The sequence below is a fragment of the Helianthus annuus genome, chromosome 3 (assembly GCF_002127325.2).
Source record: "Helianthus annuus cultivar XRQ/B chromosome 3, HanXRQr2.0-SUNRISE, whole genome shotgun sequence".
Taxonomy (NCBI): Eukaryota; Viridiplantae; Streptophyta; class Magnoliopsida; order Asterales; family Asteraceae; genus Helianthus; species Helianthus annuus.
In genome coordinates, this window is record NC_035435.2 from 29,217,031 (window position 1) to 29,289,119 (window position 72,089).

Consider the following 72,089-nt stretch of genomic DNA (forward strand, 5'->3'; position numbering starts at 1 on the left):
TACTTATTTTATTTGACTAATCCACTATATGAAAGTTCATAATATGATTAGTATCAACAAGCTAAACATGAGTTTTGGGTTAACGGGTTGAATTGGTGAACCCGAACACAACACGTATAGTTATTTGTGTAATACGCTAACTCTAACCTAATAAAAAATGTGTGTTACCATATTCCCATGTTTTAGGAGTGTAAACAATATCTTTTTTCTTCTTCAAAAAGGGTGTGATTTTGAAATCATTTTAAGCCCCCTAAAATGTTCACCAGAGATGAGACGTTGATACCTAGAGGGAGAGGGAGGGTGATACTCATGGTACTTTGTAGTTGTGTCTTTTTCTAACAATTTGACCCTTAAAAAAGTTTATATGTAGAGACGAATTGCAAGATAGAGAGGTAGACAAAAATGATCGGAAGTTGGGAAGTCTTCATCCTAACTAAGAGAAACATGTTATAGACCAATCGTTTATTAAAAGGGTTAAGCCTCACACGACTCATTTATAAAAAGAGGTTATATCAAGCAACACAAAATATGATTATTTCGGTCACATGATCACACTATAAATCACTAGGTACTCTTTCTTAAATTGCGCGAAAATTGATTGGTGTATTTGGATAAGAGAATATATTTCATAAATAAGTGAAAAAACTAGATTTTTAATTTAACGTTAATATATTAGAAATAGTAATATACAACTTTTCAATAACTAGTATTGAGAATCCACGCGTTGCGGATAAGCCATTACTATATACCTAATTTAAGTAATGAGTAAATTGCCATTTTAATCCATAAGTTTTTGTCTAAATTGCCATTTTAGTCCAAATACTATTTTTTTCTCCTATGGGTCCCTGTCCTTTCATTTTTCTTGCCATTTTGATCACATTGCTTAACTTAGTCTAAAAACCTGGTTATAATCAGGGGTATTTTTGCCATTAAATTATTATGAGGTTTATAAATTGTGTTGTAAACTACCCCTGGTTATCACTACACAACAGTTGTGCCAAAAATACGCTTGGTTATAACCAGATTTTTAGACTGAGTTAGGCAAAGTGATCAAATGGCAAGAAAATGGAAAAGTCAGGGACTCAAAGAAGAAAAAAACTATTTGAACTAAAATGACAATTTATACAAAACCTCAAGGACTAAAATTACAATTTACTCTTTAGGTCATAGTATGTCTAAAAATTATCTATTATCTATATGAATAGAAAGTTTGGATGAACAGTGCTATATGATAGAATATTGAGTAATTAATTTTTATTGAGAATTGAATAGAGTGTTTGGATAAGAGTGTCATGATAGAATATTGAGTAATTAATTATTGAGAATAAGAAAGTTATGAAGTGCTAAAATCGTAAAAAAGCTGCATAAATAGTTGATTTTTTTGGTTTTTTTTTTCTAATATATTTTTTATAGTTAGGTATTCAACCTTCATGTATAATCAAATTGCAAAAAGAGCAAAACATTTATAAAGAAAATGAATATCGTAACAAAACTTACTATTACATTATACATATTTAAAATAATAAGTATCCTAAACCTTAAACTTCAAACACATAAGAGATATTGTGCCGCTATCATAGCGAATTGAATCGAAACCAACCAAACAACAACGATATCGATGTCGGTATTTGATTTTATTGTTTTTTGTTTCGATAAACTGACACCATATCACTACCGTACCGTACCATATTGCACAACATCGATACTGGTATATGTATTTTATTTTATGGTTTTTGGTTTCGATACATGTTAATATGTAGATAAATGAATACCGTTGCCAGTAACATGATGTTCTGAACCGATCGGTACCTTTTGAACAACATCAGCGCCGATACCGATGTTCGTTTTTATCATTTCGGTTGATGTAAAACACTTGTTAATTTCTGTACCAAGTGCATGTATCGTAACGGTATTGTAACGAACCAAACCGATGACAATCGAATGCCGCGGTAATATACCGCTGCAACGCGCGGGCATATAACCTAGTTATAACTAAATAAACTAGCTTATAAATTTTATATTTATCCTTTTTCCATCATGGCATCAACCATGGGCCCATATAAACATTTTGAACTTACAAAAGAGATGGTAAGGCCCATACAACCCAGTCCTCATTATGTAAATAAGCAACAAAAAGAGGGCTAAATGTGACGACACAAACAAACCTGCAAAATCAACTAGAATCAAATTTGGGGACAATAATATGCTCGGAAAAGTTGAATGAGGCTCCGGCGAGAGAGAGAGTAGGTTTCAAAAGGGTGGTTGCCGCCACTCTTGCCACTTCATCATCCGATGGTTGAGCCAATGATTCCGTCCCCCATCGTGTAAGATTAAATATATTATGTTTAATATTTAATCAATAGCCATTATAATCATTTACATGATAGAGATCAAAATATATTAGAACCTATTATTTAATTAGTTGGTAATTGTTGATGGACCATATTACCCTTAGTAACTAATTAGGTTTCCTCCTGGGTGCTTATATAAGGAGAGTTATGTGGAGGTTTAAGGGTTACTCAGTTTCACAATTCACACCCCATAAGCCATAACATCATCACGAAACCTCCTCTCCTAACCGATACCCTTTTCGGTTTCTAAGTCACCATCATCAGTCAGCACCCTAAGGAGGAACCGAATCAAGATGACAGGCATGTCGAACTCTCTCACGGGATTCTCCTCTGCACTATCTGCGGTGACAGGTATGATTTATATTGTTTTCCTTTATGCATAAACAGAACTGAACCAACATGTGGTATCAGAGCATATGTTGATTAGTCAGTTCTGTTTTCGTATCCATAATTCTGGGATTGAAACTTGGAAAACGGAATTTTTTTGAAACCGTATGAACTTGACAGCCGGTTTCGAGTCATAAGAATCGACTCGAAATCATGATTTTCGATGAAAGGATTAATTGTTTGTTCACCGAATTAACTGGATCATGTTTTAGCCGAAATCTGTTTAGTAAAATTATTAAAAATTCAGGTTTTGGGTTCCAGAATTTTATTTTTTATGATTAGGGTTCATCATGTTTATGTGAAAAATTCGAATATTCTGTTATGTTTTGGAATATGATTTGGATTATTAAGTGTTTTTTCCTGATTTTGATCTAATTTTGTCCTCTAAAATTTTTAGAAAACTGTTAAAAGATAAAGAGATTGAAATTTTCGAAATCTGTTAACAAAATTAGATCAGCTTAAACAGGAAAGGATATCTCTTAATCCCTTAGATTTCGAATTTCGGTTATGATATCACAATTAACAGCTGTTAGCGAGGTTGCTACTCGAGACCACGAGGTTGCGACTCGCAACCATGAGGTTGCTACTCGCAACCATGAGGTTGCTACTCGCAACCATAACGTCATTAGTCGAGACCATGAGGTTGCTACTCGCAACCATAACGTCATGACTCGCAACCATGAGGTTGCTACTCGCAACCATAACGTCATTAGTCGCAACCATAACGTGATTAGTCGAAACCGTAGTTGCGACTCGCAACCATAACGTGATTAGTCGAAACCGTAGTTGCGACTCGCAACCATAACGTCATTAGTCGAAATCGTGGTTGCGACTCGCAATCTCATTATTGCGACTCGATCCGCGCTAACGGGTGGTTTGCTATTAAATAAATGGTTTTTGTAATTTACTTAGTTAATTAATCAGAATCAGATAATGTTTTACAAAACCAGAAATAGCTTAACTTGAATGAGCTTTTGATATATCATTTCTGGCCAAAGCTGACTTGATACATCTACTTATCATTCAAGTATTACGAAAAGCTATGCTAAGTGTGCATCATAAGCATGAATGTTTTAATATCTGGCCAAAGCTGATTTAATTCTTTCATAGATGGCATACTTAGCAAGTGCATAACTAAAGTGATTGTTTCAATTTCTGGCCAAAGCTGATTTGTTACAACCACTTTGCACATATGCTTAAATGATTACACTTCTGGCCAAAGCTGTTTTGTTTTCGTTTAAGTAGAATTTTTTTAGTTAAGTCTATTATTTTGATGTTAGTAATAGACATTATCACAGCTTCATTATGTAAAATGGTCATTATTTTGCCTGCCTTAGTTTAACGTGCCCATAGATCACATTAGTTTTCTTCCTTAGTATCATAACTTGCTCATCTTATTTCCACTATCAGCACCCAACTGCGGGATTCCACCTTTGACTGGTGATAACTTTGCTGCATGGAAGGATGCTCTCATGCTTACTCTCGGATTGCTTGATTTCGATTATGCTCTAAGAGAGAAAAAGCCAGCGGACCTTACCACTCAAAGTACTGCTGCTGAGCAGTTAACTCATGAAAAGTGGACTAGGTGTAACCGCATGTCTCTCATGTTTATGAAGCAATCCATAAGCAATGCAATCAGGGGAGCTATTCCTGATTCTGAAGATGCTAAAACCTACTTGGAACATGTGGAGGCTCAGTTCAAAGGGACGTCTAAGGCGCATGCTAGTACTCTTATTCTTAAGCTGGTGACGACTAAGTATGATGGGAGGAGCGGCATTCGCGAACACATCATGATGATGAATGACATGGCCAATAAGCTGAAGGGGCTGGAAATGGAAATCAGTGATGGTTTCCTTGTTCATTTCATCATTACTTCGCTTCCTTCTTCTTTTGAAGCATTCAAGATCAACTACAACACTCAGAAGGAAAAGTGGACGATGAGTGAGCTGGTCGCTATGTGCGTACAGGAGGAGGAGCGCATGAGGATGGATCGCACTACTGATGTTGCCAATTTCACTACCTCCAATCCTAAGAAAAGGAAGCACAATTATCAGAGGAAGGATGCTTCTAAAGTCCATAAGTCTAATCCTAACACTAATGCAAGTGCACCTTCCAGCTCTAAGAACTCCTTAGGCAGTATCCGCTGCAAGTTCTGTAAAAAGACAGGACACATGCAGAAGGAATGCCCTGACTTTAAGGAGTGGCTGGCTAAGAAAGGTAACGATTATTTTATGATACTTGAGTCCTATAATTTAAGTGTCCCTGCTAATTCTTGGTGGTTTGATTCTGGTTCTATGGTTCATGTTACCAATTCTACTCAGGGATTCCTTTCAATCCGGAAGCTGGAAAGAAACCAAAGAACGCTTAAGGTTGGGGATATTAGAAGTGAAGGCCATTGGAACATTACAATTAGTTATGAAAACTGGTTTATGTATTAAACTTTATGATACCTTATATGTTCCTGAGGTAACTCGGAACCTTGTATCAGGACCAAAGTTAGACATGGACGGTTTTATTGTTTCCCATGGTCATCGCCAACTCTCTATCCATTATGATTCTGTTCTTTATGGTACTGGTGTTCTGGATGGAGGTCTCTATAGATTAGAACTAGATGATGGCTTTTCCAAATCTTTGTTGTCATATAACATTAATGAATCACTCACAAAGATGGAAGAGAAACGAGACTTAGAGACTTCATCCATGTTGTGGCATCAGCGTTTAGGCCACATTTCAAAAGAGCGATTAAATCGTCTCGTAAAGGATGAAGTCTTACCTCCTCTCGATTTCTCTGACTTTGGAACATGTGTCAAATGTCTTAAAGGTAAAATGACATTAGCGAATAAGAAAGGTGCCACTAGGAGTTCTAATTTATTAGAACTCATTCACACTGACATTAGTGGTCCCTACCAAATCGCTGGCATAACAGGACATACTTCATTTATCACTTTTATTGACGATTATTCTCGTTACATGTACTTGTATCTCATTAAGGAGAAATCTGAATCTCTAACAACTTTTAAAGATTATAAGGCTGAAGTTGAAAAGCAATTAGATCGTCAGATTAAAGTTGTGAGATCAGATAGAGGCGGTGAGTATTATGGAAGGCATACTGATGTGGGTCAAGCTCCTGGTCCATTTTATGAGTTTTGTAAGGGCCAGGGGATTGTGAACCAATACACCATGCCTGGTACACCTCAGCAGAACGGTGTCGCTGAAAGAAGAAACCGTACCCTTATGAACATGGTGCGCAGTATGTTAGCCAACACTAACTTACCATTATTCCTCTGGACTGAAGCGTTAAAAGCAGCTGTTCATATACTCAATAGAGTTCCTTCTAAGTCTGTCCCTAAAACTCCTTATGAACTTTGGACAGGAAGGAAACCGAGTCTTAAATATATGAAAGTATGGGGCTGCATTGCTGAAGCAAAACTTTACAATCCTTTCCTAAGGAAACTTGACCCTAAGACAGTTACCTGTTTCTTTATCGGGTATCCTGAGAACTCTAAGGGTTATCGTTTCTATTGTCCTTCCCATGTCACCCGTATTGTTGAAACCAAGCGTGCCGCGTTCCTGGAGAATTTCAAGGTCAGTGGGAGCAGTACCAACCCTTACGAAGAATTGCAAGAAGTACAAGACGCGGGGGGGAGAGACTCGTCGCTTACCATTACTCCGATTACTCCTCTTGTACCCAATGCAATTATTGCACCTGAAGCTACTGCGCCAACTCCAAATTCACCTCTACAATCAGAACCCATTATACCTCATGACGAAGGCACATCAAACGCTCAAAACCAAGACAACGCTGAACCCGATAATCTACTCAGGAGGTCATCCAGGCAAAGAAGGCCTCCTAACTGGGATGATTATGTTACCTACCTGACTGAAATGGATCCCGGAAAGCTCAATGATCCTATCTCTTACAATGAAGCCATTAGCAGTGATCAGTCTTCTGAATGGAATAAAGCAATGATTGATGAGCTTGAATCCATGAAGAAAAATGACGTTTGGGATTTGGTAGAATTACCCAACGGAGTCAAACCCGTAGGATGCAAATGGGTGTTCAAAACAAAACTGGATCCGAATGGTAACGTTGAACGCTACAAAGCGAGATTGGTTGCAAAGGGCTACACTCAGAAAGAGGGAATTGATTATCAAGAGACGTTTTCACCTGTCTCTCGTAAAGATTCATTAAGGATCGTCATGGCCCTAGTAGCTCATTTCGACTTAGAGCTGCATCAGATGGACGTTAAAACCGCTTTCCTTAACGGAGACTTGGACGAAGATGTTTACATGAAGCAACCTGAAGGCTTTGAGCCTGAAGGTCAGGAGCATCTAGTCTGTAAGCTGAAGAAATCCATTTACGGGTTAAAACAAGCATCACGTCAGTGGTACCTCAAGTTTGATGAAGTCATGAAGAAGCAAGGTTTTATGAAGAATCAAGTGGATCAATGCACCTACCTCAAGATGAGTGGGAGCAACTTTACTATACTTGTCCTTTACGTTGACGACATTCTATTGGCAAGTAATAGTTTAGACATGTTGCATGAGTCGAAGCGGTTACTCTCGCATAACTTCGACATGAAGGATCTCGGAGATGCGTCTTACGTCATTGGCATCGAAATTCACCGAGATAGAAACAAAGGGATCTTAGGATTGTCCCAAAGGGCCTACATAGATCGTGTCCTTACACGGTATAACATGCAACAGTGCAAACCCTCCGTCGCTCCAGTAGTTAAGGGAGATGTTTTCGGTTCGTTTCAGTGTCCGACAACAGAGGTTGAGAAGGAGCAAATGAGCCAGATACCTTATGCATCAGTAGTCGGGAGCTTGATGTATGCTCAAGTCTGTACTCGTCCAGATATCGCTTATATTGCTGGAATGCTAGGCCGTTATCAGACTAATCCTGGCCTAGATCACTGGAAAGCAGCTAAGAAGGTACTTCGATATCTACAAGGGACGAAAGACTATAAGCTGACTTATAGAAGAAGTGATCATTTAGAAGTGGTGGGCTATTCTGATTCTGACTTTGCCAAATGCAAAGATGACAAGAAATCCACTTCGGGCTATATCTTTATGTTAGCAGGCGGCCCTATCTCTTGGAAGAGTCATAAACAACAGTTGACCACAACTTCCACAATGATGGCAGAGTACATTGCTGTCTATAACGCAACCTGTCATGGAATGTTGATTAGAAATCTGGTCACTGGACTCAAAATCGTTAATTCCATTTCTAGACCATTGAAGCTTTACTGTGATAATTCAGCTGCCGTTAGTTTCTCGAACAGTAACAGTTCGACTGGAGCTGGTTTATATCTCGATACGAAATATCTGTTTGTACGTGAACGTGTTGAGGAAAATAATCTTTGTATCGAGTATATTAGTACTAAGGATATGCTTGCGGATCCGATGACTAAAGGTCTCCCTCCTAAGGTTTACGAAGAACATGTTCGGAATATGGGATTATGTAAAGACCTTATTTGAGCATATTGTACTAGCTTATGTTTTATGTTTAATGAAATTTCCTCAAGTTTGATTTTGTATGTCTATTAGAATATGTTCAACCGGTATAATGGCATATAGACAAATAAATAAAAGTTACAAATCAAACAAAGGGCTTACGTGTATTTTGATCATGATGATTAGGTTTTAAATTAAGGCTATAGTATGATTAATGGGGGTCCTGAGTCGCATAATGATTCAACGGCTGTATTTCTCTGCTATAGTACTTGTTTAAGGCTAAAATGAGTGTTAACTCCTGATCAGGCTTATCTAATACTCATAGTAAATGATTACTCGGCTAAGTGGGAGAATGTAAGATTAAATATATTATGTTTAATATTTAATCAATAGCCATTATAATCATTTACATGATAGAGATCAAAATATATTAGAACCTATTATTTAATTAGTTGGTAATTGTTGATGGACCATATTACCCTTAGTAACTAATTAGGTTTCCTCCTGGGTGCTTATATAAGGAGAGTTATGTGGAGGTTTAAGGGTTACTCAGTTTCACAATTCACACCCCATAAGCCATAACATCATCACGAAACCTCCTCTCCTAACCGATACCCTTTTCGGTTTCTAAGTCACCATCATCAGTCAGCACCCTAAGGAGGAACCGAATCAAGATGACAGGCATGTCGAACTCTCTCACGGGATTCTCCTCTGCACTATCTGCGGTGACAGGTATGATTTATATTGTTTTCCTTTATGCATAAACAGAACTGAACCAACACATCGTTCATCAACAACCCTTCAACAGCACTAACAGCAACAGCAATGCCAATACCAACACCCCCTATCTCTCTCTCTTTCTCTATATATGTATGTATATCTATGCCTCTGCATCTGTGTTGGTGATGAAGATTTCTTTCTTTCTGCATCATATGATATATTATTATTCCGAGCATAATAACAATAAAGTTAGCGGACATTGTGTGAAAGTGGGCCCGTATCTTGGCAAGGCAACACGGGTTGTGATGCAGCCATGGCGGAGCCCCACCCACTTTGTCCGCTTTCATATTTGCAGATCTGAGCCTAAAACACACACAAAGTTTTCTTTTCACTCAGTCACGAGTTGTAATTTATTAACTAAACAAAAGATTCAGTCAAAATGAGGCTATTTCAGAGGAGAAGGTTTTTAAGGGTTGTTGACCTCCTCTATTAAACTCCGATTTTGACTTCATTAAAGTCAAACATCGTTCTTTCAAGCCAATGATTTTCTTCATAAGTCAACAACCCTTCATCTTTCCTAACTACAGATATTATTATAGCCTAGTGGCATCTTGGGTGGGTTAAGATTAGGTTCTGGGTTCGATTCCCAAGGGGGTTTCCCATATTCATTGGGCTTCCTCCTGAATTGGTGTATAAACATTATGCCTACTGGAGATGGATATGATCGGTATTTCCGCTGGTGGCACGATGATACTCCGGTGATCCAAATTTGCCGTTCAAAAAAAAAAAAAAAACTCGGGAACACAGCGTTAGTAATCTGTTTACATGTGTTGTAACTAGTGGAATTCCTCGTTTGTTGGATTAAGTTTGTCGGTTGATGATGATCAGGGGCGGAGGATAATGTTGACCCTGGTGGCCCTGTCTCCATCGATTTTTCGCTCTTAATTTTACTGAAAATTTCTGATTTTCTTTTGTAGCGTAATATATTGGATTTTTAATAGTTTGGCCACCAGTGATTTGGATTTTGAGAGTCTGGCCCCAACTGAGTTTTCGTTCCAGCTTCGTCACTGATGATGATGATTTGATTAGCTTTAAGAGGCTGTGATGATGAATTTCAATGTGTCTGATTGAAATCGAGCAAAGATGAGATTATCGGCATCTTGGCGGGGCAACCCGGATGGTCATGTGGTTTCACATGGCAACCGATAAGTATGCAGCCATGGCGTATTTATCCTTTTTTGTTTGATTGTTTACAGATCTGAGCCTCAAATTGTTTTATCCCAAATTTTAATCACTAGTTTAAGCTTGACTCTAATCGATTAGCTCATGAGCAGTTCAGCTCATTTACAGCCCTAGTATTAGCGGGATCTTGGTTTAAAAAAGTGCGCCTATGTGCAAAGCGCAACATGTTTTTCAAAAGGTGCACCCGAGGCGTGATTTCTTTGCAAAAACTTGACCATGAGGTGCGCGCCTCATGTATTTCTCATATTTTGGCGCAGCAGGTTGTTGTACAACATGCTTTTTAGGTTGTATATGTAAGTAATTTCCATTTTAAAAATATATAAAGCGTACTTGTCTCCGAATATTGGGTAAATCATGCTTGGCGCCTCGGTTCTGGTGATTTGAACACATTTGAGATTATGTGTATCTTGGCAGGGCAACTGGGATGGTGATGTGAAACAAGGTTCTATATCTCTCTGTTTTGCATTGCATCTAGTAAGTTTGCAGCCATGGCGGTGTATCTGTTTTGTTCCGTTGTTTACAAAGTTGAGCCTCGTAATGACTGTATTGGATCATGTTGAATGTTGAACTGATGAGTTGTCTCTATTTGCTCCCCGGTAATCTGTGTTTAAAAAAGCGCGCTTAAAGCGAGCTTTAAGCGTGAAGCGCTGAAGCGCTGGAAACATCGCTTTTTTTGGTCTGAAGCGTTACATTACGTGAAGCGCTGTGAAGCGAGCTTTAAGCGCGAAGCGATGATGGTTTGAAGCGACGCTTCAGCCCAATCAGGTCACATTTAGGCCATTTTTTAAGGCCAACAGTCTTTAAATAGGGTTAAATGAGGCCTGTTTCTTTACCTTAAGTGTGTTTCGACTTTTATTTATGTTTTAACTATGTTTTTTATGTGTTAAGTGTGTTTTTTAATCATGTTTTTGTGCTTGTTATTGATTAACAAGTAGAATAGGTCATATTGATATGTACAATATTTATTTTTTTATTTTTTAATTTTGAGCGCTTCGTATACGTGAAGCTCTCGCTTCGCGCTTGAAGCTTCGCTTAAAGCTTTTGGAACCAAAACGCTTCGGAGCGCTTCGCGCTTTTTTAAACCAAGCCGGTAATCAACCACAGCACTCTTAGATGGAAAACATATGGTATTTTTGTTTAAGAGTTGTTGACCTCCTCTACCAAGTCAAACTTTGACTTTATTTAAGTGAAACATTGTTCTTTCAAGCCAATGATATTCTTTATAAAGCAACAATCCTTCATGTTTCCTAACTACAGATAATAATATTGTTGTTATTATTATTATTAAACTCCGGGAACACAGCATTTGTAATCCTTTTAGTTTGTGTTGTAACTAGTGGAAATTCCCCGCGCGTTAGATTAAGTTTGTCTGTTGAAGGTGAAGATGATGATTTAATGAGTTTTAAGAGGCTGTGATCTATGCGGTTAATGCGGTAAATTATCGGATATCGATCAAGGACCGATATTTGAGATATAGGTTACTTCGGTGAGATATCTGTAATTTTAATATGATTCAGAATTTATATATATAGCAACTTAACACTAACGATTCAGTGATATATTGGTTATATCGTCAAATATCGCCGAGAATATCGGTACCGATATTCGACACCGATATCTACATAGGGACCTATGCACTCAATCTCGGCGATATATCGGTTTGAAAAATCGGTAATAATATCGGTGGCGATAATATCGGTGATATATACCGATATATCGCCGATATTTTGTATTTCTGATATTGGTCATCTCACCGATAATATCGACAGGCCCAACTGTAGCCACATAATTCGCTCGTGATAGAGAAGAAATGGTGGCTAATCGAAGTTGTTGAATCGAAGCTTTCCTGCTGATCGAACCTTACCTTCCCTGCTGAATCGTAGAATGAAAGAAGATCTGTCTGTCGGCTGTTTGTTTTTTAGGTTTAGAAGATGAGATTATCCGCATCTTGGCGGGGCGTCCCAGATGGTCATGTGGTTTCACATGGCAACCGGTAAGTATGCAGCCATGGCGGATTTATCCTCTCTGTTCATTTGTTTACAGATCCGAGCCTCAAATTGTTTTATTCCAAATTTTAATCACTAGTTTAAGCTTGACTCTGATCGAGTAGCTCATGAGCAGTTCGGCTCGTTTACAGCCCTAATATTAGCGGGATCTTGGTTTAAAAAAGTGCGCCTATGCGCAAAGCGCCACATGTTTTTCAAAAGGCGCACCCGAGGCACGATTTCTTTGCAAAAAGTTGACCATGAGGCGTGCGTCTCATGTATTTCTCATATTTTTGTGCAGCAGGTTGTTGTACAACATGCTTTTTAGGTTGTACATGCATGTAATTTCCATTTTAAAAATATATGAAGCTTACTTGTCTCCGAATATTGGGTAAATGATGCTTGGTGCCTCGGTTCTGGTGATTCGAACACATTTGAGGTTATCTGCATCTTGGTAGGGTAACTCGTAATGACTGTATTGCATCTAGTAAGTCTGCAGGCATGGCGGTGTATCTGTTTTGTTCCGTTGTTTACAAATTTGAGCCTCGTAATGACTGTATTGGATCATGTTGAGCTGATGTTTTTTGTCCCTATCTACATATCTATACGTATGCATCTGTGTTGGTGATGAAGATTTCGTTCTGCATATAGTATATTATTATTTCAAGCATAATAATAAGTTAGCGGGCATTGTGTGAAAGTGGGCCTGTATCTTGTATCTTGGCGGGGCAACACGGGTTGTGATGCAGCCATGCCAGTGTCCGATCCACTTTGTCTGTTTTCATATTTGCAGATCTGAGCCAAAAAACACACACAAAGTTTTATTTTCACTCAAACGAAATGAGGCTATTTCAGAGGAGAAGGTTTTTTTAAGGGTTGTTGAGCTCCTCTACTTGGTCCGAATTTGACTTTATTTCAGTCAAACATCGTTCTTTGAAGCCAATGATTTTCTTCATAAATCAACAACCCTTCATCTTTCCAAACTATAGATAATATTATTGTTATTATTATTTTAGTTAACATACAATATGGATGGAGTTAAGGCCGTGGAGCAAACTGGCGACACAACCGAAACATCAGGGAGTAAAATGGCTATTTTTAAAGGATTGGGGCAAAACCATTAAAACGACCAAACCACAGAGAGCAAAACGGAAGTTTACTCTTATTATTATTATTAAACTTGGGAACACAGTGTTTGTAATCAGTTGTGTTGTAACTAGTGGAAATTCCCCGTGCGTTGGATTAAGTTCATCTGTTGAAGGTGAGGATGATTATTTTTTAAGAGGCTGTGATCTATGTAGTTAATGCGGTAAAATATCAGACCGATATCTGAGATATAGGTTATCTCGGTGAGATATCGGTAATTTTGATATCATGCAGAATTCATATATATAGCAATTTAACACTAACAATTCAGTGATATTGATTATATCGGTCAAATATCGGTGATATACTGGTTATCTCTTGATGTTGATGATGATGATGATTTGATGAGTTTTGAGAGGCTGTGATGATGATTTTTAATGTGTCCGAGTGATTTTGAGTAAAGATGAGATTATCTGCATCTTGGCGGGGCAACCCGGATGGTCATGTGGTTTCACATGGCAACGGGTAAGTATGCAGCCATGGCAGATTTATCCTCTTTGTTCTATTGTTTACATATCTGAGCCTCAAATTGTTTTATCTCGATTTTTAGTCGCTTGTTTTTTACTGAATTTTGATCAAATTTAACAGCTATTCTGCAACCACACTACCGTTTTGCTATAATCTCAACAATAGAGGAAAAGAAAAACTAAACACAAATTGGATCAAAGATTAATCAAAACTTAAAGGCTCGGGCCTCACTAAGGCATATTCCAGCCCCGACCCAGCCAAATTCTGAGAATTTTGGCTGGCAAACTGGTCTAAACTATCCCAAAAGAAGTCTAAAACCCCCAAAAAATGGCATGTTTATGCTATGCGCCTTGTGTCTTGGGTCCTCACTTTTTAAGTGCCTTGTGCCTTTCACAACTATGATATGAACCTGAGCTACTGTTTTTAAACAACTGTACTCAGATGTCATGAAATGATGCAATATCTATGACTCTTAAGTCTGTTTTTTACTTTATTTTGTCAAACAAAGGTAATTTTAGGCCTTTGTTTTTGAGATGTCTAACAGCCATTTGGTTTAAATTTTGATAATATTTTCTATGGTGAATGCAAGTGGCAATGAATCTATGATGATAGAAAGGTTTAACTATACTTTATCTATCTATATCTATGCCTCTGCATCTGTGTTGGCGATGAAGATGTTGTTCTGCGTATAATATTTCGAGCATGATAAGTTAGCGGACATTGTGTGGAATTGGGCCCGTATGGCAACACAGGTTGTGATGCAGCCATGCCGGAGTCCCGTCCACTTTGTCTTTTTTCATATTGCAGACCTGAGCCAAAACAACACGTTTTGTTCTTCAGCTTTATTTTCACTCAGACGATATGAGGCAATTCAGAGGAGATGGAAGAAACAGGTTTTTTAAGAGTGGTTGCCTTCCTCTGTCAATTATGGGTCTACAGATCGACGATAATATCGGTACCGATATTCTGACCCATAATTGACACCGATATTTTACATGGGGACTGATAACCGATATTAACTGCATAGGGATAAACAACTATGAAGTCCAGATCTGTAGACAATCGAACGAACAGAGACGATAAACACAAATGGCGGTGTTCTATCTTGCTTTTAAATAGCATGAGGCGATTTGAGGTGTCTAGGTTCCGATAGTCAAGGAACGAACCTCACGTATACAAGGTGTAGCTTTATGTACAGTCAGAAGCTGCATCTCTCTCAACTGTTATACATATCATAACATCATCCTTTTTTATGAATTTCTTCATATCCATTTGGTTTTTTTTACACATCAGCCTCTTGCTTACCCTACTATTGACTAATTTTGACCCGGATGTGCATGAGGCGCCACCTCTAGGCCCTGAGGCGTTTTCCATATTGCCTAGTGCCTCAAGCACGCTTTCTTTAAAATAAAGTTTCAAATTATGCAATTTCAGTGTTTTTAGGAGTGGTTGCACCCTTTTGTTCGGAGTGAAGTCCTATTTTGACTTTTATTATTAATCAAATGTGGCTCTTTGACGCCAACGATTTTCAGTAATAAACACTATGGATTTAACTACATTTTCCAAATACAGAAAAATTACACTGAATCTTCAATATATGTTCCTGTAGAATGATGATTTGTTGCGTTTTAAGAGGCTGTGATGATGGATTTCATTGTGGTCAAGTTGAGAAAAGTTGGGATTATCCGCATCTTGGCGGGGCAGTCTACATGGTCATGTGAAATAGTCTTGTTCTTTCACTTTGTGACCTGTGTGTTTGCAGCCATGGCGGATTTATCCTCTTTCTTTGATTGTTTACAAATCTGAGCCTCAATTCACGCTGCTGCAATAAGTATTTTCGACCAATATACTTATAAGTCGTTCGATTCAAGTTATGTTTTATGTCTAGTCTGTGTTGGGATTTGAACCCTGGCCTGGAACCAGCCTAAACTTATCCTAAAAGAAGCCTAAAACATGTCTAAACCCCCAAAAAATGGCATGTTTATACTATGCGCCTTGCTTATCTCGGGTCCTCACTTTTTAAGCGCTTTGTGCCTTTGACAACTATGAAAGCGGGTCGTATCTTGGCAAGGCAACACAGGTTGTGATGCAGCCATACTGGAGTCCAATCCACTTTGTCCGCTTTCATATTTGCAGATCTGAGCAAAAATTGTTTTATCCTAATTTTTAATCACTCATTTAAGCTCGACTCGATTTAAATAGCTCATGAGCGGTTCGGCTCGTTTACAGCCCTAGCTATGAATCCATGACATGATGACGATGGTGGTGATCGTGATACAGATAACAATTCATACGCAGAGCCTTATTTCAAGCCCCTGCGCTTTTGGTAGCATAAGACACACATTTTTCAAAATGCGCCTCAGAGGCATGATTTCTCGGAAAAAAATTGACCCTAAGGCGTGCGCCCCATGCATTTCGCCTGTTTTTCATGCAACAGGTTGTACATGTATATATAAAGCTTTTGTGTTGGCACCTCGGTTTTAGACCTTGGTGCTTTTGTGCGCTTGTCGCTTTTTATGAACACGGGTGGGATCTTACTGGGCTGGTTGGTTTGTTTGTTTGTGTTATTCTGAATATTTGGTGATTTAAAAGGCTATGATGATAAGTTGTAGTGATTTATCTAGTGATTCAACCAAATTTGAGATTATCTACATCTTGGCGTGGCAACTCGGATGGTTATATGAAACACAGATCTATATCTCACTGTTTTACACTGCATCTAGTGAGTTTGCAGCCATGGTGGTGTATCCATAGTCACATAATTCGCTCGTCATGGCATGATTTTCGTTTTGGTTCGTCCGATCCAATTCGCGGTACGAAAACGTTCCAGGTTCGCTTGGGATCGCGTTTCCGATGACCATATTGGCGTTCCGAAAAAACAATTCAATCGTAATAGAGAAGAAATGGTGGCTAAACAAAGTTGCTGAATCGTAGCTTACCTGCTGATCGAACCTTACCTTCCCTGCTGAATCGTAGGAGAATAGACTGAATTGTTAGTGTTAAATTGCTATATATAAGACTTAAAACACTTAATTTGTTATTGGATCTCATTGTGCTGATGATTTTTGTCCGTATTGTTCAGCGTTAATAAACAGCCCTCGAGGGACGGAAACCAAAAGGTTAATTAAGCTGATGATTTTTGTCCCTATTGTTCTTTGAGTAAATTACTTTTTGAGTCCCTGTGTTTTAGTGGTTTTAACCACTTGAGTCCAAAATCAAAAAGTTTAACGCCCCGAGTCCCTAGTCATTTATTTTATAACGTTTTGAGTTCAATTTTGTTCGTTTTATAACGATTTGAGTCCAAAAAATTGGACTCAAAAGGTTAAAATCTGGACTCAAATGGTTATAAAAAAAGTGTCTAGAGACTCAGGGCGTTAAACATTTTGATTTTGGACTCAAATGATTAAAACCGCTAAAACACAAGGACTCAAAAAGTAATTTACTCTTGTTCTTTCTTTCACTGTTTGATGGCAAACATGTTTGCAGATCAGAGCCAAAAACACACACAAAGTTTTATTTTCACTCCTCCAAAATGAGGCTATTTCAGAGGAGAAGGTTTCTAAGGGTTGTTGACCTGACCTCCTCCATCAAACTCCGATTTTGACTTTATTCAAGTCAAACATCATTCATTGAAGCCAATGATTTTCTTAATAAGTCAACAACCCTTCATCTTTCCAAACTACAGATATTATTATAGCCTAGTGGCATCTTGGGGTGGGATAAACTTTGGGACCAATAGGTTCTGGGTTCAAATTTGCCGTTCAAAAAAAAAAAAAAAAAATCGGGAACACAGCGTTAGTAATCTGTTTACTTGTGTTGTAACTAGTGGAATTCCTCGTGTGTTGGATTAAGTTTGTCTGTTGATGATGATCAGGGGTGGAGGATAATGGTGACCCGGGTGGCCCTGTCCCCATCGATTTTTCGCTCTTAATTTTACTGAAAGTTTCCGATTTTTTTGTAGCGTAAAATATTGGATTTTTAATAGTTCGGCCACCATTGATTTGGATTTTGAGAGTCTGGTCCCAACTGAGTTTTCGTTCCAGCTCTGCCACAGATGATGATGATTTGATGAGTTTTACAAGGCTGTGATGATGACTTTCAATGCTTCTGAGTGAAATCGAGCAAAGATGAGATTGTCCGTATCTTGGCGGGGCAACCCGGATGGTCATGTGGTTTAACATGGCAACCGGTAAGTATGCAGCCATGGCGTATTTATCCTCTCTGTTTGATTGTTTACAACATCTGAGCCTCAAATTGTTTTATCCCAAATTTTAATCACTCATTTAAGCTTGACTCTAATCGAGTAGCTCGAGAGCAGTTCAGCTCGTTTACAGCCCTAAAATAAGCGGGGTATTGGTTTAAAAAAGTGCGCTTATGCGCAAAGCGCAACATGTTTTTCAAAAGGCGCTCCCGAGGTGTGATTTCTTTGTACATGAGGCGATGTATTTCTCATATTTTTGTGCAGCAGGTTGTTGTACAACATGCTTTTTAGGTTGTACATGCATGTAATTTCCATTTTAAAAATATATAAAGCGTACTTGTCTCCGAATATTGGGTAAATGATGCTTGGCGCCTCGGTTCTGGTTATTTGAACACATTTGAGATCATGTGTATCTTGGCAGGGCAACTGGGATGGTGATGTGAAACAAGGTTCTATATCTCTCTGTTTTGCATTGCATCTAGTAAGTCTGCAGGCATGGCGGTGTATCTGTTTTGTTCCATTGTTTACAAATTTGAGCCTCGTAATGGCTGTATTGGATCATGTTGAGCTGATTTTTTTGTCTCTATCTACATATCTATACATCTGCATCTGTGTTGGTGATGAAGATTTCGTTCTGCATAATAATAAATTAGTGGACATTCTGTGAAAGTGGGCCTGTTTCTTGGTGGGGCAACACGAGTTGTGATGCAGCCGTGCCGGATCCCCACCCACTTTGTCCGCTTTAATATTTGCAGATCTGAGCCTAAAAACGCACACGAAGTTTTATTCACTCAAACAAAATGAGGCTATTTCAGAGGAGAAGGTTTTTAAGGGTTGTTGACCTCCTCTACCAAATCTGATTTTGACTTTATTTAAGTCAAACATCGTTCTTTGAAGCCAATGATTTTCTTCATAAATCAACAACCCTTCATGTTTCCAAAATACAGATAATATTATTGTTATTATTATTATTAAACTTGGGAACACAACGTTTGTAATCCTTTTAGTTGGGTTATAACTAGTGGAAATTCCCCGCACGTTGGTGTAAGTTTGTCTGTTGAAGGTGAGGATGATCATGATTTTTAAGAGGCTGTGATCTATGCAGTTAATGCGGTAAAATATCGGATCTCAGTTGCGATATAGGTTATCTTAGTTGCGGTGTGCACATATAATGTATATATGTGTGAGCCCTCAGGGTGCAAAAGTGAAATTGCACTAATTTTAACGTTATTTTACTAATTTCGTGAAAATAACGTCAAAAGAGGCGGACGGTTAATCATGCATCAGGTGGTGGCGTTGATAGCCGAAAGACAAAAGGGTACATGCACTAATCGGCCTTTGTCCCGATTGTTGAGTGTTATGTGTGCCTTATGTCCAAAGCTTGATGCATAATTACTATCGAGCTGGGGCTGAAGCGGCCTCTCTATTCCTACAGGGTAGAGGTAAGGCTGTCTACATCGTACCCTCCTCCGATCCTACCTTGGCTTTGCTATTGGTGGGATTTACTGAGTATGATGATGATGATATCTCGGTGAGATATCGGTGATTTTAATATCATGCAGAATTCATATATATAGCAATTTTAAAACTAATAATTCAATGATATATTGGATATATCAGTGATATATTGGTTGTCTCTTGATGTTGATGATGATGATGATTTGATTAGTTTTAAGAGGCTGTGATGATGAACTTCAATGCGTCAGAGTGAAATCGAACAAAGATGAGATTATCCACATCTTGGCGGGGCAACCCGGATGGTCATGTGGTTTCACATGGCAACGGGTAAGTATGCAGCCATGGCGGATTTATCCTCTTTGTTCTATTGTTCACATATCTGAGCCTCAAATTGTTTTATCTCAATTTTTAGTCACTTGTTTTTATTGAATTTTGATCAAATTTAACAGCTATTCTGCAACCACACTACCGTTTTGCTATAATCTCAACAATAGAGGAAAAGAAAAACTAAACACAGATCGGATCAAAGATTAGTCAAAACTTAAAGGCTCGGGCCTCACTGCCATCCAGGCATATGATGATAAGTTGTAATGATTTATCTAGTGATTCAACCAAATTTGAGATTATCTACACCTTGGCGTGGCAACTCGGATGGTTATGTGAAACAAAGATCTATATCTCACTGTTTTACACTGTATCTAGTGAGTTTGCGGCCATGGTGGTGTATCTCTTTTGTTCGGATGTTTACATATCTGAGCCTTATAATGAACGTATTGGATCATGTTGACCTGATGGCAAACATTTGGTATCTATACATATAATAAAGTAAATCACATGAGGACACATGGCATTTTATGAGTTGATCTCAATTATTTTTTCCCTCCTAAATAAATAGATATAGATAATATTTTTTTAATAAGATTCAAATAAAAGAAAGGAAAATTGGTATTTAATAAACCAAGCTTTAACCAGTTGGTAAATAATAATCCAACCTACAGAATTGGTATATAATAATCCTACCTATCAACATGTTGGTACTCAATAAACTTTCGTTAATTTTTTTGTTTTTAAGTTTTATTTATTACACAAATAGTCCCTGTAGTTGTAATTTACTAGTTTTAACTATTTTATAAACCTCAAATCGTGGAAAAGGAGGATTTTCGTTTGGTTTTTTTGTTTCATAAAATAGTTAAAACTAGTAAATTACAACTACAGGGACTGTTTGTGTAATAAATAAAACATAAAAACTAACTTCAGTTAAAAAAAATTAACAGAAGTTCATTGAGTACCAAAATATTGATAGGTAGGATTATTATATACCAATTCTGTAGGTTGGATTATTATTTACCAACTGGTTAAAGCTTGGTTTATTAAATACCAATTTTCCATAAAAGAAATTATTTTAATACATGAATTTTATCTTTTTATCCTTTACCCTAAATAAATAGATATAGATTATATCTCAAATAAAAAATATACTATTTTAGTCCATAAACTTTATCTTTTACCATTTTGTTTTCCATTTATATTTATCATATCTTTGCTTTATAGTAGAGATTAATAAAATTCAATTATAATAAAATAAACATGTAAATAACTATTCCATTTATATTTATCATATCTTTGCTTTATAGTAGAGATTAATAAATTATAATAAAATAAACATGTAAATAACTAATGGCTTTACTAACGTTTTAGACTTTTAATGTAAAAATATCAATAAAATATAAGTAATAATAAAATAAATATATAAGAACTAAAGTTGGTAGGCGTAATCCATATGAGATTATTTTGTTTAGATTTTTTTTGAATTTTTTTATTGTTAGTTATTTTTACAAATTAATCATTTTTAATTAGTTGCTTTTATAGGCGAGATCGTATACTTCCATATGGTAAGGGGATGCGACAAACGAGCTGAGATACTTTCACTTTGTCATTAGACTTATGTAGTATGTATATGCAACTTTCTTTTATGCACGTTTAGTTTTAGTTTCAATCAAGACCATTCAACATTCAAAAGACAAGGTAAGAGATTGCACCAAAGGCTACAACCATTGAAGTTGTAGAGAGGAATAATGTGAAAAGACCAAAAATCAACCTTCTTGGTAAACTGACCAGAAAATCTTTTTCGGAAAAACGTGTAGTGAGGATTGATAAGAATAGTAATAGTGCGGTAGCGGCTGTAAATAGTGAGAATGCATTGGTTACAGCAAAGATAGTGAAGGCAATTTGTTTTTTCAACAATGGGATGCCGGATTCTTGATTGCTTCCTCCAGGTACTGTGATTGCTGCTGCAAATACGACGGTGACAATTAATGCAGCAGTGATGCTGCATGATTCCGCTGTTGTTTTCGTCCAGTTTTCTCCTTGCTTCATCAAATCCGCGTGTTCTCTTTCGAACACCATTGCTGGTGTCTCCATATACATATTTTTTTGTTGATGTTCTAAAGGTAACATTAAACTCTTCACTTCCTAGATAAATCAACTGAGTTATACCTTATGCAAATTAAACAACACGAAGATTGATAGCTCATACCTCATGCCATTGGAGCTCACGTTGTAGTTGAAGTGCTACACCTGTAGTGCGACCAAGTACAAATGAGGGTGCCAATTTTCCAGCCAAGTGCACCAGATTATTCATAGAAGAATCTTTTATTGTTCTATAAGGCTCTATACGCTCAACTATGTGACGGATAAGGTTGTAAACTTTTTCTGAACGATTTATTATTGCTAACTGAATAACATTGTGGCCTTCTTCATCCTTACAGTTGATTGTGTCTGGTGCCCAATATAGAATTTCATCAACAACCTGGTAAGCATCTTGGCGTACGGCTTCAAGAATTGGTTGATAGTAGCTAGACCTTGATGCGCCCATCTGATCACATATCAAGCTCAAAATCTTCTTCGCTTCTTTGTACTCCTTTTTCTTCTTCTCTATATTCTTGATTGGAGACACTACAATTTATGAAATGATTGTAAAGTTGGTGGTAATTATTTCAAGTTTCCGTCTGAAAAGTGATCAATGTGTATGCACTTACTTATAATTTCTAAAACCTTCCACAGAAGGAAATAAAACATAGAGAAGGGGAAACGAAGCACCAACACGAGAAGACAAAACAACGCATATATTGGATAGAGGGTGGCTATAGTTGGGACTGCACAACAAACAACAAAATTTATTTAAGGGTAAGAATAGGGTAAAAAGTCAATTTGGCCTAAGAAGTGTAAAAAAGAAATTAAGGTATGGTATTTTAAATTTTTAGGAATGGCGTTCTTGTATAACACTGTTTGTGCATACAAATTTTAAATACCATGCCTAAAAGTCTAAAACTACTTTTACATTTTTTTTTTTACGAAAAACTGATTTTTAGCCAATCTCAAACCATTATTTGATACTATTCGAAGAAGATTTGAGTGTATATAGTTGATTGCTCACCAAGTAAAATCATAAAGAAGTTCCCCAACCAGCTGCAACATGTGTTTTTAAAGCTTTTAGCAACCCGGATGACGTCTTCGACACAATTAAACAAATCATCATAATGAAATAGCATAGAACCTCTCACGACTATTCTTTGACGGACATTGTCTAAAGCTGAAAGATAGACAAGATCGATCAGTGGAACAAATGTATCCACAGAGTTTATGAAATCTTTTTGAGAAAAAAAGTTATAGAAATACATGGATAGATAGAAGATTCCGTGAAGCCAAGATCGGTTGGAAAGGTTTTAGCTATTGTCATCAATATCTGGTCATCCTCCATAACAGACTTAGGAAAATTGTTTAGCAATACCAAAGTTAAGTCTGCATAAATTAATATTAGAAAGTATGAGAATACAATAACAACAACTCTACCCAGTACAATCCCACCCGTAGCCAAGCTCTTGGTGGGGTCTGGGTAGGGTGGGACGTAGGCCAGCCTCGCCTCAAAGACTGCTTTCAATGAGAACCCCAACTCCAAAGCTAATTAGAAAGCATGAGAATATTTTAACGTTTAATATATAGGCTCACCATATCGTTTCGTCAACATGGCAATTTGACAGCATTTTGCTGATAGGCTCGTGGATAGTTGCTTAAATGTTGGGGTGTGAATTTCAACAAATAAGCATATGTGTTGAGCTTCATATTGTTGTAAGCAACATCCAATGGTGATTGTGCTTTATAGTCTAGATTCGACAACAGTTTTTCCCTATTCTGAACCAAGAGTTGGGCTGCATATGTGTTATCAACCTGGGCAGCAACATGAAGTGCTGTTCGGCCAGCATTGTTTTTCTTTTCGACTTCTTCTCCGTTCTTAAAAAATAACAGTAGCTGTTCAACAAAATAGTCGTGGCCCATTTCAACCGCTAAGTGAAGCATTGTGTTGCCATTTTCGCAGATTGCCTTTGTAGCTGCATCTTTATGGTGTTTCAATATCGATTTTGCTTTCCACCAACGTCCTTCCATGGTAGCTTCGTACAACTTTATCTTTCGTGTGAGGTTTTCCGTGCTTGCGATTTCTGGAACTCTTACAAATTCTGTTCTGACCATAAAATCTGGTGAAGAGCCCGCTGCATTTCATTTCAATATTTCAAAAGGTGACCTCAATTCACCAAAAAAAGAACTACCTTCTAACATGGCTTAAGATAGTATTTACAATGCTTTGCAAAGAAAAGAATATGATAAGACTTTTTATATGTAAAACTGCTAAATGATGTATTGAAAACTCTTGTTGTTAGGCACCATTAATAATAGACAACAAAATTAACATACTTGTACAAAAATATGAGCAATTCAATAAAAGATTGATGAGAGTTATGAACGCACCCTGTTTAACTTGATTTTTCATTTTGCATATTAATTAATACTCTAGAATTACTTCCTTACATAATTTAATAACAATCACATAAAAACACATTTTGGGTTACTGGGCTGGATGGTGTGGAGTGGCGCCCCATAGTTAAAGGGGGACGCCGCCCATGGAGTCTTCAGCCAAGGGAATGGCGAGCGCCATTGAGGTGCGTGTGGGTTCCCACCAATGGTTGGGTAATGATGAGAGAGGTTTTATCTCATTGCATTGCATGATGGTTAACAATAAAACCCTCACTCGATGTGGCGTGATAAAACCCACACCATATAGCCCTACTCCCATGTGGAAAATCAAAACTTTATTGAACGCTAATCATACACCTACTGTTTATAAAAGTGATCTTTCGAGAAAAAAAAAAAAGAAATGAAAGAAGTACCGGGTGCTAAGTCTATAGATGGATCGTAGTTGGATTCTAATGTCTTCCAAACTTGTCGTGCAGATTTGATAAGTACCATGTCCTTGAGTACATTTTCGTCAATAGAACCGAAAATCCAACCTCTGACAAGTGTGTCGTATCGTTTTCTCATGTCGAACTTCATACCCCCAGGTATAGGAAAGCTGGTATCAATGGTGCCACGCAACATCTGACTCTCTATGAGGCAGAGCATCTGAGCCTTCCAGATACGATAGTTGCTGCGCCCCAAAAGCTTCACTGAAACAAAGTTGGACACATTAACATTTGATGCGTGCACAAACTTCAAGTCTTCGGTTCGTGCAGAAACATCAAGTGCACTCGATGAACTAGCCATATTCGATGGTGGCTGTGTAGGTTTGGGTACAGCGGCTGCAACAACAGGAGTTTGTCTGGCTTGTTGGCGGCGTTCTTCGGCATCAAGTAGGTTAATGGCATCCTCCCACGGTGGCAAGTCTTTTTTCAACTGGGCGGCTATGACGTCATATTCAGCAGGAAGGCCGCTCACTAGTTGGATGATGAGACGGCTTGGCTTTCGGACACGGGTTGGTCAACATCCGCAAGTTGGGCTGCAAGTTCGCGGAGCTTTTGACAATACGCCTGAAGAGAGGGCATGGATTTCAATGTCAGATTAGTGAAGGTTTTCTCCAAAGCAGCGGCCTGATTAAGATAAATCTTCTTTAGGCGATTCCACGCATCAAGGGCCGTGGACTTGTCATCCAAGCAAGTCATCAGAAACAGTGGAATAAATCCACTGTAATACAATGGCATCGATCTCAAGCCATTGGTCACGAGTGGGATCTCCTTCGGCCGGTGGAAGAGTGCCGTCTATGTGATCAAGCACTTTGTACCCACGAGCGTTCAACTGAAAAAGTTTGACCCATTGAGAATAGGTCACCTTTGTGCCGTCTAGAACACGGACTTTGTTTTGGATCTTTGTCACGGTGTAAACAGGGTGAAGGGAAGGTATGGTTTTACCGGAAGTGTTGGATGAATCTGCTTTGTCGCCCATAGCCGATTAGCAGAGAGTGGGTTGTTGGTTCAGTTCTGTTTGTGCATGAAGGAAAACAATATAAATCATACCTGTCACAGCTGATAGAGCAGAGGAGAATCCAGTGAGGGAGTTCGACATGCCTGTCATCTTGATCTGGTTCCTCCTTAGGGTGCTGACTGATGATGGGGACTTAGAAACCGAAAAGGGTATCGGTTATGGAGAGGAGGTTTCGTGATGATGTTATGACTAATGGGGTATGTGAATTGTGTAACTGAGTAACCCTTAAACCTCCACATAACTCTCCTTATATAAGCACCCAGGAGGAAACCTAATTAGTTACTAAGGGTAATATGGTCCATCAACAATTACCAACTAATTAAATAATAGGTTCTAATATATTTTGATCTCTATAATGTAAATGATTAAGATGGCTATAGATTAAATATTAAACATAATATATTTAATCTTACATTCTCCCACTTAGCCGAGTAATCATTTACTATGAGTATTAGCTAAGCCTGATCAGGAGTTAACACTCATTTTAGCCTTAAACAAGTACTATAGCAGAAAAATACAGCCGTTGAATCATTATGCGACTCAGGACCCCCATTAATCATACTATAGCCTTAATTTAAAACCTAATCGTCATGATCAAAATACGCGTAAGCCCTTTGTTTGATTTGTAACTTTTTATTTGTCTATATGCCATTATACCGGTTGAACATATTCTAATAGACATACAAAATCAAACTTGAGGAAATTTCATTAAACATAAAACATAAGCTAGTACAATATGCTCAAATAAGGTCTTTACATAATCCCATATTCCGAACATGTTCTTCGTAAACCTTAGGAGGGAGACCTTTAGTCATCGGATCCGCAAGCATATCCTTAGTACTAATATACTCGATACAAAGATTATTTTCCTCAACACGTTCACATACAAATAGATATTTCGTATCGAGATATAAACCAGCTCCAGTCGAACTGTTACTGTTCGAGAAACTAACGGCAGCTGAATTATCACAGTAAAGCTTCAATGGTCTAGAAATGGAATTAACAATTTTGAGTCCAGTGACCAGGTTTCTAATCAACATTCCATGACAGGTTGCGTTATAAACAGCAATGTACTCTGCCATCATTGTGGAAGTTGTGGTCAACTGTTGTTTATGACTCTTCCAAGAGATAGGGCCGCCTGCTAACATAAAGATATAGCCCGAAGTGGATTTCTTGTCATCTTTGCATTTGGCAAAGTCAGAATCAGAATAGCCCACCACTTCTAAATGATCACTTCTTCTATAAGTCAGCTTATAGTCTTTCGTCCCTTGCAGATATCGAAGTACCTTCTTAGCTGCTTTCCAGTGATCTAAGCCAGGATTAGTCTGATAACGGCCTAGCATTCCAGCAATATAAGCGATATCTGGACGAGTACAGACTTGAGCATACATCAAGCTCCCGACTACTGATGCATAAGGTATCTGGCTCATTTGCTCCTTCTCAACCTCTGTTGTCGGACACTGAAATGAACCGAAAACATCTCCCTTAACTACTGGAGCGATGGAGGGTTTGCACTGTTGCATGTTATACCGTGTAAGGACACGATCTATGTAGGCCCTTTGGGACAATCCTAAGATCCCTTTGTTTCTATCTCGGTGAATTTCGATGCCGATGACGTAAGATGCATCTCCGAGATCCTTCATGTCGAAGTTATGCGAGAGTAACCGCTTCGACTCATGCAACATGTCTAAACTATTACTTGCCAATAGAATGTCGTCAACGTAAAGGACAAGTATAGTAAAGTTGCTCCCACTCATCTTGAGGTAGGTGCATTGATCCACTTGATTCTTCATAAAACCTTGCTTCTTCATGACTTCATCAAACTTGAGGTACCACTGACGTGATGCTTGTTTTAACCCGTAAATGGATTTCTTCAGCTTACAGACTAGATGCTCCTGACCTTCAGGCTCAAGCCTTCAGGTTGCTTCATGTAAACATCTTCGTCCAAGTCTCCGTTAAGGAAAGCAGTTTTAACGTCCATCTGATGCAGCTCTAAGTCGAAATGAGCTACTAGGGCCATGACGATCCTTAATGAATCTTTACGAGAGACAGGTGAAACGTCTCTTGATAATCAATTCCCTCTTTCTGAGTGTAGCCCTTTGCAACCAATCTCGCTTTGTAGCGTTCAACGTTCCCATTCGGATCCAGTTTTGTTTTGAACACCCATTTGCATCCTACGGGTTTGACTCCGTTGGGTAATTCTACCAAATCCCAAACGTCATTTTTCTTCATGGAATCAAGCTCATCAATCATTGCTTTATTCCATTCAGAAGACTGATCACTGCTAATGGCTTCATTGTAAGAAATAGGATCATTGAGCTTTCCGGGATCCATTTCAGTCAGGTAGGTAACATAATCATCCCAATTAGGAGGCCTTCTTTGCCTGGATGACCTCCTGAGTAGATTATCGGGTTCAGCGTTGTCTTGGTTTTGAGCGTTTGATGTGCCTTCATCATGAGGTATAATGGGTTCTGATTGTAGAGGTGAATTTGGAGTTGGTGCAGTAGCTTCAGGTGTAATAATTGCATTGGGTACAAGAGGAGTAATCGGAGTAATGGTAAGCGACGAGTCTCTCCCCCCCGCGTCTTGTACTTCTTGCAATTCTTCGTAAGGGTTGGTACTGCTCCCACTGACCTTGAAATCCTCCAGGAACGCGGCACGCTTGGTTTCAACAATACGGGTGACATGGGAAGGACAATAGAAACGATAACCCTTAGAGTTCTCAGGATACCCGATAAAGAAACAGGTAACTGTCTTAGGGTCAAGTTTCCTTAGGAAAGGATTGTAAAGTTTTGCTTCAGCAATGCAGCCCCATACGTTCATATATTTAAGACTCGGTTTCCTTCCTGTCCAAAGTTCATAAGGAGTTTTAGGGACAGACTTAGAAGGAACTCTATTGAGTATATGAACAGCTGCTTTTAACGCTTCAGTCCAGAGGAATAATGGTAAGTTAGTGTTGGCTAACATACTGCGCACCATGTTCATAAGGGTACGGTTTCTTCTTTCAGCGACACCGTTCTGCTGAGGTGTACCAGGCATGGTGTATTGGTTCACAATCCCCTGGCCCTTACAAAACTCATAAAATGGACCAGGAGCTTGACCCACATCAGTATGTCTTCCATAATACTCACCGCCTCTATCTGATCTCACAACTTTAATCTAACGATCTAATTGCTTTTCAACTTCAGCCTTATAATCTTTAAAAGTTGTTAGAGATTCAGATTTCTCCTTAATAAGATACAAGTACATGTAACGAGAATAATCATCAATAAAAGTGATAAATGAAGTATGTCCTGTTATGCCAGCGATTTGGTAGGGACCACTAATGTCAGTGTGAATGAGTTCTAATAAATTAGAACTCCTAGTGGCACATTTCTTATTCGCTAATGTCATTTTACCTTTAAGACATTTGACACATGTTCCAAAGTCAGAGAAATCGAGAGGAGGTAAGACTTCATCCTTTACGAGACGATTTAATCGCTCTTTTGAAATGTGGCCTAAACGCTGATGCCACAACATGGATGAAGTCTCTAAGTCTCGTTTCTCTTCCATCTTTGTGAGTGATTCATTAATGTTATATGACAACAAAGATTTGGAAAAGCCATCATCTAGTTCTAATCTATAGAGACCTCCATCCAGAACACCAGTACCATAAAGAACAGAATCATAATGGATAGAGAGTTGGCGATGACCATGGGAAACAATAAAACCGTCCATGTCTAACTTTGGTCCTGATACAAGGTTCCGAGTTACCTCAGGAACATATAAGGTATCATAAAGTTTAATACATAAACCAGTTTTCATAACTAATTGTAATGTTCCAATGGCCTTCACTTCTAATTCTCGATCATCCCCAACCTTAAGCGTTCTTTGGTTTCTTTCCAGCTTCCGGATTGAAAGGAATCCCTGAGTAGAATTGGTAACATGAACCATAGAACCAGAATCAAACCACCAAGAATTAGCAGGAACACTTAAATTATAGGACTCAAGTATCATAAAATAATCGTTACCTTTCTTAGCCAGCCACTCCTTAAAGTCAGGGCATTCCTTCTGCATGTGTCCTGTCTTTTTACAGAACTTGCAGCGGATACTGCCTAAGGAGTTCTTAGAGCTGGAAGGTGCACTTGTATTAGAATTAGGATTAGACTTATGGACTTTAGAAGCATCCTTCCTCTGATAATTGTTCTTCCTTTTCTTAGGATTGGAGGTAGTGAAATTGGCAACATCAGTAGTGCGATCCATCCTCATGCGCTCCTCCTCCTGTACGCACATAGCGAGAGTAAGCATGAGAGCATCCTTCCATGCAGCAAAGTTATCACCAGTCAAAGGTGGAATCCCGCAGTTGGGTGCTGATAGTGGAAATAAGATGAGCAAGTTATGATACTAAGGAAGAAATTCTAATGTGATCTATGGGCACGTTAAACTAAGGCAGGCAAAATAATGACCATTTTACATAATGAAGCTGTGATAATGTCTATTACTAACATCAAAATAATAGACTTAACTAAAAATTCTACTTAAACGAAAACAAAACAGCTTTGGCCAGAAGTGTAATCATTTAAGCATATGTGCAAAGTGGTTGTAACAAATCAGCTTTGGCCAGAAATTGAAACAATCACTTTAGTTATGCACTTGCTAAGTATGCCATCTATGAAAGAATTAAATCAGCTTTGGCCAGATATTAAAACATTCATGCTTATGATGCACACTTAGCATAGCTTTCGTAATACTTGAATGATAAGTAGATGTATCAAGTCAGCTTTGGCCAGAAATGATATATCAAAAGCTCATTCAAGTTAAGCTATTTCTGGTTTTGTAAAACATTACATTATCTGATTCTGATTAATTAACTAAGTAAATTACAAAACCATTTATTTAATAGCAAACTACCCGTTAGCGCGGATCGAACTAAAAATTTTTTCTTTAGTTCACATTTAAACAGCTTAAAATAATGAGATTGCGAGTCGCAACCACGATCTCGAATAATGACGTTATGGTTGCGAGTCGCAACTACGGTCTCGACTAATCACGTTATGGTTGCGAGTCGCAACTACGGTCTCGACTAATCACGTTATGGTTGCGAGTCGCAACTACGGTCTCGACTAATCACGTTATGGTTGCGAGTCGCAACCTCATGGTTGCGAGTGATGACGTTATGGTTGCGAGTAGCAACCTCATGGTTGCGAGTAGCAACCTCATGGTTGCGAGTAGCAACCTCGTGGTCTCGAGTAGCAACCTCGCTAACAGCTGTTAATTGTGATATCATAACCGAAAATTCGAAATCTAAGGGATTAAGAGATATTCTTTCCTGTTTTAAGCTGATCTAATTTTGTCAACAGATTTCGAAATTGTAATCTGTTTATCTTTTAACAGTTTTCTAAAAAATTTAAAGGACAAAATAGATCAAAACCAGGAAAAACACTTAATAATCCAAATCATATTCCAAATCATAACAGAATATTCGAATTTTCTCAAGAACATGATGAACCCTAAAACATAAAACATAAATTCTGGAACCCGAAACCTGAATTTTAATAGTTTTTTTTTCTAAATAGATTTCGGTTAAAAACATAATCCAGTTAATTCGGTGAACAAACAATTAATCTTTTCCCGAAAAACAGAGATCTCGAGTCGCAACCTGATGAACTCGAAATCGGCTGTTATGTTCATACGGTTTTTAAAGAAAAAAATTCCGTTTTCCAAGTTTCAATCCCAGAATTATGGATACGAAAACATAACTGACTAATCAACATATGCTCTGATACCACATGTTGGTTCAGTTCTGTTTGTGCATGAAGGAAAACAATATAAATCATACCTGTCACAGCAGATAGAGCAGAGGAGAATCCAGTGAGGGAGTTCGACATGCCTGTCATCTTGATCTGGTTCCTCCTTAGGGTGCTGACTGATGATGGGGACTTAGAAACCGAAAAGGGTATCGGTTATGGAGAGGAGGTTTCGTGATGATGTTATGACTAATGGGGTATGTGAATTGTGTAACTGAGTAACCCTTAAACCTCCACATAACTCTCCTTATATAAGCACCCAGGAGGAAACCTAATTAGTTACTAAGGGTAATATGGTCCATCAACAATTACCAACTAATTAAATAATAGGTTCTAATATATTTTGATCTCTATAATGTAAATGATTAAGATGACTATAGATTAAATATTAAACATAATATATTTAATCTTACATGGGTTGGAAAAGAGAAACTGAAAAGAACACTGATGAAGACAGTAGCCAACAGGGGTAAAGGAAAAAACAAGTTATGGCTGTGATACCATGTGAATAATAAGAATGCTCAATGCTTTCATTAACAAAGGGAAGAAATATATAACATATTGAATTGGTTCACACCCTCAGAATATATTATCAGATCCAAAGATTCCGGAAGGAAGCCTTGAGATGGATGCATAATTGAAAACTCAGGGTTGGTGACTGAATAAATAAGGAAGACTGTGATAACGCATGTAGTGATGCACTTTGCGTATGTAAGCAATCTATCATCATAACATAACATAATATTGTACTGTGTGTCAAATTTGATTTAAAAGCTAGAATCAATAGATCAGTTATGACCATATTGAATCGTATACTTGGTTCTAACTTCAAATTAGGGGTGCTTAACACATCGTATTCCTATCATCGTAACATAATGTTGTACTGTGTGTCAAATTTGATTTAAAAGCTAAAATCAATAAATGAGCTATAAGTCATGACCATATTGAATCGTATATTTGGTTCTAACTTCAAACTATGGGTGCTACTGACATCGTATTCCAGGGTTGAACCCGAACATGACACGAACTCGAAAATCATGTGTGAACTTGGAGATGACTAGTGCATTCAAAGGTTTGTGTACACGTTTTATCCTGAACTTATTTATATTGTTTATTTTTTTAACAAATTACTATTTTAAAAGTTTTATATTTTCACGAAAAAACACAAGTGTTTAAAAACAATTTGGTCTTAAACTATATATCATGCTTGATGTCAATTCTCTTTTAACTTTTGGCACAGAATACACAAACAAAATAGTTTTGGCATAATGAAAATTTTGCAAAATGTAACTCAGTATAAATATAAATGATTTCGCAAGTAGAGGATGGAATGACAATGTGTGGTTCTGGTGGCCATCAATGCAGTGGTGGGCGAGTTATACTATTTATCATTAATGCTGTTTTAGTTTGTGTAACAGGATCTTCAACGTGCGTAGTGAGTAAAGTGGACGCGTCCAAAATTTGGACTTTGCATTTTCAAATTCAACTACCATTAGCGTGAAGGGGGCACCCTCGGTGACTCCCTTCGGGGACTGATGTTGCCGAGCGGGTATGGTGCCGCCAACCAAGAGGGGAGGGAAATCGGGGAGGGGGTTGGGGGAGAAGTCACCGAAGAAGGAAGGAGAGAGAAAGTGGGCCCATAGCTTGTAACAGCCAATGAAAACTTTTTTTTTTTGAATAAAAAAACAATTCCCCTAATAGGGGTGCACCCCGTACGTTTTTGGACAAGAGGGAAGTTATAGAGGGGAAATGACATGGCAACGTATGATTGGGTTACAAAAAGTTTCCCCTCACCTCATTAGGGGGTGCCCCCTTCACCCTTAGGCTGGTTCGTTACGCCACATTAGCTCCACGTAAGCTATGACCCCCCCCCCTCTCCCTCAATGTCCCCCTCCGTTATTCATTTAATAATTGATCTGGCTCCATAGACAACCCATTTTTCCTCGTTAATGGGCTGACGCAAGAGGGGGAATAACGCCCCCAATGGCGCTTAGGAGAGCGGGGTGGGTATTGGTTGTTATCTTGCTGAGGTGGAAGGGAAGCTACCCAATACCACCCAGCCTTAAACTACGGGGAGTGGGGGAGGGCTTAGATTGGGGCATTGAGTGACAAGAGGCAGCTGGTAAATCCGATTTTACCACACGCATCGGGTTTTTGTTGGAAATAAGGATAATTATCCTCTAAATCCTTTGATATTCTTAAAAATAAACTTTTACTCATACGAAAACGACGCCTAAATATGTTTTCATCATACGTTGGTTCGGGTGAGAAATAATCTCTTACCAGCAAATCGTTTGCGGTTTCGTGTTCCCTCTCTATGTACTTTCTCTATTTTGGTTCGGGTTGGGAAGTCCCTTCATCTGAATCTTCAACAATAGCTTCCACTCCGTCGTCAGATGAGGATGACAAAAGAAATCTTTCATACGAATCGCTTGAACTTGAAAAATTCATTGTAGGTTTGTAGTGGTTTTTGAATTTTTTGATAGTAAAAATGGTAGGTATTGTTTGATATATATAGATTATAAAATAAATATATTTTTTAAATAGCCGTTGGCCAACGGCTAGCCCAACGGTCATATGTCACAGCCAATGGTAGCCAGCCAAGTCATCTTCCCACCCCGCCCCACGCCGAGCTTTATAGTGACGCAGGCTGGGCAACGCCAAGACAACGCTGCCACGGAGTGGGCTAGCCAGCGTTGGCTGCAATGTTTTAAACCCGGGCCGGCCGGGACCCGGAGACAAGAGCGGGCCGGTTCGCTTGTTTGAGCCGCTTCAACATTGGGCCGATGGTTGGGCCGGCGGGTCATGGCCAGTGGGTCAGGCCGGTCAAGTTTAAACAAAGATGTCTTCATTCGGTGGCGTTAGTATAAAATGAGAAAGTGAAGAAATGTTGTTGGAAGTTTTTCCGGCAAGAATGGTGGATTTAACATTTTTCCGGTAAGAATTAGTGTGGAGAGATGATGTGAACAAGATGATGGGCAATTAGGTAATGTAAGGGTAAGTAGGGTCTTTTATCACAATATACACATAAAAAGCCTGCATAGTTAATTCTCCGCATTTTCTTTTTTTGTCCTTTTAGAACTTGGACTTTTTCTTTTAAAATTATAAAATAGACTTTATAAAATTTAAAAAATCTAATAATAAAAACAGATAAAAAGTTAAATTAAACTTTTTTTACATGGATTTATGTTTGTCATTTATTAAGTTTTTTAATTTATAAAAAGCCAATGTATTGAAGAGTAGTTTTAATATATATTATAACGAGTTGACGCTAACCCGCGCGTTGCGGCGGGATGTTGATTATTATTACTTATTATTTGTACAAATAACAATTAAAGACATGGACAATTGCTGCTTCCTAAAAACTATAATTTGAATTTAGCAACCAAACACAAAGGCCTTTTCAAAGTGTGATTTCAATAGCTTATTTTCATGTGAAGACCACATATGTTGGTTAAATGAAACTGGCAAGGACTCTCTAGTAAGGGAAATTGTTTTTTTATTCCTGTGCAGTTCTTAAATTAGTGGTATGTGTTATAACATATAGTTATGTACATGAAACATATTATCATGTTTTACAAATACATACTGAGAGGATACTACAAATCATACTCACAATTTTTCTAAAGCAATTACAGTGTTACCGACTCGTAAATCTATGTTTCAGGGCAATAAATTTTTTATTTTTAATAAATCGATAATTCTAAGTTCAGGCAGTAATAGTTTACATGCAAAAGATACTCCAAAAAGTTAACGTAAACTTTTGAAGGAAAAAACAAAATGTTATTTCCCAATATGTTTTAAAAAACATATCAAAATTTTTAAAAATACATATTTGGGGATTAAAACATGTGTTCGCAAACATATTGGGATTAACAATAAGTATTAAAAATTGGTACCCAAATATGGGATGATTCAAGGTCACCAAAATTGTTTACCCCTAATCTGTGTTGTTAATACCGTAAATCATAGTGCACTAAATTAAGTGGCCAAACTTGTTTTGCAAAGATTCTGATCAAAGTTTAGATTTTCTCTTCAAACATAAAAACCCTTTAAATTCAATTGTCTAGAAAATCAAGTATACAATTCGAAACCAGGATCACAATGCAAAGGGTACTGTATCGTACCCAAACAAATAAAATTAAGATTTCGAAATCGAGATCATGGTTTCGCACAAAGCCTGATGTTTGGTACGAAGCAAATACGGTCAAGATTTGGAAAATAAACTGAGTCTAGATAATCAGATTCGGAGACGACGGAATACTACACTCGATTGAAAACCCATTCAAATCATTTTTCCATCAAGCGTAATGCATCAGTCTTTTACTTTAATGCGAAACCAAATGAATTTTTATGTTAATGCATATGTCTTTTACTTCAAATCAATTTACTCTAACACTGTGACTGTTCAAATTATTGTTCCGTTTGTCTTTCAAATCATCGGTTTCTTATTACCTAATACCTATTGAGCGCCAACCAATCAAACATTCGGCCGACATCAAAAGTTTATATTTTAGATTATGTTCAATGAATTCAAACTTGTCCATGCTCGTTGGTTTTTCCTTCTTGAATTTAATATATGTTCAAGCGATTGAACCTTTTCCATGGTTATAGTTTGTTTCCTTTTTTATATTGCAATTAACATGAATCAATTGAATTCAAAGATACCACTAAGAACAGTTAGAAATTCAAGTATGAAAACATTAATTAATTCAATTTAACGAAATGAATGTGAATACTTACTGGAAAATGGTGGCGGTGAAGATTTTGGACGACGCTGCAGATTGGTGTTGGAAGTCTAAAATAAATTAATTTATTATGTAAAAGGATACTAAGTTGGGGTTATAAATAACTAATGGTAATGTGTCGAGTAACGTAAAGGGGTAAATCATGTTGTTTTTTTAATTATAAATAAATAACTAATGGTTGCGATTTTTTAAGGGTGTTTAGTTTAAAGTCTGTGTTTTTTTTGGTATGATATGTTTAAAAGTTGTGACTTTTTGTAAGGGATATAATTTATTTAATAGTAATTTAAAGAGTTGTGACTTTTCGAAAGGGTATGATAGATTCAAAAGTTGTGATTTTTTTTAAAAGATATGATATATTTAAAAGTAATTTAAAGGGTTGTGATTTTTTGAAATGGTGTGATAGATTCAAAAGTTGTGACTTTTTTCAAGGAATGCGATATATATAAAAGTAATTTGAAGGGTTATAACTTTTCAAAGGGGTGTGATCCAAACCATTGTTTCTTAATTTACTTTTTGTAGTATTATTATATAATTATTATGTAGTAACATGAAAAGGTGCGAGGAACATAAACTAAGGGGTGTGACTTTTAAATAAATAGGACATAACCTAACTTTCTAATTGTATAAGGGTATAATATAATAAAATATTATATACAGTTTTTTTTAGCTTTATTATTTTAATACTATAATAATTGTTATTTTCTTTACTTTTTAAATCTGATAAGTTCTGTTTCAACCGGTATTTGTATCAAAAATATGGGTTCGTTGTCGGTACATGAATGTAAAAACCAGCACCAGCCTGGTACATAAAATGCAAAAAGTTGGTACCGGATTGAGCTTTATAGTCCTTTAGTTCGAGAAATTTGGTACTGCTACCCAGTACCGTTTGCTAATCCCTGATCACGGGTACCGTACGAACAACAACAGTATCGTACAACTTTTATTTTTAGTTTTAGGGATAGGGATGAGCTCGGTGCCAACTGATACCCCGATTACGGTATCGGTATATGAAGGTAAAAACCTGTAGCGAACCGGTATCAGGAACGCCAAACGTCAGTACCGAACTGGTACTTAAGATCTTTCGGTTCAGGAAATTCGGTACCGGTACCCATTACTATTTGCTCATCTCTGACTACGAGTTTCTACCGAACAACATCATTACCATACAACTTTTTAGTTGATTTTCTTTCGATTATTTTTAGTGTTTTTTTCTCTTTTTATTTTTGTCAGCAGTTCCATGTGCAATGCGTTCTTAGTGATTTCAAACACATATAATACAGACTAAATAACAAAATAAGTTCGCCGCAACGCGGCGACAATTTTTATAACTAGTTTATTAAGTTTTTTAATTTATCTGATTCTTATTAATTTATTTAGTTTTTATTATTTCTTTATTAATTATCTACTCAATAAAAATATATCTTAAAAGAACAAATACAAAAAAATACATGTTGACCCTCCAGATATAAGTTTCTGGTTCCGCCACTGCAGCCAGTTTTACACATTTTTTCCCGTCACTAAGTTTCTTGGATTGTTGGCTACTGGCACTATAGGTTGTTTGATGATTCTTAGGTTTTAATTTTCATATTCGTTTTGTGCTTCTGCGAATTAAACAACACGAAGATTGATAGCTAATTTGTCACATACCTCATGCCATTGGAGCTCATGTTGTGGTTGAAGTGCTGCGCGTGAGTGCGACCGAGTACAAATGAGGGTGCCAATTTTCCAGCCAAGTGCACCGGATTATTCATAGAAGAATCTTTTATTGTTCTATAAGACTCTATATGCTCAACTATGTGCTGGATAAGGTTTCCTGAACGATTTATTATTGCTAACTGAATAACATTATGGCTTTCTTCATCCTTCCAGTTGATTGTGTTTGGTGCCCGGTATAGAATCTCATCAACAGCCTTGTGAGCATCTTGGCGTACCGCTTCAAGAATTGGTCCATTGTAGCTAGACCTTGATGCACCCATCCAACCACATATCAAGCTCAATATTTCCTTTGTTGGGAATCATGGTATCAAAATAATAGCGGAAGCGGTTTATATAATTTACCAAAAGCCGATTATATAAATTTGATTTATTAATCCGATTAATAAATATTCCCAATCAGGATCAAGGTTTATACATGTATAAACAAATAAAAAGAATAAACAACCATAGAGGGTTTTAGTAATCAACCTTTGACGACTACACCGGAATTGTAACACGCGGGTTACAACGAATCCTCGCTAGTAGGAAGTTCACAACCGAGCACGAGATACCCGAGAGTAGAACCGGCCAAGAAGGAGGCGGCGGTGTTGCTTGGTCGACGGCAAGAGGATGGCGGCCAAGCTTAGGAGGGTGGCTAGGGTTTTGTGTTTTTATAAAAGTGTGTCTAGGGTTTCCACCTTAAACATCCTTTTATAAAACCCAATCTTACATTAAGGCCCTTTAAGATTATACAATTATAATCCTCTTAATAATAATCTAATTAATATTAAGTCCCTCGGGTTTAAACTATTATTATTTCACAAATAATAATCTACCTACTCCTGAACATATACGATTAGTGTACCAACGTGTAACTCTTCGGATCGTACCGAGTTAGTTATGTTGACTTTAATTAAGGTCGGACATACATATATCGAACAATCTCCCACTTGGACGATTTTAATTAACTGAGTCAACATGTGCAGAGTTGGACGCCTAGCTGCATCGCACTGCTCTTAACACGGCATGACACTTTACAGTCGTCAACTAGTTCTTTGCGTTCAAGTAACACTTTACTTAACCAAATACTATAGCCCTGATAATTCTATCAATAAGTCCCTTCTATATAGAACATTTGTTGATCATAAGACATGGATCATTAATTCTTATATACTGATAAACCATTCTCTATTCTCGTCTTTAATTCAAAGTGGTCTAACGAACTACTTTTAGTCCGAGCGTGGCCACGCGTTTATTCCAGTTTGAGTTAACGAGGGCGCCAGAATGTCTAAACTTCTAATCTCATAGGAGTACAGAATTCCATCAGCATTATACAACTCCCACTTAACCTTGGATTCCTCCCAACGCTACCCGGATTACTACCCATGTTTCAAGACAATGTTAGATAACATCAAAGATTGTCTTTGATCAATGTAGTTTAATATGTGCCTAAGGAAAAAGGACGGATTGAACATATCAATATCAAAACATCTCATGACTTAGATCCATGGAGATCGTTTTGAAGCGAGTCACATCCAATATCATTCCCTAGTGATATCTGTGAATTTTGATTCTCAAACTCTTGAGTTATTCATCTCATGAATACAATCATCTCAATTCACAATAGTCTTACATTCAAATTCATTCCCATGTAATTTGATCGACTACGGATATTTTAGAATACGCTTATTCAAGGATATAAACATACAAATAACGTACACAGTTACAAAATAATTAAACTTGCATTTAACCAATAAATCAAATAACTATTTCAATGTAACTGTTGTAGTTCAAAATTAAAACACCAATACTAACTACAGATCATGCCCACTGTGTAGCAAATCTAAGCCCTATTTTTCCAGCATGCTCCTCATGTTTAGCTTGAGGTAGAGGCTTAGTAAAGGGGTCAGCCAGATTTAGATCCGTATGAACTTTGCTTATTACGATGTCTCCACGCTCTATTATCTCTCTAATATAGTGGAATTTTCTGAGTATATGCCTTGTGGTTTGATGCGACCTTGGTTCCTTTGCAAGAGCAATGGCACCAGTATTGTCACACAGCATCTCGATTGGTTTCTTTATGTTAGGCACAACGTCGAGATCAGGAATGAACTTCTTCATCTAGGCAGCCTCCTTAGCAACATCCGATGCAGCATTGTATTCTGATTCACAGGTGGATTGAGCAACCACACTTTGCTTCGAGCTCTTCCAAGTAACAGCCCCACCATTCAGAATGAAAACATATCCCGTCTGTGATCTTGAATTGTAACGATCAGTCTGGAAACTTGCATCAGTATAACACTTAACTGATAGCTCCTCATCCAGTCCTCCATATATTAAAAACATGTCCTTAGTCCTTCTTAAGTACTTAAGAATGTTCTTCACTGCAGCCCAGTAACTCTCTTCTGGATTCTGTTGATATCTACTCGTCATGCTAAGAGCATACGAGACATTAGGTCTGGTACATAACATGGCGTATATGATGGAACTGATAGTAGAAGCATATGGAACTCTTTCCATTTTCTTCTTTTCCTCTTCGGTCTTAGCACACTGCTCGCCATTAAGAATGGTTCCATGTGCCATGGGCAAGAGCCCCCTTTTGAGTCTTGCATTGAGAAGCGTCGTATGACCTTATCAATATATGTACTTTGACTTAAACCTAATAACCGCTTTGATCTATCTCTATAAATCTTTATTCCTAGAATATAAGCGGCTTCACCAAGATCTTTCATTGCAAAACATTTTCCCAACCAAGCCTTAACATCTTTTAGCATAGGGATATTGTTTCCAATGATTAGTATGTCATCTACATACAGAATTAGAAAAGTGATATGGCTCCCACTAGATTTCTTGTAAACACACGGTTCATCTTGGTTTTTAATGAAGCCAAACTCTTTAATTTTCTGATTAAAACGAAGATTCCAGCTGCGAGATGCTTGCTTCAATCCATAGATGGATTTATTTAGCTTGCACACCTTATTAGGATTATTTGGATTGACAAAACCTTCAGGTTGAGCCATATAGACATCTTCAAGTAAGTGTCCATTAAGGAACGCGGTCTTGACATCCATTTGCCATATCTCATAGTCATAATATGTAGCAATAGCAAGTAGAATTCTAATAGACTTAAGCATGGCTACTGGCGAGAAAGTTTCCTCATAATCAACTCCTTGAGTCTGAGTGAACCCTTTTGCTACAAGCCTTGCTTTGTAGGTTTGCACATTTCCATCCATGCCATTCTTCTTCTTGAAGATCCATTTGTTTCCTACAGTCCGACCTTCGGTAGGAAGATCAACCAAATCCCAGACTTGGTTATCATACATGGATTGCATCTCTGCATTCATGGCTTCTTGCCATTTCTTGGATTCTGAATCCAACATTGCAGCTTTGTAAGTAGCAGGTTCAGCTTCATCAATCATGAAGATATCGTCATACCTTTTAGGTGCACGACGATCCCTAATACTTCTTCGAACACTTGGTGTTTCTGTTGTTTCTTGAGTCCTCTAAGGCTCAACTTCAACAACTAGACCAGTTACTTCTGGTTCTGTCTGAACAACTGGTTCAGTCACTTGTGATTCTCGAATTTCTTCAAGATCCACATGGTTTTCTCCAATCCCTCGTGCTAGAAGCCGAGTTGAAGATGTCAACAAAATAGAGAAAGTTGTTGAAGCAAGTTGAATGAGCCCTTCAGAAAGAGACGTTCATCTATCCATTTTCAAGACTAAAAAGGTGAAAAACAAAGTTGATACCATGTTCTCCGCGTCGGTCAAGAAAACTACTCCTGGTAAGTGCTTCGTGTTGTTGTATTGTCGCTGAGTACTTATGTACTATATAATCTACTTAATCTTGTGCTTATGGTTATGAGCGTTTTATCTGGTTTTGAGTAAAATTTTTAGAATTAATAAACTGGAGAGCTTATTCCAAATTTTGTGTGATTTATTGTTTTGATTATTGATTAGGACTTGAATGTGATCATTCTTTAGAGGTGAATTTTTGTCATTTATGTTTGTAGATTTTAGACAGGCTTTGAGGAGACAAATTCTATATCCCTAGCTTAGGTTCTTATATGACTATTTTACATTTTCTTTATATTGTATTGTTATACAAATACAAATATTATTGGTGTTTGATTTGAAGAAGATTCTTAATCCAATTCATAAAATTCAGAGATAACAATGACATATTTGTGCTTCTAGTTTTAGAACTATCATTTATTGCAAAATTGCTTTAATCTGAATCTCACTTGGTTCAAATTAGCACTCTATTAAGAGAGTTTATACATCATATGAATTCGCTCTAGTTACTGTCTTTTATCAAAACATTTTCTTGGATTTGTGCATGGCCTTATTTGCTAGAAAAGCTTTTCCAGCCACGAGTCCCGAACGACAACCAACATGAAAATTTTAATGTATGGTCATGAGAAATCTGACCATCGAAAAAATGTGACCCATTGGAAAAAAAAAAAACATCCCGGGTCCCCCACTAACTGCCACACGGTGCTTAGTTTTTATACGGAACACAAGATCAAAACGCGTTGTTAAACTTGAAAACAAAGCCGATTACGTTATAACTTGGTATCAGAGTCGGGTTACTGAATACAAAACTCAAAAGTGGTCTTTTAGTTTTTGTGGTAGATGTAAACTTATTAAGACTTGAGGGGGTGCGATGGTAACATTTCCTATATTTTCCTTCGTCTTCGTCAAACGCATAATATTGTTTGTGTGCGCTTCAATCAATCAAAAGCTTTCATCATCTTCTTCGTTTCCATTCTATTCAGATCAACATTCATGGCTGAGGTATTGATTCTTTCTTCTACTTTGATGATGCATATGTTTTACATTCATCTTTTAATTTTCTGTTTAATCTGCATTTCTAGTCGCCTTTTCTAGATTCACGATTCGATTAGGTTTTGAGTTCTACTTTAATTATGCGTGTTTTACTTTGAGATTGATGTTTCGTTTATCGCGATTTGGTGTACAGAATCTAGGTTTAGTTTCTAATGATATGATGAACAAATCGATTATAAACTGCCTTGGTATTCGCGTTTTTGGATCGATAGTTTCATGATTTGATTGTGCTTCAATAATTTATGAGTGCGATTAGGTTTTTAGTTTTGAGATTGACGTTTTGTTTGTTGTGATATGAGGTATATAGTCTAGGTTTAGTTTTTACTTTTTAATGATGTGAGATATGGAGTTTGATCCGATAATGATTCTTTATAGGTCGAATAATGGACACTTGTTGAAATTTTCTTCCCAGTCAATAGCGGTGCTATAGCGGTTAGCGGACCTCAGGGTGTGTAGCGGTCCAAATAGCGGTGGCCTATAGCGGTTCCACTATTAGCGGCGCTAAATACCGGTAAATACCGCTATTTGGCTGCTATTTGGAAACCTATATAGCGGTTATAGCAGTAACGCAGTAGAATGAGGCAACACAGTAACGTAGGTAGGTGTTTGATTGTGTTAATTCTTAAATTATGTTAGATTTGCAACAGGTTTTTGATAATAGAATGATATTACTATGAATTTTGATATTACTATTAATATTTTTCAAAGATATATATTTATATATATAAAAATACATAAATTATGCATGGTATAAAAATTACCGCTATACCACCGCTATAACCTATATATCATATAGCGGACCTTGACCGCTATTCGATTTTGGACCGCTATAACTGCATAGTATAGTGTTATAATAATGGATATTATAGAGAATTTTGTTTGAATATGGTGTTGTTTCAATGTTTTACATTCATGTTTCAAAGTTATGTTTGATTTCTGTATGATGTACAACTTGATTATTATCTGCATTGCTATTTACGTTCTCGAATCGATAGATTAATGATTTGATTGTGTTTTTTGCTCACTACTTCACTAGGTTTTCAGTTCTACTTTGATTATGCCTGGTTTACTGTGAGATTGACGTTTTGTTTATTGCAATTTGGTATATAGAATCTAGGTTTAGTTTACAGTAATATGATAAATGGAATTAAGTTAAATAATCGACACTTGTTGAATTTGTCATCCCTATGTTGATAGTATGGTGTTATAATAATTGGAGGTGTTTTACATTCATGTTTCAAATTTATGTTTGATCTGTGTATGACCTATGACAAACAACTCAATTATAATCTGCATTGTTATTCACGTTTTTGGATCGATAGATTCTCGATTTGATTGTGCTTCTTGCTGTGTACGGTTAGGTTATTAGTTCTACTTTGATTATGCATGTCTTACTTTGAGATTGACCTTTTGTTTATTGCGATTTGATATATAGAAACTAGGTTTTGTTATCAACAATATGAGAAATGGAATTAGGTCAAATCATTCACGTTTGTTGAAGTTTTTCTTTCTGTGTTGATAGTTTAGTGTTATGGTAGTGGAGGTTATGAAGAATTTGTTTGAATATGGTGTTGTAACATAGTCCGAATTCATAGGGATAAGCACAAGAGAGGAAATACAGTGCGGTGATTACAAATATCCACCTAGTGTGCCCTGCAGGTTATGATCAGTCCATTGTTGCTATTCGTGTTTTGGATCAATAGATTCATGATTTGATTGTGTTAGAATACTTGCTGTGTATGATTAGGTTTCCACTTCTAGTTTGGTTATGCCTGTTTGATATTGAGATTGACATTTCGTTTACTACGATATGGTATACAGAATCTAGGTTTAGTATTCACATATATATGAGAAATGGAATTAGGTCAAACAATCAACATTTATTGAAGCGGTTTGATTAGTGAAATGGTTTAGACTTTCAACATGTCAACCTGAACACGACAACCCAAAATCTGATTTTTTTCGTGCTTGTGTCGTGTTTCGGGTCGTTTCAGAAATTACCACCCTTAATGTTAACAGTTTTAGATTTATACTTACATAAAAACATAATTTTAAACCATAGTTATCAAAAGCGCACGCTTTTGGTGCCTAGGCGATTTTTTAGAGCGATGCGAATTAACTGCGCTCCTACTTCCTAGGTAAATATAGCGCACAACTAATACGAATCAAAAGGTTCTTTTAATTCACAAATCCCTAATATTCTGCAGTATTTATAGGGATAACCATCCGATTATATCACTAATGATCCAGATCTCAGTTTGAAATTTTCAAATCCAAATTAGTATATTTCTGATTTAATTCTTACATATTCTGCAGTATTTTTTTAATTTAGTTTTGTTCGTATTCATTATCAGCTTATTATTTCTAATTTGGTTTCCAAGTATTTTGTTATCTTATACTTTTTAAGTGCTATAAACATTTTGGTTTTAAGTATTTTGTTATCTGAGACCTTTTAAGTGCTAGTATGAACATTATTGTTTTGGTTTTGAGTACTTTATTCCCTTAAACTTTTTAATTTTTTTATTTAATTGCGCTTTTTTTTTCTCGGGCCCACGCTTTTTTTGCGCCTATCGCCTAGGCCCTAATCGGAGCCTATGCGCCTAGAGTGCGCTTCGCGCCTTTAATAACTATGTTTTAAACTATTAGACCACGTTTTATGGTTTTATTTTATTTCATGCTATTTTCAGATCGAGTTGAAGACTGCACCAGCTGACTACCGTTTCCCAACAACAAACCAAAGCAGACACTGTTTCACTCGCTATGTAGAGTTTCACAGGTACAGTACATCGTCACTATTTTAACATGCTGTTTTTAGCGGCTTTAAACGATAAAAACTCTACAATATTTGTTCAGTATGCTTTAGGAATCTATGGTGATACTGTCGTCAACCTTTTAATATTTGTCGGGTTTTCCATATGTTTGAGATTGGAGTGGAACAGTCCCCTAATGGTAAAATATACATTCATCTTACTTTAAAATTGCAGGTGTGTTGCGGCCAAGGGTGATGATGCTTCTGAATGCGAGAAGTTTGCCAAATTCTATCGCTCTCTTTGCCCCGGTGAATGGGTAAGCAAAATTAATACAATGATAATCTAGTTTCCTTTATTGTATCTGTACAACATTCAATTGGGTTGACCCGTTGATCCATTTGACCCGTTCTTCTTTTAGAGCTATGTTTTACATGTTAAATGGAGTGTTTTATGATGGTGTTGTAGGTTGACAGGTGGAATGAGCAGAGAGAGAATGGGATATTTCCAGGTCCTCTGTGATCTCATCTGATCTGGTAATGGCATGGGTCCTTGTTTGAAATAATTTTTCACAGTTTTTAAGATTATTTGGCTAATAAGAAGCCATTTTTTTTTTTTATAAATTATGTTTGCTTGCTTTCACATTTCTTGATTATGAGCCTAGTCCCTTGACTACTTTCAACCGTTTTTTAAGTTTGTTTTAAACTTGGTTTAAGTGTGATATCAACATCTGAAATGTTGCCCGTGACCGACATATAGATAAAATACATTTCACATGTAAGGGGGAAGTTAACAGAAAATTCTAACCTCGTTTAGTGTTATGGGTCGGCTAACCTTATATTAAAAAGTTCAACTCAAACATGACTAGTTTAATGTATAGCTAACCTTGACTCGACATGTTTGATAGACAAGGTGACTTGTTAACCTGTCTAGGGTGAAGGGTTTTAAAAAGCTTTTTTATTTAGGTTTTAGCGGGTGTTGATTTTAAAAATGCTAACATGACTCATATAATTAGTGGTGCACAAATCGGGTTTTTTGAATACCCAGTTCCGGTTATGGAACCGGGTTCTACAAAATCGGGTATTGACGCTTTTAGACAATTGTTGTTTTGCTTGTTTCTGCGGAGCGGTATCAAATATAACGTTTTATAAGTCGTAAAATTTTATATTATGTTTTTTTTATAAAATTTATATCAAAATGTAGATAAAAATAAGCATATTACAAAACCGTATTCGTTTTTTAATAAAACATTATATATTGAAAATTGTAAAAGAAAAACACAAATTTAAATTTATTAATATCACATCACTTGGTGTAAATAGCAACAAGTTGGGTGTAAATAGAATCACTCGTTTGAAATGATTCAGCTATAAAAATAAAAACACCAAGTGTAAAATGCCAAAATGGTCCTTGAGTTTAGGCCACTTTTACTACTCGAGTCCAAAAACAAACGTTTTGCATCTGAGTTCCTGATGTTTCATTTTTGTTGTCATTTTCATCAAATTGGCAAATTAGGTTAGAATTTTCCGTTAACTACTACCCCTTTTTTCGGTTTCTTCATTTAAATGATGGGAATAATCGTCATTTTATACGATAATATATTTTAATTAAATGAGGGAAACGACAAAAAAAGAGAAAAGTTAACAGAAAATTCTAACCTTGTTTGCCAATTGGATGAAAATGACAACAAAAATAAAATCTCAGAGACCTAGATTCAAAAAGTTTCATTTTTGAATTGAAATGGCAATACAGACATTAATGATATGCCTATTTAATGATTCGATGGGTTTGGAAAAAAAAAGAGAAGGAAAAAAAAGGACGAAACGATTTTGGTGGGTTTGGTAAAAAAAGTAGAAACGATGTGAAGAAGAATTGAACCAGGGTTTCCTGTTTGTTGAACAGACGTGACCATCACGCCAACCGATTGCATTTTATGATTTGTATAATTTTTAACTATGGCTTAATAATTTCTAACCAACGTGACTTTTAAACGAAGGGGTGCAAACTTATACATATAATTTCTAACCGACGTGACTTTTAAACGAAAGGTTACAAACCCAAGTTGGTTTTTTTTTTTTTTTTTGTGTGTGTGTGTATATATAATGCCATAAATAAAGGTTAGTATAGACGTCGTTAAAGTGAGGTTAACCTCGACGACGAAAGTGAAAGTAAGAAGTGTCATTGGTCACGTTGCCCGTATGGATTATTAGCAGCCGATGTGTTATAGTTGAGATTATCATAATCTAATTCGTCTTTTTTAACTAGTTATATGTTTTCTCAAACTCTTTCCACCCGGTCCAATCCTGTAATAACGAACTAAATATGAACATTCAAGATTATAAATCGAAGATTAGAGATGAATTAAAAAGATGGCAATTGCAAAAAAATAATTCATTTGAGTTAAGATCATTGTTTATTTAACTCCTCATGTAGTGTTACTCATTCACAAGTAAACATTACACGGGTCGACTCAAAACAAATCATGAATATGACATGATTTTAAGAGTGTCCAGGTTTAAATTACGTTTTTAACACAAATAAAATATATGGGTAGTGTTTCAACCGGACACAACTTATACCCTACATTTAGGATTTGACCCATCTCTTATAAAAGGAGTATACATGCTAAATTATAAAGGGAGTATATACATATCAAACCAACCAAACTGAAGCAATCCAGCTAGTTTGGCACTTACAGTTCAAAATGATGGATTGAACTTTAGGGAAAAATCACAAGATTTTTTTATTGCATATTTACCCAACCAGAAACTACAATTGCATATATCCTTCCATAACAAAGAAACCCTTGACATCATTGTTCATTCTCTTCCAAAAATGATAATTCAAGTCCCACGTCGTCGCCTGTTCATTCTCTTGGCATCTCTGTGAAGAATTTTCTTGAAGAGGTTCAGTCGTTCAGGGGCGTTTCCATCTTTCTCTCTTGATTACAGCTTGTCCATTACGTTACCAATGCGATTTTATTAGTTTGATAACCCTTCTCGATTAAAGCTTGTCGATTACATCCCATACACGTGTGGTGAAAATCTATTTGTTCGAGAGTATAAATCTGAAGATTATCACTTACAAATTGAACCATTTGATGAATTCTGTATTCTTACATGCGGCTCAATGAAACTTTCAACATCTACAAATGAAGCCAGTTTAGGCGATATAAGACCTCTAGGATAGTTAGGGGGTGTTTGGGATTGAGTTTAGAAATGGCTTATTAACTTATTAACTTTTTAAATAAGACCTCTAGGATAGTTAGGATAATGTGTTTCCCCTGTTTGTGCAGTCCCTTTTATCCTGCTAATAGATTTATTCAATCTAATGGTTTTTATAGCTGTACCAGAAATATTTACTTTATTATGAAATAAGCATTTCAGTTAGATAAGACAATGGTTTTATACTTTGTTGCACTAGCATATTTTGCATACAATGGTAAAATGTTTTGGTAATTAGGAGTTTTGTTAGTCTCAAATCAGATGGCCTAACCAGAATATATATAAATTTGTTTTTTAATTTAGATAAACAAAAATAAAACCTTAAACACAAATTTTAAAGTTTGCAACATTAAACCTGCATAAAAACTTGAAACATATATAGGTCTAAACATACTAAAATAACACATGAATATTGCTTAAAAAAGTGATGTTCCTTTGCCCTTCTTGTCTCCACCAATTTCAAAATGTTTGCACCTCTGCACATAACATAAGAAAAAAAAAATTACAAACAACAAAAGTATATAAAAAAAAACAAAAAACACCATTAAAAATTAAAAGCTAACCTTAATTGGATGCTGGGACACATGCTTGCAACCTTGGCATTGCAACCTTAGCACAATCTTCTTGGTGGTTTTAGCCTGTTGAAATGTTACAATATTTAATCATAAAAATAATAACAGTGCATTGTAAACATTTGAGGATGGTAACTTGCCAAAAATTTAAAAAAAAAAAAAAGTTGTTTCTTTTTTTGTGAATAAAACAATTCATTCAATAAATTCTAAACATTTGAGGATGGTAACTAGCCAAAAGACTTAAAAAATTGTTTCTTTTTTTTTTTGTGAACAAAACAATTCATTGAATAAATCATTTTTTGGTGTTATGAGAACTTTTTGTATACATTAAAGAAAAAAAGAAAAAAAAACTCTAATTATTTAAAAACTACAATCAGAAGGTCCAAACCAAACTAGTTCAATTTTGACCTGTATAGAAAAAATTCAAAAAGCAAAGCAATAAACCAGAGGTATGAGATCCGACCTTCTTGTGAAAGACGGGCTTGGTTTGACCACCATATCCTGACTGTTTCCTGTCATAACGACGTTTCCCTTGTGCAGCCAAACTATCTTTACCCTTCTTGTACTGTGTCACCTTGTGCAATGTGTGCTTTCTGCATTCCTTGTTCTTGCAGTAAGTCTTCTTAGTTTTTGGAACATTAACCTGCGAAAAAGAAAACATTTAACTTTAACGACATAATTTTCAAAAATTAACGAAAATCATCAAATTAAAAATCCTCAAACAATGCTACAATAATAAACTGCACAACAGAGCAGAACGACAAGTCAGTATTTTACCCAACCATCATGAACCAACATAGCATAGTGCCAACTGCCAAAACAAAACCATCTATGACCAAGACTTCTATGAGTATGATCCATAGTTGTTGATGGCTAATAGCGACAAAGAGCGATAAGGTGCCTATATGCTACATATCGAATAGCGATAAATAGCGATGCACTAGAACTTTTTTTAGTTGTATATGTATATTATATCAAAATACCCTGGTATATATCCTATTTTACATGTATATTCAACAGAAATCTAAAATCCAGCTATTTTATAGCCATGTTTAATTGCTAAAAAAAGTGTCGCTATTCTCGCTATCCATCGCTACAACCCTAATAGCAACACTAGACCTATATGGTATGTAGCGCGCTATAGCGATTCGGTCGCTATTGACAACTATGGTATGATCATGAACTTGCGATATATTTGAATCTTTATAAACATAAGAAATGAACAGCATAAGTTCATGGTTTCTGGATCCCAAAAAAAAAAAAAAAAGAAATGCTAGCAATTTATACCATAATGCAACCAATAACAATCTGAGGTGATTGGAATAAAATTTTGTTCAGATGATTATGTAATTCATTCAACATTTAAGGTGATTACACGACGGAACGGAAGTTCTTTTATACTTTCGCTAGCATACAACATATAATCTCTTATTGAGGAGTCAAACTACACAAATTATCCTTGTTAAACATCCAATGGAGGTGAAAGTCATAACAGATAGAAAAGATAATCAGATTTTACAAAAACTGCAAATCAGTTATCATCAAAATGCAGTATATTAACAGTCACTAACACTTGTCAAATAATCTAAGTGTTAAACTCTTATCTCAAATAACAAATTCGAAACATGAACAGCAATTGAAGTCTATAATCAATAAGATGCGAATGTCAATAGTAAAAAAACCACTTCGGCACAAAATACATGAATCCAAAGTCATTCAAACTCTCAATTATAAGAAATACTATCACGAATTAGGTCGATATTTAAGCTATTCGAGCTCAACATACTAAAAACTGAATCAAATACACGATCTAATCCAAACCTTAATGATCTGAAACCTACTATAAATTTGGAAGATAGGAGAAGTTGTAGGGTTTACCATGGCTGACGATCTCCGATGAACCAACCTGCCGGATGAGAGAGAGAGAGAGGAACCACCAGTTTTTAGGGTTTATTCTGTATCTAGGTATTTTATTTTCAACTGTTTTGACATGGGTTGGGCTTTATATCAAAGGCCCATAGAAAAAAAGATATTGCCCAATAGCAAGAGAAAATTTTGTAGAATATTTTTTGTAAATGTGAAAAAGACAAAATAAAATGAAATAAAGAAACAAGTTTTTTTAGAGTAAATTACAAGTTTTGTCCTTTATGTATGTCTCAAATTGCACGCGTTGTCCTTTGTCTTTAAAATTAATGAGTTTTGTCCTTAATGTTTGCAAATCTTGCACGTTATGTCCTTTAGGCCAAACCCAGTTAGATTTTTTGGTTAAAACTGATCATGTGCAAGGCACATGAGGGCATTTTAGTCTTTTTACCTCATTTATTTAATAGTATTTAAAAAATAAAACAAAATAATTAAAAATATTATTATTATTTTAACTAGAGTAAATTACAAGTTTTAACCTCCATCACCACCACCAGTACCCTCCACCGCCACCACCCTCCACCGCCACTACCACCCTCCACCTCCACCTCCTCTGCTCACTGCTACTTGCATCAAAACCCCCCAAAAATCAAAAACCTAAATACCAGATCAAAAACCCCCAAAAATCCCCAAAACCAAAAATATCCAAAACCCCCAACAACAATTGATGATCAAGAGAAAAAAATCCATAGCAGAGGTCATAACAAAATTCAACCTAAATCTTGTTCAAATTCGTGAAAAACCTGTCGAAAGTAACTACAGTAAAAGTAAACTAAAAAGATCCCAAAATCTCAACAAATTTCTATCTCAAAAAATTTCTATCTCTAAAAAAAACCTGGGTGGTGGATTGTTCAATCAGATGCCTCATCGGAAGACGGCGGTGGTGAAGACGACGGCGGTGAAGACGTGGTGTACATGAAGGCGGTGGTGAAGATGGCGGTGAAGACGCGGTGTACATGAAGGCGGTGGTGAAGATGGCGGTGGTGGCAGAATGTGGTGGTGTACATGAAGGCGGTGGTGGTGGTGGTGGCACATGGTGGTGACCGGTGAAGATTTGGTCTCCATATTGTTTCTGAATATTTGGTCTTCATCAGTTTCTATAAATGATTTTTGCACATTAGTCCTTTATATTAAGTGATTTGCTCAATAGTCCTTGGGTATGTAAAATGACTAAAATACCCTCATGTGCCTTGCACATGATCAGTTTTAACCAAAAAATCTAACTGGGTTTGGCCTAAAGGACATAACGTGCAAGATTTGCAAACATTAAGGACAAAACTCATCAATTTTAAAGACAAAGGACAGCGCCTGCAATTTGGGACATACATAAAAGACAAAACTTGTAATTTACTCTTTTTTTTAAAACGTAGGTCATAAATAAGTTTTCTGAATTTTTGTGTTGATGGGTTTCAAAATGTTACTGAGGAGAAAAAGCTATTTCTAGCCAATGAGTTATGTTGTAGCTTTTAATTCCTAATATTTTAGAAACCAAGTATTACCTGAATGATACATGATCATCATCATACTCAGTAAATTCTACCAATAGCAAAGCTAAGGTAGGGTCGGAGGAGGGTAAGATATAGACAATCTTACCTCTACCCCGTAGAAATATAGACTCTGCTTCCAGTGAGACTCCAGGCTCAAACCTGATTGAATGAAACATGATGTTTGGACCAAACCTCACGTGCTATAAATCATTAATCACATGAGGTAATTACTTTATGATATCCATATTGTATTCGTTATTATTTTGCTTATCCTCATCTATGCGTTTTGTAATTTTTTACGTTAATGTCTACACGTCTAAACCACGTGAGCAGCGTCGAGTTTCCACCATGTGTCCCTTGAGACGTTCCAGGTACATTGAAGGATCAAGCAAGTGATCTCTAACTCGCATAGGTTTAACCTGTACTATATTTTTTTATGGTTTTCAATACTCATGGTCCAATGCGACTAGAATCATGGCAAAAACGACCATAATGTATTAGAGTATCAAGTATTAGAATTTCGGATAATATCCTGTTAACTCAGGAATTGCTTCATAATTACCATAGGAATACAGGGCCTCCTAGGTGTGCTTTCAAAGTTGACATACAGAAAGCGTATGACACGGTTGATTGGGACTTTCTCCGTGCGACTCTCTTGGGTTTTGGGTTTCACTGTCAACTGGTTGAATGGGTTATGACATGTGTGACGTCTGCATCGTATTCGATAAGTATAAATGGTGATATTCATGGGTATTTTAAAGGCCAGCGGGGCTTGAGACAGGGAGATCCCATCTCCCCGTATTTATTCACCCTTGTTATGGAAGTGTTAACTTCTATTCTCCAGCAAGCCGTCAACAATAGTACAGTCTTTCGTTTTTGATGTGTGTAAAATGCAACATATAAAACACATCAATTAAGGCATAAAATTAACCCTTTTTAAGTACTAATGTTGGAAAAAGAGTGTTTTTGTCTTCCTTTTGTATTTTCAGGATGAAATGAGCTCAAAATCACAAAAGAAGCAAAAAGACCACTAATTCTACCATAAATACAAGAAAAGGAACAAAAGTAAATTGCCCGGACCCTCAACGGCACCTCCCAAGACAAAGAGAAGAGAACAGAGTCTGAACACGCCCCGTGTCCAGCGAACACGGGGGCGTGCCCAGGAAGCAGCAGAAAAGACAAACCAGTAGAAGCTTCCATTGCTCACCACGGGGCCGTGCCCAGCGGGCACGGGGGCGTGTTGAAAGTACAGCAGGCGCATTAATTGTAATTCGCAATTACAATTAATGAAGAGAGAGAATGTCAGACGGGCACGGGGCCGTGTCCAGCGGACACGGGGCCGTGTCCAGCGTTCTGTTCAGCCTATAAATAGAGGAGCTTGGTTTCATTCTCTCTCATCCCTTGGCACACCACCTCTCTCACACTTCATCCACCACCCACCACCACCATAACACCATCATCCACCACCATCATCCATTGTCCATCGTAGAGTGTGTGAGTCGTCTCGGGATCCAAGATTGATCGTAAGAGTTCTTGACAATCAAGGCCATGTTTGCCTAAGTCTCTTACATCACTTGGTGAAGACAAGTGTTTAGTATAATACTTTTTATTTTTAATCTTTTGCACTTTTTATTTGGTTTTGTATTAATGACTTTAATAACTAGTTACTTATGTTGAAGGTGATCTTTCCTTATCGTTTGTCCGTGGTGTCTTGGCGTTATTTTACTGTCTATATAAAATAAAAGATTTTCACCATTCATATCTCCACGGTCTATATGGAGGTATGTTGGCTACCTGGTCGGGGGTTAAGGGAACGGTTTGGTAAGGGTCTTGCCCTTGTTCAGCGTTTAGAGGTCCTGCTTGGGACCTGGGTCAACTTTAGTAGGATCTCCTTCAATGCCCATAGGTATTGGATGGCGGGGATCCAAACTCTTTGACCCCCTCATAAGCTAACTACTATTAATACTATAACCCGGCTATTTAGGACTGTATCCCTGCTGACTCAGACTACTTAGCCGAGGGTAACGTCACCGCCAAAAGCGGGGCCTACCATAATTTGCATTAATAACTTAATTCATTATCTTTCAATAATCCGACCCTTTAGGATTGTATCCTTGCTGACTCAAACTACTGGGTTGAGGGTAACGTCGCCTTCAAAAGAGGGGCCTACTACAATAACTAAGATAATCTCTTAAACAAGTGCAAAAGTGCGAAAATAATCAAAGGTTATACTAATACACGTGTCGGATCCAAGTGATTCATCTTGTCTATCTGTTTTTATTTTATTTTATTTTTCAGCATTTAGTTAGTTTTTATTTTTCTTAGTTTAAAACATTTTTCTAACTTTTTTTGATTTGGTTAGACGTTGAGGATAAACCGGTATTAAAAGCTCTTGTGTCCTTGGACGACCTCGGTATCTTACCAACACTATACTACGTCTACGATGGGTGCACTTGCCCATATGTGTGTTTAGTGTTAGTAAATATCGTGTTTTATAAATTTAAAACTTGGCTAAAAGTGTAAAAAGGGCTTAATTATACATCTAAAATATATACACACCGACACGCATTAAGTTTTTGGCGCCGTTGCCGGGGACACAAGGATTTTAAGAAAGTTAGGAATCAACGGCCTAATCATCTTTTTATTTTTCTTTAATTTTTAGGATTTTTTTTAGATTTTTCAGCTTCTGCAGAGCTCAGCACGGGGCCGTGCCCGCTGAACACGCCCCGTGCCCAATCATTGGAACTGGCAATCCTGTTTTATATCAGACAGTAGGCTGAACACGGGGCCGTGTCCACTCAACACGCCCCCGTGCCCAAGATTCAGTTGCTGAAAACAGAACCGTTTGATCCCGGCGGTTGGTAACTTCTTATACAAACATGAGTAATAGTGATTCTTTTTACTTTCGGCACTCTTATGGTTTGTGGTGTCAAATATGTGGAGGCGAACACGAGGAATTAAAATGTTTCTTCCTCACTTATAGGCCACACTATATAGACCCACCAATTCCTTGTAACCTTAAGAGGGGCGAAAGTAAAAATAAACACTATTTCTCCCTCGAATGCGCCCAACCAGATATTCTAGGAGATATGCTCCTTGACGAGCTATTTCAACTAGAAGAACTACTTCTAAATTGGTCAAAAGAACTTAGGAAGGATTTCTTAGGTCCATCCCAAGATGATGACCATGAGGAAATGTTGGAACCGCATTCTGACAACCTCGTTGCTCCCAAAAATACCTTTCTTCCTAAACAAGACGTGGACGATAGTCGTCCCTGTGCCGATTGTGCCGTGAAGGACTCCCCATCGACCTCGTTCGGTGCATACATAGACCTGAGCGATTCGGCATACACCTTCTTTAACGAGAGCCCGGGAAAGGGTTGGACTTGTCCACCTAGAATGAAAATAGGAATTACCCTCACCGACAACCTCTTGCGTTCTCGCCTTAGTATAGGACAATTAAGGTATCTTAGGCATTTTGGGGTTGTTCCAACAAGTCAGGAGCCACCCGATAAGAATTAGCTCCTTAATAAAGACAAAACTCCATAAAACAGCCCTTCGACACGGGGCCGTGTCCGGTCACCACGACCCCGTGTTCGCTCAGAAGATTTTCTGCTGATTCTGTCAGAATACGGACAAAATGTGTCAGGATTTTCTCTGCACACGGGGCCGTGTCCGGCGGACACGGGGCCGTGTTCAGTGTGCTGTCGTTTTCTTTAAATGCAGCCTGAATCCTGCTCATTTTTTACCACTCCACCAAGCAGAGATCCCTGGAATCTTCAAATATATACCATCCTAGGTAAGTACCAAAAGAAGGTTCCTAAGGACCATCTTGTCTTTTCCACTTTTGTTCATTTCCTCTTCTTCCAAAGATTTTTCAAACCCTACCTCCATGGAAGTTTGGAAACCCATGATTCCAACCTTCTATGCAAAGTTTGTAGGAGTTTTAGCTATGGGTTCTTGTCTAAAGTTAGTTCTATAACTTTGTTTTTAAATTATCTGAGCTTATAACACAACGTAAGTATATGGAAATAATTTAAAAAAAAAAAAAAAAAAAACTAGAACCATTAGACAAAAATTCCTGCAGACAGTTGAACACGGGGCCGTGCTCACTGAGCACGGGGCCGTGTTCAAGGTACTGTTTAGCAAAAATTCAGTTATCCTCGGCTTATTTCGCAGAAAATGGCCAGCCGAAACAGCGGAGCGTCTTCAAGGAATAACCGAAATGGAAGGAGATCATCCGCCGCAGAGGATTCCCTGGTAAACTACGTTTACGCTTTAAGGGAAGCCGTAGATGAAATGACAAGTGTAGAAGAAGCTTTGGTGGACCGCGTTAATCATCTGACGATAAGCTTGGAGGGCTGCTTGCAAGAAGTGAACCTTCTGCACCAAAGGTTAAACCTTCTTGCTTCCCCGCCTTTGGTTCCGGTGATAACACACAGGGCGTGGAATGTAGTACCCGAGGTTATCATCCCAGCAGAATGGCACGCCTTGCACCAAGTGCCTCAACCAAGAGTAGTGCAAGGAGTCCCGGTTAGCGCTCCTCCTCGAGAAACCGAAGAAAATGAGGCTACCTTCTACCTCCCAAGGGAGATAGAAGAATGGCTTTGAGTGAAAACCGAGGAGCCATGGGCTGAAGAATGTTTCTACATCGGGAAACTATTCCCGAAATTTTCCTAAATAAGTAGAACCTTTATGATAACCTTATGTTTCCCTTAGTTTAATTAGCTATGTAATTCCTCTATGGTTAGCAATGTTATGATGGTTTTTATGATTTATGGACTCATGGTGGTAATGGATGGAAAAGGGAACGAGAAAAAATGGAACCATGCAGAAGAACAGAACAAACCGACAAAATCTCCATAACAGAAGGCTCCACACGGGCCGTGCCAAACCAACACGGCCCCGTGCTGAGCCCCCTGCAGGAAGTCACCCAGTTCAGGTAACTGGACACGGGCCGTGTTCAGCGGACACGCCCCCGTGTCCAGGCTTCTGTTTCAATTCTATAATTTTTGTTACTGGCACTTGACCACGGGGCCGTGCCCGGTCAACACGGGGCCGTGTCCAGAGCGCCAGTAACACAAATCTTTGTTTTCAAACACACTTTTACATATTCTAATCAACCAAAAACATTATTTTTGGACACATTGAGGACAATGTGTAATTTAAGTGTGGGGGGGATGCTAAAACCTTGGAATTTTGCAAAATCCTAAAACAAGCCTTACACAAAACTCTATTGGAACCGCTAAACACCCCAAATTTTTTCAAAAACTTTTTCATTTTTTTTATTTTATTTACTTGTCTTAGTTTAAGTTGGGAATAACAAGTTATAAAAGGGTTATATTTTTACAAACTTACAACCGATAGCGTCGTGATAAAAAGAACTAACATAAGAAAATTATGAAACAGTATAACAAGTCTAGCTAAAATTCGATTATATATGCTTGGTCACATTAAAAACCCATTCCCACAAAAAGTGAGTTTTGAGCCTTTATTGAGCATAAAAATACACATATTTAGATTAAATGCTCATTTTTCGTTTCTTGTGTGAATAGCCGCTCGGTCTTTACAAGTCTAGAACTTGCCACGACGATACATTCCCGGTCCTTACCAACTTAAACCCAAGTAAGTAAATGATGGAGGCATTAGGACTAACTATTTTTCTTTCAAAACCATTATTTTTCATTTTTTTTTTACCTACCCAAAATCCCCCTAGAAAACCCCTTTGAGCCTAAACCTTTCATTTCATTACCCCCAAAACAATTTTTTTTACCCACCAAAAACCTTTTTCATTTTTTCACCTTTATTTTAGTAACAAACTCGGTTTTTCATAAACATACCCTTTACGTGATGAAAAAAAAAAAGAAAAAAAAAAAAAAGAAAAAAAGAAATGAAGTCAAAAACAAACATAAGCTACAAAAAGCTTGTTTGGAGAAATACTTCAAAAATAAATGTCACCAAAAATAAGGTATTTTACGAAAACCGACACTTGTTACGATTTTCGCCCTTTTTACTAACCACTAACCAACCACCCACCTTTAAACCCAAGCCTTCACCCCAAAAGACCTCTTGATATTTACAAAGGTAAAAAGTTAAAAAGGAGGAGGATTGATCGCTTGGCAAGCATATGGAGAATGTAAATCCGTGCCGCTCTCGAGCGATTCACTTAAATATACACCTTCGGCCGAGTGATTGAGTGATCTCCCGTGAGGTATGTGAACTTGTATATAAATGGAATTTTAATAAGGCATGCTATCCCCAAATAAGTAGTTTATCTTATGAAAAGTTCAAAATAAACCATGACGAATAAGATTGTAAATAAAATAAAAATAGAACCTATACAAACCTTGGATTCCCGACACTCTAGGACAAGTTAAAAATGTAGGTCCCTCTTCGGAGGATGACGAACCTAAACCTTGTTATACAAACACCCCCGGTTGTGCGGAATCCAACCGGAGATGCAAACCGAGTTTGAACACGACAAGAACACGAGAAGGAGACCGAGACTCAACGATTAACACTAATGCATTAATACTTGAAACGGTTACAAATCAATGTTTACAAATAATCTTTGCAAACTCTCACTAGTTCACTCGGTTCCGTGTTCTTGCTTGTACACTCCTTCTCTTATCAGTGTATGCTATCCTTTCTGTTTGTGTACACCGCCCCCTTTGTTCACCGAAATTACCTTTATATTAGACCTACATGTGTGCGATTGGTTAATGGATTGGCCCAATGATGCATTAGCCTACACAAGGAGGCCCAATCACAACCATCCTCTACGTAAAGTCCATTCCATCCATTGCAAAAGGTATTTGGTCAAAGTATATGACATCATCATGACATCATCATGATGATGTCATGATGATGTGGCAGCGGGAACCGGCTCGCGGCGCTCCGTGCTTCACGTGTTGAACTCTGGGACGCACGACAGAGGAATGTCGTGACGTCGGGCCTGAGCCGAACCTAACCGGGTCGAACCGAACCGAGTTGAACCGAACCAAGTCGCGTCCACATAATATGTATCAACAAACTCCCCCTTGGACGCTACTCGTGAGGTTCATCTTCCATGTCTTCCATGTCAGAGGATCTTCAAAGTCTTCACGTATTGAAAGCAGAGAGTGTATCAACAAACTACCCGTATCATGTAGGAAGTGTGTTAACAAACTCCCCCTTAACATAAGCTCCCCCTTGAGTTATGCTCGTGAAATACTTTATCTTTATGAAGTGAGATCCTTGTGGTGTTGATGATGGTCAGCGGCAACTCGATCATCTTCATCATTTGAGTGCCTTCATGTCGTGTCTTCATTCCAAAGCTTTGTCATCGACCATGTTCTCCTAGCCTTTAGAATCTGCACATGCAAGAAATCTAAACGCGTAATGAGAACAACTGCTTGGAATATAGTTAATCATAAACAAGTGACACACGGATGACCATGTCACAATCAAACACCGTCCGACAGATTGAAAGTTTTTCAGATTTATCAATTTCAGATTTCAACTTTCAAAGACTTGCAAATTTCAACCGTTTATGAAGATTTTAGTCAATTCGGTTTTCGTTCAGGTTTCAGGCAACGAAGACTCGAGTTCCAACATCGTACGATCGAAAATAAATTAGAAATAAAATCTTTTTGGCTTTTATAAAGTTTATATTAAAACACACCTAAAATCTTTTTGATATTTTTGACTTTTCTAAATGTAAATACTGAAAGCAGTAAATAAATATATACATACATTCTTTTTGCGAGTTTCGAGGGTAAGAGAATCATATCAGTGTACGGTCATGCCAAAACACTCTTGTTGTTCAGTTAGTTAACATTAAGATAAGCATCCTATAACAATTATCGGTATTGTTGTCCACTTAAGCTCAACTTATCAGATGTAATCATGTTTAGGGGATACGTTAAGGTATGATTTATACTTACCGACCGGTGTTCATCCACATCACGACACATTCCCGTATCAAGGTATGCACGAGGGTTCATCTTACCGGTGAGTATACCGATTATCATCTGTTTGACCGTATATGATGTGAGATTCTCACTTATTTTGATTTGAAAACAAGTCCTTTGTGATATAATCACTTATTGATGAGGAACTTGATTTTCATATGCATGAGGGCACAGGAGCAAGTCCGTGAACAGGTCAGTACTTTCGTACAGCAGAGAGACGAACTTGACTCCCGGATAAATGTGATATTTTATCACTTATTTGATTTGGACATGTGATTGTTGATCACTTATTGAGGTCGAATGCAGTATGTAATATGTACACGTATGTATAGTATCATGGAAGATCTAGACTTGCGTCCCCGTTATTTTTCGGTAAAAGATACAACCATGATACCCAGATGATAAGCAGCATAAAGACCGAATATCTCAGAACCTCGGCAATCTATCAAACGAAATTTCGGTACTAAGACCATATGCCAATGAATGTTTCCCACCTGGTCTTCAGTCGATTTAAGATTTATATCACCCTGCACACTTTAAAATGATTGTGAGCCTACCGATACATCTTATATAGAGCTGCTTATCATTTTTCATTTAAGGTTTAAAGAGGTTTGAGTAGACCACTGATGTACTATCATTTTCTCTTTTGCTCGCCAGGAAACTCATTTTTGCTTTTCTATTGTTTTTGTGTTTTTGAAATTTTTCGATGTTTTTGGATTTTCATATTTTTGGATTTACTCCCCCTAAAATCAATAAACTAAGAGAAATTTAAAACACAAGGTATTTACAAAAATGATTTTCCGATGTTGGTTTTGACTCGTGTTTTACCTCAATGCCGTTTACCAAAATTAATTTTAATCAGAAAGGATTTATCGAATTTTGGAAAAAAATGAGTTGGCACATCGGTAAGCGGTGCGGACCATGACAACATTGACAAGTTTCATAGAGAAACAATCACGTGTGAGACGATATTCTAGATCAATGTGTCAGGTCAAAGAGTGCTGTATGAGATGATGATTCATAAAGCAGCTTAAATATCGACAAGCATAGGAGAGATTTAGAAATTCAAAACCGTATCCTGCAACTGTTTCATGCATTGCAAGGAATCTGAGTGCTCTCCCAAACTTGATATCCACCCGGTGTGGACTTCAAAGTCGAATCTGCAGCTACTGAGAAATCTCTTGACAGCAACAAGATCATAAACCTCCGGGTCCGGCCGGTCTATCATACTACACCAGCGAAGGTCTTTGACTTTCTCTTTCAGAAATGGTGTGCGGATGTTCAATCCATGCCCAGGCTTCTGCACACATTTCCTTGTATTCTTTCCTGAAGACCCGATCAAAAACCATACAAACCAAATTTTGGCACTTTCTTCATCTGGTCGAATTTTGCAACTTCATTCAACCACATTCTTTCACCAACATATTCTTCTTCTTTTCCTTTTCTTTCCTTTCTCTCCATCAATGGCAACAACATTCTCCTAGATATATCAATATTTCGGATCCTTATGTCGCCAAACTTGTGCATGGACGCTCCACTATCAACAATCCTAAGACTATCAATAGTTCCTCCTGGAACATCCTGCACACTCACTCAGAGATTAGTTGGAGAGAGGGACCCAAGCCTTCACAGACTTGGGTCGTCCGTCATCATCGAGAATTGTAACATCCATTTCCCGATGATTCGGAATTGATGCAGCTCCCCCTGAAACAATTACCGGTTTTGGTATCCAAATCTGTTTCTGTTTTTCATGTTTAACATCTGATTTAATAGATTTTGTTTGGATAACCTCCGGTTTCAAAGCCTTTTCAACTTCTTTTCTTTGTTTCTTTTTCTGTTTCTTTTCTCGTTGTTTAACAAGACGAGGGTCCTGTTTTGGTGAAACAGATCTTTTATGGTAAATGTTACCATAGGGGGCATCAATTTTTGACTTTCTCTTGGTGAGATATGGACAATTCTTAATGATGTGTCCATACTCACAGCATTCAAAGCATGATCTCCGCTCAACAAACCTCGGAGTATCATAACTGTAACAGCTGGATGATGAACTTCGTGATCTTGAGGTACTTGGTCCTACATCACAACCGTTTGTTTGTTGTGTATAGTTGTTTTGACTGTTTCTTTTCAAAATTTTACTTTGTTTAACAGAATCCTTGTTGGATTTGTTTTTGAAAGTATCAATTTTATCAGTCCCTCTTGATTTCACGAAGTTTATCTTCCGATCCTTTTTCTTGTTTTCGCCCTGTTTGCCTTTTCTATTCTCTTGGGCGGCATGATGTTGTTCATGGGGATCATCAACCTTTGCTTTCAACTTATGAAGATATGGACAATTTCGAATTATATGTCCAATTGTACCACATTCAAAACACATTCTCCGCTCTACAAGCCTCGGAGAAACATGTTGATGACCAGACGGAGAACCAGACACTGAACTTTGTGATCTAGATGTGCTTGGACCTAAGTCACATCCATTTGTGTGTTGGGTATAATTGTTCTGATCATTTCGTTTTAAAATTCTAACTTGTTTTACAAAATCAATGTTAGATTTATTTTGAAATGTTTCAAGTTTGTCCGTACCCTTTGATCCAACAAAGTTCACTTTCTGTTCTCTTTTCTTAGCTGGAGCTCTTTTGTTTTGTACCCTTTGAACCTTAGGTTGCCCAACCTTAGATTGTTGAATTTTAGGTTGTGCAGCCTTAGGTTTAGGAGCCTTAGACTGTTCGACTTTAGGTTGTTGAACCCTTGGTTGTTCAGTCTTAGGCTGCTGAACTTTTGGTGCTTGAACATTCTTGTTCTGAGCCCTCTTTTCTTGCACCTTGCCCTTACCTTTTCCAGAATTCACTTGTTGTTTTCGCTCAACTGGCAGTTTTTGGTTTCCATATTGTTTTCTTATTTGGTCACATGGAATTGGTTCACATTGAGTGACCGTCACTTTGTTACCTTTGTTTCCCAAAAACTTATCAGTACGTCCTTCAAAAACTTTCTCAATTAAATCTTGATTTACATTTTTAATTGGAAAATCTCTGTCAGAATAGATTTTGCTGTCTCCCTTGAGCGTATACAACAAGTTATTCTCCTTAATGCTAGGTACACTGGACTTCACTGCCTTTGGTGTTTCAGTCTTACTCGGTTTCACTTGTGGATCACACAAGATGTGATTCTCAATTGGAATGTCTGGTGTAACCGAGTTAGACTGTGGTTTCACAATTTCTTCAGATTCATCGTCTGAAGAATCAGCATCCTCAATAATTGGAGGACTCTGTTCCTTAGCACACGATGAATTGCTCACATTCTCAGAATCTAATTGTTCCGAGGAAGATGTACCAGTTTTGAACCCGAGGCCTGCAACAAAGTCATCTCGCGCAAGTGGCACAGTAGGTTCAAAACGGGGCATATCCTCGTCATCAGGCAATTTTGAATAATTGTGACTCATTGGGGGAGGACATTTTTTGTATCCAATACACTTGACGTCCCCCTTTTTCTTTTGAACATTGATGATGTGATCCAAAACAAAACGGGAATTGGAATAACTGTCCAATTTCTGCTTGATTGCATCACATTCGCATCGAGCTGTAGCTAACTCCACCATTTGTTTCTCAATTGTGTCAATTAAGTTATTATTAGCATGTTGTTTTCTCAAAACAGCCTTTTGTAATTCAGAAACATCATGTTTTAATGACTTAATTGTTTCTTTAAACTCCTTTTCATTTTTGGCTAAAAAGAAGTTAGCTTCAGATGCTTTAGCAAGATCAACAATCAATTTTTGATTGTGTTGCAGTGTAATTTCAAGCTCACTTTCCTTTTCTGCATAATCTAAACATTTAGCACATTCAACAGCAGCAGAAACAGAGTCAGGTTTAGAATCACATACCTGACTGGAATCACTCTCAGGTGTTGGCCTTTCTGCATCAGAATTAATAACCTCCCTTGATGATTCACATTTAGATCCATCCTCGCTCGAACTTGAACTTGAAGTTGTATCACCCTCAACTGAAGTTGAGACATCTTCATCTGAACTTCTGTCATGTTCAGAACTGTCATCATTTCCCGAGGATTCACCATTGCTTGCATCTTTGATAATTTCAGCATACAACGCCGATTTTGTCTGACTACTGTTCTTTGGATCAAGAGATGATGGTTCTACAGTAGAACGATGGTGTTGTAAACCGACTGGGGGTAATGGATTTCCAGACAAGTCTGTGGTTGAAGCCGGCTTTACAGGAACTTGTATTGGATTGCCAAAACAATCTGTTGTTGTTTTCGGTTCACTTTGCCTTTGATTGGTAACTGATGCCCACTGATTTGCAGATATCATGGCAGCTGAACGTGGGGCAATAGCCTGCATCCAAGCATTCCTGAAATCGATTTCAGATTGATAAGCAGATGATTGCGTATCAGACGATTGCGGAGCCAAGGATGTTGTAGTCCACGCGGATGGATCCCATTGACCGTTTGTTCCCATTTCTGCAGTAATTCGAGATGGTGTGGGAGATTCGGCCCTTGATGGAGATAAAATTTGTACACGTGTATTTTCCACTGTCGAAGGATCAACCGAAAGATCACACGAAAAACAAACACCAAACCGGTCTCGAGGATGATATTTCGTAAGTTGATACAAACGAAAATAAAAATGATTCGCAGCTCTTGGGCTTTGGTGATTTTCTAAACGTGGGCCGTGCACAACAAATAACAGAAAGTGGGCTTTTGAAAATTATTTAGTTTCTTGTGGGAGGCGGTGCCTTGGGCCGGAATACTAACAGCACACAAACAAGGTTTGTTTGTTACTTGGGTGGTGCACCACTAACAATAATCAAACAATTATTAGTGGTCTATTTGGGCGGCAATCCCTGAAACAATAATCAACAATTTAAATTTAAGCACATGGGCCGAATCTTGGGCCGTGATCACGAACAACAAATAATCAAGTATTGGTTACTTGGGGTGGTGCACCACAAACAATAATCAACAAAATCAACTAGTCACTTGTCTTGGGCGGTGCACTACAACCAATAAGTAAGTCTTTTGAGTTGTTTATCTTTATTCTCTTAGTGGGCGGTGCACTACAACAAACAACAAATATTAGTGGCCTATTTGGACGGTGACCACTAACAATAACCAACAAAGTCTTTGTTTTCTTGTGGGGTTCCTTGTGCCGAGAACAAAGTCAACAATTAACCAAGTTTATTGGTCTATTGTGGCGGTGAAAACAAGAGCCAACAAAAATAATTAGTCACTTGGGCGGCATGCAATAATCAACAAAATGATTATTGCCTTGTCTTGGGCCGTGAACCTTTGTGCCGAGAACCAGACAACAAACAACCACCAACCAAACGTTATTGGTCACTTTGGGCGGTCACTATAATGTAAGTGGGTGATCAACAACAATAACCAGCAAATGTCTTAGTTTATCTAATCCTTCGATATTGGGTGCATTGGGCGGCGCACACATAGAGAGGGTGCCTTGACTTGAATCCAACAACAACCAATCAAGAATTAGTGGTCACTTGGGGGCGGCGAACAATAAACAACAAAATATCCTTTTTTTTTATTTTCTTTTGATAATTGAGGCGGTGGTATCGGGCCGGTGATAAACAACCAAATTAATATGTATTTTCTTGTGGGCTATTAGGACGGAGCCTTGAACAGTGGATCCTTGGGCGGTGCCTTGTACGTGATCACAAACAAAAGTCAACAAAGTTTATTTGTTTTCTTAGGCAGTGGAATGGTCAGTGAACCTTGGGAGGTGCACCACTAACAACAAATATCTTGATCCTTCGAAGTTTAGCTTGATCCTTCGAAAAACAAAAATTGACCCTTCGATTAAACTGATGACCTTTCGAAAATTTTGTTTGATGACCCTTCGAAGCAAGAGATGACCTTTCGAAAATTTTGATGATCTTTCGAATAATAAAGGTGACCCTTCGAATTTCAGCCTGATCTTTCGAAAAATAACTGATCATTCGAAGTATGAAGATATCTTTCGAAGTATGAAGATATCAAGAACTTCAAGAACACAGCGACTGTTAGCTTTCCAGATCTGACGGAAACTAACCCAAAACTTGAACAAAATCCCGGTTTTAAACAAGGAAAAGAGCCAGGCTCTGATACCACTTGTAGGTCCCTTTCTGGAGGATGACGAACCTAAACCTTGTTATACAAACCCACTAGCGAGTGCGGAATCCAAGCTAGCAAGCAAACCGGGTTGAGACAAGCATAAACACAAACACACAAGGATTCACCGATTAACACCACTGTATTAATACGAATGAAGGTTCCGGTTACAAGCACAATGTTTACAAATCTAACTTGCAAACTCTCTAGTGTGTGTGTGTGTGTTTAGATAGAATGCTCTCAAACTCTCTCTATGTGTGCATCTATCTCACAAGCCTCTCAAGCCCCTTCATAGTCGAAATCCCAAAAACCTCCTTCGAAATCCCCTGATTTCGTCATATATATTTGTTTTGCATGGGTTGGGCTTTGGCTTTTGATAAGATGAGGCCCAAGCCTTTTGTTTTGTCATGATTGGCCCAACATGTAATCTGATCATCTAACTTGATTGGCCCAGCACATGATTTACGTGAATCACTTTTGAAGATTTGAAATGTTTAGCCAACTGATGACATCATCATGACATCATCATGATGATGTCATGATGATGTGGCGGCGGGAACCAGTTCGTGGCGCTTCGTGCTTCGCGTGTCGTACTATGGGGCGCACGACGGAGGAATGTCGTGACGTCGGGCTTGAGCCGAACCTATCCGGGTCGAACCGAACCGAGTCGAACCGAACCGAGTCGCGTCCACATAATATGTATCAACAAAAAAAAAAAAACTTCTCTTCTACCTATTCCATTTGGGAGTGTAAGCCACATTAAAAGAGTTTTGCTTGAGGACAAGCAAAAGTTCAAGTGTGGGGGTATTTGATGTGTGTAAAATGCAACATATAAAACACATCAATTAAGGTATAAAATTAACCCTTTTTAAGTACTAATGTTGGAAAAAGAGTGTTTTTGTCTTCCTTTTGTATTTTCAGGATGAAATGAGCTCAAAATCACAAAAGAAGCAAAAAGACCACTAATTCTACCATAAATACAAGAAAAGGAACAAAAGTAAATTGCCCGGACCCTCAACGGCACCTCCCAAGACAAAGAGAAGAGAACAGAGTCTGAACACGCCCCGTGTCCAGCGAACACGGGAGCGTGCCCAGGAAGCAGCAGAAAAGACAAACCAGTAGAAGCTTCCATTGCTCACCACGGGGCCGTGCCCAGCGGGCACGGGGGCGTGTTGAAAGTACAGCAGGCGCATTAATTGTAATTCGCAATTACAATTAATGAAGAGAGAGAATGTCAGACGGGCACGGGGCCGTGTCCAGCGGACACGGGGCCGTGTCCAGCGTTCTGTTCAGCCTATAAATAGAGGAGCTTGGTTTCATTCTCTCTCATCCCTTGGCACACCACCTCTCTCACACTTCATCCACCACCCACCACCACCATAACACCATCATCCACCACCATCATCCATTGTCCATCGTAGAGTGTGTGAGTCGTCTCGGGATCCAAGATTGATCGTAAGAGTTCTTGACAATCAAGGCCATGTTTGCCTAAGTCTCTTACATCACTTGGTGAAGACAAGTGTTTAGTATAATACTTTTTATTTTTAATCTTTTGCACTTTTTATTTGGTTTTGTATTAATGACTTTAATAACTAGTTACTTATGTTGAAGGTGATCTTTCCTTATCGTTTGTCCGTGGTGTCTTGGCGTTATTTTACTGTCTATATAAAATAAAAGATTTTCACCATTCATATCTCCACGGTCTATATGGAGGTATGTTGGCTACCTGGTCGGGGGTTAAGGGAACGGTTTGGTAAGGGTCTTGCCCTTGTTCAGCGTTTAGAGGTCCTGCTTGGGACCTGGGTCAACTTTAGTAGGATCTCCTTCAATGCCCATAGGTATTGGATGGCGGGGATCCAAACTCTTTGACCCCCTCATAAGCTAACTACTATTAATACTATAACCCGGCTATTTAGGACTGTATCCCTGCTGACTCAGACTACTTAGCCGAGGGTAACGTCACCGCCAAAAGCGGGGCCTACCATAATTTGCATTAATAACTTAATTCATTATCTTTCAATAATCCGACCCTTTAGGATTGTATCCTTGCTGACTCAAACTACTGGGTTGAGGGTAACGTCGCCTTCAAAAGAGGGGCCTACTACAATAACTAAGATAATCTCTTAAACAAGTGCAAAAGTGCGAAAATAATCAAAGGTTATACTAATACACGTGTCGGATCCAAGTGATTCATCTTGTCTATCTGTTTTTATTTTATTTTATTTTTCAGCATTTAGTTAGTTTTTATTTTTCTTAGTTTAAAACATTTTTCTAACTTTTTTTGATTTGGTTAGACGTTGAGGATAAACCGGTATTAAAAGCTCTTGTGTCCTTGGACGACCTCGGTATCTTACCAACACTATACTACGTCTACGATGGGTGCACTTGCCCATATGTGTGTTTAGTGTTAGTAAATATCGTGTTTTATAAATTTAAAACTTGGCTAAAAGTGTAAAAAGGGCTTAATTATACATCTAAAATATATACACACCGACACGCATCAGTTTTCATAATAACTGCAAGAAGCAAAAGATTGTCAACTTGTGTTTTGCGGATGATCTGTTTTTATTTGCGAGGGGAGATTCGAATTCAGCAAAACTGACTATGGATGCTCTGAATGCGTTCAAAGATATGTCGGGCTTAGTTCCTAGCTTGAGTAAAAGCACTATTTTTTTCGGTAATGTTCCTTCTCGAGTTAGGGAGCTGATCTTATCCATCGTGCATTTTTTTGAAGGTTCTTTGCCTATAAAGTACCTAGGCGTTCCTCTTATTGCCTCTAGATTGCGTAAAGGGGATTGTAAGATTTTGGTCGAAAGAATTACCAAGAGGCTTACGGATTGGAAAACGAAATTTCTTTCTTTTGCAGGGAGATTACAATTGATTAATTCTGTGATATCTTCGATGTATACGTATTGGGCTGTTGTGTTCGGCCTTCCTTCCAGCATCATCAAGGAAATCGAGAGGATCATGAAAGGTTTTTTGTGGTCCCAAGGGTCCTTATCGCCGGGTAAAGCGAAGGTTGCATGGAAAGATGTTTGCCTTCCCAAATCGGAAGGTGGTTTGGTGTTAGAAAGGTCTCCGAGGTGAACAAATCGCTAATGGTCTTTCATATTAACAGCATCGTTGCAGGTAGGAAATCTCTTTGGGTGGACTGGATTCATGAGCATAGGCTCAAGGGCAGAAGCTTTTGGGATGTTAAAGTGCCGCAAAATTCCACTTGGGGATGGAGGAAATTGTTGTCATATAGGAGTTCGGTTCGGAAGTTCTTTTGGAAACGGATTGGGAATGGCGTAAATACATCCGTTTGGCATGATACTTGGTGTAACGAATGCCCATTGAGTCAGTACGTGTCCCCGAGGATTATGTCGCAACAAGGATTTTCCATTTTTTCCAGAGTTGCTGATGTTTTTAGAGAGGGTACTTGGCAATGGCCGGTTGCCTGGCGAGATTTGTTTCCGGTATTATTCAATCTTAATACGGTCAATTTGATCCCGAACAAACAAGACTTTACCTTATGGAGAAATAACGAAGGAAAGTTAATGCCGTTTACTTCAAAGGTAGTGTGGGAGACTATTCGTTCTCGGGGAGCTGATGCTGTTTGGTCGAGAGTGGTCTGGTCCGGATGTAACATTCCTAGACACTCCTTTCATTGCTGGTTGATTTTTCGAAGGAAACTTTGGACACAAGACAGAATTAGAAGATGGAATTGTAGTATTTCCGGTTCAATGAATATGCTGTGTTGTTTGTTGTGCCAGAAGGGGATGGATTCGCATGATCATTTGTTTTTCGAATGTGCATACTCTACTCGGGTTTGGGATGCCATAAAGGAGACAACATGTATTAATAATGTGCAAGGCAAATGGGAAGATATTATGAGCTGGTTAATTCCGAGAGCTAACTCAAAATCGCTGAATTCGGTAATTGCTAAACTTACTATTAAGGCGACAGCTTACTTTATTTGGCAGGAGAGAAACTCAAGATTCTTTAATAATCAGCTTCGGCCACCGGAACAAATTACAAGCGTCATTATAAGCACGGTGAGGATGAAGCTTCAAACTTTCAAGTACAAGGATAAGCCTAATGTTAGAAGTATCCTGGAAGATTGGAAGTTGTACCCGTTGGAAGCATACATAGATAACTAAGATGTATTGTTTTTGCTCTAGTTGCTAGGTGGTTTTGCTTTGTGCTTGTTTTTACTCTTATGGTGGCATGTCACATAAGAGAACTGGTGTAGGTTTTTTCTACTCCACTTGTTTTTTTCTGGTTTCGTAATATAATCACCGGGGTAAAACCCTTTACCCAAAAAAGATATATTAAGAGTCATGTATTTAAAAGAAGTTTCATTATTTGACTTGTTACTGGGTGAAATACTATTCAGATCAACTCATTTTTAAGTACACATCCCCTCGCAGTCTCACACAACCACCTTGAACCACACCATCATGCACATCGTTTTTAAAGAAAAACCAGCGTAGTTCAAAACAATACAGATGGTGAATACTTCAAACAAGCTACAAGATATTACATGGTGTTATCTAGCGTCTATTTCGATCCACCAACAATGAACAACCTAATCACAATTTAGAAAATAGAAAAAGAACGGTCATGTAACACGATGATGTATGTCTCAACCCCCTTTTAACAAACTGCCTCCATTCTCCGTCTCGATGGCAAAGATCGATCATCACTAAACCAACTTTGATGTGTTTATGTGATGCCAAGAGCAGAGCATGTGCTTCAAAGCTTTAAGGCAGCTTTGTGCACCATTGTTTCCTTGTGAATTTGGTGGCAACTTTTTTCAACAAGGTCTAGAAGCTTCTCTAAATTCATTGCCCATGAATTTAGAATGTCATTGCTATCTTTCGCTGTTTGGAAAGAAACAATGCCCATTGGTCGGTCTACCTTTGCTACAAGCGCTTTCGATACCACCATATCTGAAAGATGTTTTTCCGCTTCCTGAAACATGACAGCAATTCATACATAAAAGTTCAACAATGAAAAATAATTAATAAATGGTAGCAACAAAACCATATTTATATACCATTAATTAGCAACACTTTTGTGCATGAGAGTGTTACATCTCGTGCTTTGGGGGTTTTTCAAAAAAAATTTGATTTTTTACTTTTTAACCCAAAAGCATTTCATCTTTTAAAATTTTAACCACACAAAGCCCAAAACTTTTCATTATTTGCGATTTAACCTCACAACTTATTACCCTCAACTTTGGCACCCTAGTTTTTACATTTCGTTCTAAATTTTCCGAGTTAACACGAC

General features: G+C 37.6%; 5 protein-coding genes across 7 annotated transcripts in view; 2 read left to right on the forward strand and 3 right to left on the reverse strand.

Moving 5' to 3' along the window:
- Positions 1-21,277: 21,277 nt before the first annotated feature.
- LOC110928924 (ankyrin repeat-containing protein ITN1) lies at positions 21,278-31,591 on the reverse strand. Of its 2 annotated transcripts, none has more exons than XM_035988308.1 (7): positions 31,543-31,591; positions 23,424-23,962; positions 23,094-23,216; positions 22,852-23,007; positions 22,454-22,570; positions 21,952-22,370; positions 21,278-21,887 (listed from the first exon to the last, which is right to left on the reverse strand). In XM_035988308.1, exons 2-7 carry the CDS (start codon positions 23,440-23,442, stop codon positions 21,429-21,431), a joined length of 1,293 nt encoding a protein of 430 aa, XP_035844201.1. In that variant the 5' UTR covers positions 23,443-23,962; positions 31,543-31,591; the 3' UTR covers positions 21,278-21,428. The 2 variants fall into 2 exon arrangements, with proteins under 2 accessions (XP_035844201.1, XP_022027664.1); XM_022171972.2 differs by lacking the exon at positions 31,543-31,591 and adding an exon at positions 24,638-25,709.
- Positions 31,592-42,604: 11,013 nt separating this feature from the next.
- On the forward strand, positions 42,605-46,268 carry LOC110928925 (cytochrome c oxidase subunit 6b-3). 2 transcript variants are annotated; one of them, XR_004889418.1, is made up of 5 exons: positions 42,666-42,749; positions 44,396-44,459; positions 45,488-45,576; positions 45,785-45,866; positions 46,016-46,268. XR_004889418.1 is itself a non-coding variant. In XM_022171973.2 (4 exons), exons 1-4 carry the CDS (start codon positions 42,741-42,743, stop codon positions 46,067-46,069), a joined length of 234 nt encoding a protein of 77 aa, XP_022027665.1. In that variant the 5' UTR covers positions 42,605-42,740; the 3' UTR covers positions 46,070-46,268. The 2 variants fall into 2 exon arrangements, 1 of the variants encoding a protein (XP_022027665.1); XM_022171973.2 differs by lacking the exon at positions 44,396-44,459 and having other exon boundaries at positions 42,605-42,749.
- Positions 46,269-49,075: 2,807 nt separating this feature from the next.
- On the reverse strand, positions 49,076-51,366 carry LOC110928926 (60S ribosomal protein L44). Its single transcript, XM_022171974.2, has 4 exons — positions 51,222-51,366; positions 49,807-49,986; positions 49,335-49,409; positions 49,076-49,247 (listed from the first exon to the last, which is right to left on the reverse strand). Exons 1-4 carry the CDS (start codon positions 51,222-51,224, stop codon positions 49,188-49,190), a joined length of 318 nt encoding a protein of 105 aa, XP_022027666.1. The 5' UTR covers positions 51,225-51,366; the 3' UTR covers positions 49,076-49,187.
- An 18,547-nt stretch (positions 51,367-69,913) lies between these two features.
- LOC110931430 lies at positions 69,914-70,957 on the forward strand. The gene has a single exon (XM_022174824.1). It carries the CDS (start codon positions 69,914-69,916, stop codon positions 70,955-70,957), a length of 1,044 nt encoding a protein of 347 aa, XP_022030516.1.
- Positions 70,958-71,242: 285 nt separating this feature from the next.
- LOC110928927 (26S proteasome non-ATPase regulatory subunit 12 homolog A) overlaps positions 71,243-72,089 on the reverse strand; it is a 5,289-nt gene continuing 4,442 nt past the window's right edge. Inside the window, exon 11 of the mRNA XM_022171975.2 lies at positions 71,243-71,771. Coding sequence (XP_022027667.1) covers positions 71,553-71,771 — 219 coding nt within the window. The 3' untranslated portion in view covers positions 71,243-71,552. The remainder of the gene's footprint in view (positions 71,772-72,089) is intronic.

Bases quoted from the DNA above. Each gene is read 5' to 3' on its own strand.
- LOC110928924 (XM_035988308.1), bottom strand. The intron at 22,371-22,453 runs GTAAGTGCATAC...CATAAATTGTAG, and splicing joins GAAGGTTTTAGAAATTATAA to TGTCTCCAATCAAGAATATA. The intron at 21,888-21,951 runs GTATGAGCTATC...TGATTTATCTAG, and splicing joins GTGAGCTCCAATGGCATGAG to GAAGTGAAGAGTTTAATGTT.
- LOC110928925 (XM_022171973.2), top strand. The intron at 45,577-45,784 runs GTACAGTACATC...TTAAAATTGCAG, and splicing joins CGCTATGTAGAGTTTCACAG to GTGTGTTGCGGCCAAGGGTG. The intron at 45,867-46,015 runs GTAAGCAAAATT...ATGGTGTTGTAG, and splicing joins CTCTTTGCCCCGGTGAATGG to GTTGACAGGTGGAATGAGCA.
- LOC110928926 (XM_022171974.2), bottom strand. The intron at 49,410-49,806 runs GTCGGATCTCAT...ACATTTCAACAG, and splicing joins AGCCCGTCTTTCACAAGAAG to GCTAAAACCACCAAGAAGAT. The intron at 49,248-49,334 runs GTTAGCTTTTAA...TGTTATGTGCAG, and splicing joins TGTCCCAGCATCCAATTAAG to AGGTGCAAACATTTTGAAAT.
- LOC110931430 (XM_022174824.1), top strand. From the start codon at position 69,914: ATGGTCTTTCATATTAACAGCATCGTTGCAGGTAGGAAATCTCTTTGG.